The sequence below is a fragment of the Melopsittacus undulatus genome, chromosome 1, assembly GCF_012275295.1.
Source record: "Melopsittacus undulatus isolate bMelUnd1 chromosome 1, bMelUnd1.mat.Z, whole genome shotgun sequence".
Taxonomy (NCBI): domain Eukaryota; kingdom Metazoa; phylum Chordata; class Aves; order Psittaciformes; family Psittaculidae; genus Melopsittacus; species Melopsittacus undulatus.
Genome location: NC_047527.1, coordinates 30577224 through 30649312, shown reverse-complemented (window position 1 = coordinate 30649312; position 72089 = coordinate 30577224).

Here is a 72089-nt window from a genome sequence, read left to right as displayed (position 1 = left end):
TACCAAGCCAAGAACGTATTCATAATTTAAGAAAGAAGCGACACCAGAACAACAGACATTGGATGAGAAATAAGACTGTCAAATCGATGGCCCTGCATTTGGCTTTTGTCCTTGCCAAATTCTTAGTGTTTATGAACATTCCCTCACAAAGTGTTAGCTTTCTTTCACTGGAATATCAGTGCTCATTTCAGACTGCATAACAGGATGTCATAAACTGTGCTATACTGGAGAAGAATTCCTCCTGCTTTCAGTTGTCAGTCCTGGGATCACTCAAAAACAGCTGGAGTGCCTGATTAATCACATTACAGGGCCTTACATGTGGTTCCTTAGAAGCACACTCTAATAATAGCTCTATATTATAAATACAAGAGTGCAGATTTGGCCATTGTCTTAATCACATGGTTTACTCAATAGTGACCATCAAATGTAGATCATGGCATCTGGAGTATCCACTATTAAAACCACTCTAAGCACATGATGAAACCTTGAGAGACTGTAAAATGCGATCTTCCATTTCAGTCTCTCATTCTGGTCAAGCAGACCCAAATGGGATCTGCTTACTTACATAGCTGAAAGTATGCTTTAGAATCAGTCATTCAGCACAGTGGGAGAAAGGAGTATTTAGTAATTTAAAGCTTACACTAATTTAAATTCCAATGAGTTCTTGGACCTGGTTAGTTACATGTCTACAGGGTGAATAATTTTACTTTGCTTTTACTCAGAACTAAAAGAGTTCCTCCTTTTCCCATTAAAATCTAGCGCCAGCTCAGCATATTTCTGCTTCTCTGCCATATCCTTGTTTTCTCTTAGCTTTCAAAAGCACATGTTTGCTCAGCAAAATAAAGGGAGAGTACAAGTGGTTAAAACTGTGGTAAGTTTCAGCCATGTTTTTGGCAGCTAGACAAAATGTGTGTCTTCTAGAAAGACTTTAAAAATTACACAAATGCGACAAATGGAAGCAGACAGCTCTGCTAATGACAGACATTTCATGCAGGATTCATGATTTTTAACTTCCTGTTCTCAGCCCTGAAGTGCAGGAGATCTCTGGCAAAGTCATACTTTAGCTTTCAAATCTGCTTATGTGGTGTGCCTGTGTCAACCAGTCTAGAAGTATATGTCCAAGATGCCTATTCTACAAATAAAAAAAAAAAGCACAGTAAAGAATAAGTGGGGAACAGTGAATTGCAGCATTATCCAGAAAGCTCAGCCCATCTGAAGATGTCTCTATGCACTGTTCTGCCCCAGAATATGCAAGATGTACCTCAAGATATCCACTAGAAATACTGAAATATCAGATACTGTCACGTTGAACCTCAGTACAAATATGTTCATTCTACCTCCCTAACCCAAAAAAAAGGTTTAAAAATGCCTCTCTGCAGAGCCTTTGCTGTCATCCTCCACTTTTCTGTTTCTGTAAAGGAACACTAGATTCTGCCTGCAGATACAGTCCTGTCTGTTAGAAATCACAGAAGCATTGATTGTTAGACCATTCCCATCTCCAGGCAGTCATTCAGGATCCCCACAGAGTTGAGCTGACAAACCAGAAAATACTAACTTGGGTAACAGACACAGAGGTTCATTTCTGGAAAGCTGACTGAGTGCATTCAGTCACCCATGTGTGTTCTGCTGTGGATTAACTCTTTTATATGCTCTTTAGCTGACAGCATAGCAAATAAAGTGCATGCTAAGGCACGTGCCACATTCTGTCTTACAGACATACACCATCATTCAAAGAGCTTCCTGTTTCCTTATTATTTGTCATTAGCAGTGGTCAAAATCCTTCATATATTTCTTTTTTAGCCAAGACATCACATCACAGTGCAACAGACATTGTTCATCATCTTTCCAATGTCAAGTCTACCCAATACCTCTACCATTCAAAAGAAATACAAATGTTAATGAACTGCAGCACACGCAATAACAAACCTCCCAAAGGGAGAATGCTTCTTTCTAAAGCCCTGAAAGATACTTTCTCACCTGAAGTCACAAGGGCTTAAACTCCAATTGTCTTTAACATTGGACAGTAGTGTTGTCTCATGTACCTCACTACTTCTTACTCATGCAATACATCTGAACCTTCTCCATATCATACAATACACTGTGTAATAACCTGTGCCTATTCTGCTGAAAGGTAATAAAATTAAAATTGATTGAATACTTTTACTGATAGAATCATAGAATCATAGAATAGTTAGGGTTGGAAAGGACCTTAAGATCATCTAGTTCAAACCCCCCTGCCTTGGGCAGGGACACCTCACAATAAACCATGTCACCCAAGACTCTGTCCAACCCGGTCTTGAACACCGCCAGGGATGGAGCATTCAGAACTTCCCTGGGAAACCCATTCCAGTGCCTCATCACCCTAACAGTAAAGAATTTCTTCCTTATATCCAATCTAAACTTCCCCTGTTTAAGTTTGAACCCATTGCCCCTTGTCCTATTACTACAGTCCCTAAGGAAGAGTCCCTCCCCAGCATCCCTATAGGCCACCCTCAGATACTGGAAATGAGGTCTCCACACAGCCTTCTCTTCTCCAGCTTGAACAGCCCCAACTTCCTCAGCCTGTCTTCATATGGGAGGTGCTTCAGTCCCCTGATCATCCTCGTGGCCCTCCTCTGGACTTGTTCCACAAGTTCCATGTCCTTTTTATGTTGAGGACACCAGAACTGCACACAATACTCCAGGTAAGGTCTCACAAGAGCAGAGTAGAGGGGCAGGATCACCTCCTTCGACCTGCTGGTCACGTTCTTTTTGATGCAGCCCAGGATACAGTTGGCTTTCTGGGCTCTTAGCCTGCAATGAAGCCAGCTCATGTTAAGCTTCTCATCAACCAACACCCTCAAGTCCTTCTCCGCAGGGGTGCTCTAAGTCTCTTCTCTGCCCAGCCTGTAGCTGTGCCTGGGATTGCTTTTGATTTTTTTTTTTTATTATTAATTTTTTATTTTATTTATGATATTTTTCTTCTTTTTTTTGTTTGTAATAAAAAAGTGAATATGAGAGCCTGATTTAGTTTTTTTTCTGTGCACTACCCATTGTTTGATATGTAACTGTAATTTTTTCTTTCTAGCTAAATCAGTTTGTCACATTCAGACCTTTCCAAGACTCTGATCATATGATCATACCTGCCACTTGGTTTTGAATGGCTTAAATTTCTTCTTCTTTTTTTTTTTTTTTTTAAATAGGGCAGCCAAAACTGAACAAGGCCGTCAAAGGAGAAGAGGCCATCACTTCACATAAACACACAACATCCTGCATGCAGGTGTACATAAAATCAAATTGTCCTTTTTTTATTTGATGAAAATGAAGTAAACCAAGGAAACTTTAAAGGGTTACAGTGTAGAGTGAGAAAACTTTAAAGGGCTTAAAAGGTACTGTGAGGAAATAAATGAGACTTGGAGGTAAAGCAAAGAAATCCTAAAAAATCCAGAGAAACCAACAAAGTCATCTAATCAGGATAAATTTTAACAAAAAAACGTTATTAAAATGAGCTGTCCTATGGATTAGGTGGATCTGTTTCCTGTGGAAGTCAAAAGTAGGATGTCAAAGTCTGTAAGAAGGAAGAATGTTCTCAAGACGCCATTTTCACAGAAATTCAAAAGGACAATAAGCAGTTCATCTGTACAGAAATTTTCTGCACTTTCAGCTATGGATCAATATTGCACCCTGGTATAAACATAGGTATTGTAAGTGAAGGAACAAACACATGATTTCATGATTACTGTTTTCTCTGGATGTTTGTGAAGCAAGATCAGCTTATCACCAGAAAGTTATTTATGAAAAGGATTTAAGAGAAGCACCACCAAAGAAATCACATTTCAGTACATTGGCAAAGGGAGAGAAGGTGCACAGTTAAACTTATTTAGCCATATTACAATATAATGGTCAAACAGTTGAACATCTGCTGTATAAGATTGTTTTATTTTTCCAGTTAAGAATCTGCAAGAAGCTCAGAAAAAAGCAAAGATACATATATAGGTCTAAAACAAAAATGAACAAGTTATTCTGAATTCCACCACAAGAAAAGTTTTCTCAACAACTTCAGAAAGTAAGCCAAGTGCAGACAAAGGGTCAAAATTCCTCATTTTGGGGGGAGAATGCAACTTGCCACTTTATTCTTCCCAGCAGCTTACCTAAGTTAGAGCATCTCTCCCACTTATGCCAACATAGCCAAGAAGTGACCCCTAATCAAAGTAGCTCTGCCAGCACAAACTCCTAGTATGTGTGCACTTACACTAACAAAGTGGTGTTATTACTGTCAGTATTTTCTCTACTGAAAAACAAAGCAGGTTTAAAAAAAAAAAAAACAACAAATGGAAGTACTTTCTATATAATGTATAATTAAATTGTAAAGCTTACTGCCTACAGGATCAGGCAGAGGACAAAACTTTATCTGGATTTTAAAAAGCATTAGGCAAATACATAGAAGAGATGCACATCATTGGTTATTAAACATGAAAGCCCAGATGCAACCCCTGGTTCAGGAAAAAAAAAATCACTAAAATGTGATTGCTGGGAGCTGAGAAATTATACCATGGGAAGGATCACTCTATAGCTGCCCTATTTTTGATGTTCTTTCCCTAAGGGTCAGTGCTAGAGCTCAGAGACTTTGGTCCTTTGATCTAAGCTCCCAAGCAGGTCACAGAAGCAATAACTCCTATAAACCTTCAGTGAAAATAAACATGAATGCTCCAAGTCCAAGAGGAGTCTTACCTTATTCAAACATTATTTGTTCTTTGTGGCCTTTCAAATGTTGCAGCCTGTTGATAGTAATGAAGATTTCCATGTACCTCACATTCTATGCACTTTGCAGGGACCACATGTATTTTCCAGGTCCCCCAGTTCTACCACAGAAAGGAAAGGGAAGAGGAGTTTGGTCAAGTACAAAAATTTTTTGTGGGTTTTCCCATTTCTGTTTTTGTCTCGATAATTTGTGATAGCTATGATATATATATTCTAGGATCTTCTGCTCCATAAGAAGAGAGTATAAGAAAAGCTCTACTGGGTCAGACCAAAGTCTGGGTCTATCTGACTTAAACTGTCAGTCTTCCATAGCTCAGTCTTCTGCCAGCTGGTGGTCATTTAGCCATACTGTCCCCTGACAAATACGTAAGTATTGTCTAAGGAGGAAACCTGAAGAGTTTCTTGCAGCTAGATCCTAGACAGAAGTGGACTATAACAATGGACTCAACTCTTACCATCCCCCACTCCTTCCCTGCTGACCATGATATTTCTTCATTGTTATATAAAACTATCTCAACTGGTTTCTATAACAATAGCATCAGAAACAATAAGTGAAAGAATAAATCAAGAAGCAGCAATCAGTTCATACTCCTGCCTTTTCCAAACTCTGGCATTGCTATGCTGAGGCATATACCTCCTAGAGGAATGCACATACCTCAGCCTTCCCTGAAGCAGTACATTTAGAGCAATGAACAAAGAAAATGGCACCTAAACCTATAACATCACACTGCCCACATGGTTACATTCTGTGTGACATGTTATCGCATCAGAAGAAAGAGGGCACAGGGCTATGATTCCTGACAACCTAAAGACTTTTGGCCCTGATACTATTATTTCATTGTTGAATGTGGTAACTTTTTAATGTTGTTTAAAAGGCACTGTACTAAAATATTTCCCTATAAAACAAAACCAAATAGTAAATGCAATGGACAAATGACAGGACCTGCTCCCAACAGTTTACAAAATATTTATGTAAAATTTTGTAACCTTCCATGGACGTCAAGTTTGTTGTCAGAACCAACAGGATATTATCAGTCTTCTGAAGAAACAGAATGGAAACTTTAAGAATGAGACTGAAAAATGTAGCATGAGACCAGGCAACATACTATAAAGGCCTTCCCATTACATCTCTGCTTCATTTCTTTGCAAGGAATGTGATAGTGCTGACAGCATACCTTGCTTCTCTCAAAAAACATTTGTACTAGAACAGAAATGGTACAAGGGTTTCTTTGCACTAAAACAGGATGTCTGTCCTGGTGATCTGGTATTGCAGATACAATGTAAGTTTCTTCTTTTAAATTTAGCTGATGAATGAATCAGTCTCTTGCCCTTCCAATGCACCTCTAAAATTTGCTCAGTATCTCTGTCTCTGCACTGCCATACTCCCCCTATACTGTTTTATCTAAAAAGTTAATAATAGAATACTTATAATACAGTAAAACACATGTAGATATGCAGATCACACCTGTGTACACAGTGGTATAGCCTTTTTTTTCTTTCTCCAATTAGCCTCTGGTGATGTGAGCAGGCTAACATGATTACAGGTAATGAACGAATTACTACTTTTACGGTCATGCTGAACTGTTTTTCCTTTGACTTAATTATGTTTAAAAATAACAAGCTTTCATAATGCTTTTTATTGATGATCACGTTTACACCCAAGTCAGCTAATCAGCCATGAGCACATACAACACGATGTGAATGCTTATTGCCTATATGGCTACATTTTTAAACTTAGCAAAGCAACAGACAAAAATCTGTCGTTACAATTAATGGACAGAATCCAACCCAGGAAATACATAAATTCCGTGGTACACTTCACAGTAAACACAGATATGCGCTGGTTGTGCCTTTGTGTATCACTAAGCCTTTATCATCAGAGATAGCACAAGGAAGAGAGTCACTGTAGTGACAGGACAAGGGGTAACGGGTTAAAACTTAAACAGCGCAGGTTAGGTTGGATATAAGGAAGAAACTCTTTACCGTTAGGGTGGTGAGGCACTGGAATGGGTTGCCCAGGGAGGCTGTGAATGCTCCATCCCTGGTGGTGTTCAAGGCCAGGCTGGACAAAGTGTTGGGTGATACAGTTTAGTGTGAGGTGTCCCTGCCCATGCCCCTGCCGTGTCCCTGCCCATGGCAGGAACTAGATGATCTTAAGGTCCTTTTCAACCCTAACTATTCTATGATTCTATGATTCTAAATGACAAGGAAGAGAGAGATGACAAAGAAGTCATGGCAAGATGAAGTTTGCTTGGTGTACCTGTTAGAATCCAGAAGTCTACTCCACCCCACAGGGGGGTTTGGTTAGAATTTTCTCCCTTGTGAGATCTTTTGGGAAGGATTCTGAAGCAATTACATGTGTGTATGTATATGTATATTTATCTTCCAGCCTGCCCTAGGGCAAGAAGTGAACACCTCCTGAGCAAAGCCAGAAGCAGTACAGACTCAGTGACACTTGGAGCTACCTGGTTGCGGATGGTCTCAGATAGCTAAAACAGTCCCATGCAGACATATTTTTTCCCAGGACTCACAAGAAGCTGTATCCTTGCACATTTTTGAACAACAGCAAATCACTGTTTTGCTTTAAGCTTGGAAATCATAGCTCCTGCTCCTGCTCATACTCCTCACTTTGCAAAAGCAGCAGCAAATCCCAGGAGCTCTTCTGTTGCTGGAGCTGTGGTGTGAAAGTTGCCTTCCATGGATGGGACTGGCCTAAGTTGCCATGAGCTGGTAGAAATGTTTGCCATTCTTCCCAGAGGGGTTTCACAGACAAGAAAAAAAGCTTAGGCTTGCAGACATGCAGCAGGCTTGAGTTTGGTAGTGACACACAGGGGAAAATACCATCCTAATTTTCACTCTCTGCTCCAAACCCAGTTTCCAATCTCTTTTCCCAATGACTGATAGTTTTAAAAAGAGTAACACTCTACTCAATTATTTTTAAAATATTGAAATGTCTTCAGGAAAGATCTAAAAATTTGTCTAAGGTACTTACTTTTGGCCTAAGAGGACAATGTGGGAGGCCTTAAAACTGTCTTACAGTTGCTTTTTCAGCTTGTTGGATGTTTTGAATCTTATTGTGAGATACTTAAATCTTCCCTTAAGCACAGAAGCTTGCTGTACTTGGTAACTTAAGACTTTGGACTGCATTTGAGGAGCCAGATGCCTCAGAGTTAGGTACTGAAGTACTTTGCTTTTAGGCACTTATGTTCTTAATTAGATCTAGCCCTTTAAACTATGAAAATCACGGAAAAGTCTCTCTGCATGAAGAAGAATTTATATTAAGCCATAGAAAAATGTTAAATTTTAATGTGATAGAGCACTCAAACTTGGTTCTTATTAGTGGGAATCTCATTTACAAAATGGCTGCTAATGAAATATCTGAGAAAATATCTTGGCTTCAAAGCAAAATTAAAATAAAGACAAATGACTGAGGAATTATTGTTTTCAATAAGTTCTGTTTTCATGTGCTAATTATAGGGTAAGAAGATGATTCAGGTATCTTATTGTCTATCTCTCCTTTTTCTTCCAGGAGTCTATAAACGGTGTAAAAATGGAAGAGGATAGTAATAATTTTATTTATGTTTTAAAGAAAATAATCAGGTTAGCCAGCATTTAATACATAGAGCTGGAGGATTCCATTTGCATTACTTTGAAGGACTAATACAATATGATCAGTTATGTCAGTGAAATGAAAGATGAGGCCTTGAGCAGATGTATTTATTTATATATAGACAAAAAATCGTCTCATCAGAGAAAGAACTTGCACAGGAGAGAAGACCATTGGGATACAGACAGAGATATTATTTTTGTTATGACTAGTGTAGTTATTTAGATTTGAGACAAAAAGGAGAGTTTTGGTGCTATGAGCTTGAACATTCTTTTACATAGAATCTTGGGGGTGGGGGAAACCCCTTGAAAATTAATGTTTCTGAAAACATGTCAGTATCCCAGATAAAATCTCCTGAAACAATTTAATTATTACAGCGTTTTGAACATTTGCAAATCACAAACTTCCAGCATACTTTAAAGGAACATAAACATATTTTCTGTGCTCAGGGATTAAAACCAGAGAGGACAAAGATATCCATTGTGGTTAATGCTACTAAAAATAATTCAGCACATTAAAAGCAGGACATAAATTTCTGTTGTTTCAAATGCTAAGACCCCTCTGGACCATCCCTAGGATCCTCAGCTCCTCCCAGAGGGTGCTGCAGCCAGAGCATCAGTGCTGAATTTTCTCAGCGCATCACTCTTGTACTTTGAGCTTTACCACAGATGCCCATTAAATCTTAGTATTACCTATAAAATTGCATTGCTGGTGCTCAAAGTGGTGTACCAATTTAGTCCTGCTTACCTCACAGACCTCCCCATCTAAGTATTTGGTGAGTCGTTACCCAAGTTCCTACCCTGCTGGTCTCCCCTCAAATCCTACATTTAAAGTGAGACCCTTTGGCTCTCATTCTTTCAGTGTCTCTGCTCCTCTGACATGGAAGTTGTTGCTGGTGAAGTTTCATGAATTAGAAGGTTTTTTCCTTCCTGTTTTACAAACATCCGTTAACTCTTATCTGTTCTCCTCAGGTTCTGCTCAGCATGCTCCACCAAAAACTGCTGCAGGCTGTGTCTTTACTTTGAACCGCAATTCTTAGGATTTATTTTTGAATATAAGCAGCCAGGAGGAGTCTGGAAGTGCGAAGCAGATAGAAAGCCTTATGAATAATGTGTGTCAGGCCCAGCTAAACCCAAGAGCAGACACTTCTGTACTACTTGCTAGAGCCACGGGAATGGGCAAGCCAGAAAGTACACACCAAGGCTCCCTGAGACCCAGCAGTTCTCCTGGCCTCCCAGGCAACTGTCCTATATCAGCCAGCACACTCTGCCATCTTTCACCAGCCTCCTGCATGGCAAGATGGGCCTGAACTGTCACTGAGAGCCAGGCAGGACACTGCAGGCATCGTGCCATAGTTCCCATCTCACGGACCCAGTTAGGCAGGCTGGAGAGCACCTTTATGAGGAAGGCATGTGATGTTCTGGGTCAAAAGGAAGGCACATTCAAAATGCTCTTATTTCTCAGTCTGTAATACTTGAAGAAATAATTAAAAATAGCAGATGTCACCTATATCCAGAGTCTTAAGCACATTCTGCTTTCTTTTGAGCAAACCAAGTATCAGTCCTTTGCTACCTGGTTACCTTATTTAAGAGGCAAATAGAAAAAAAAATAACAAACACCTGTGAGGTGGTAATTCCTTAATGTCTTGCAGCCATTTCACAGGCAAATATCCCAGGTCAGAATTTCCTAGAGACCATCTTTTCCTTGTGTGACAGAGATCAGCTTTTAAGCAGTTGAAAAGTTTTCTTTAAAACTGCTCCCATCCTTCTCTAAGCCTCTTTGTCTTCCCTCACTCTGGTTAGGACTAGTTTGCATTTCTCCCCAGGGGTCATTCTCACCCCCAGTGTTTCCTGCCAGACCCATGATTGAAGGACTGACTTCAAAGAATTCCCATATACCTCCTGAATATGGTAAGTGGGTTTATCTGAGATCAGTGTCTGTACCTCCTGCATATGGACAAGCTACAGCTCAGATTTAACACTTTGAGTGCAGAAAGCCAGCACACAGGTAGAGAGAGGTACATGGAGTTCATGCTCATAGAAATAATACCAAAGACTGCCACATTCTCTATGGCAACATTTGTTCAGTCCTCCAGAGCCTGGCCACACACCAGAGGAGCAGGAAATGTTAGTGGGGAAATGTCGATCATGCAAGATATGCATCGTTCCCTCTAAGAAATCTAGCATAAAATGATTTCTGCACGAAAATTTAAATGTTGACAACACAGCCACTTTGGGCCTCACTTGTCCTAGGAGGTAAAAGGAGAGGGAAAGCACATATTCTCCGTGTACTTGGATTTGAGCTGTAACAGAATAATAAGGGATTTGGCCTCAGTATTAATATGAAGTCTGTTCTAATACTCTTGGTTTTATCATATACACCAGCCTTAACTGTGCCAACATACAGAATTTCAGGTGTATTCTGAACCTTTTGTTTGTTTGGTTTTGTCTTTCTAATTTTATTTTTTTTATTTTTTCTCTGGGTCTTTTATTAGCAAGTTGCCAAAAACTTCTGTTTCAGCAGAACAGAGTTGTCATACTGCATACCTGCTCCTGGAAATGCCGGGCAAGAAAGGCAGGGGCTGCTTAGGTCACTCTTGCTGTGATATGCCTCACGTTATGAAGCACTGCCTTCAGACTGATGCTCCTGAATGTTCAAGCTCATAGCACCAAAACTCTCCTTTTTGTCTCAAATCTAAATAACTACACTAGTCATAACAAAATAACCAGATAGACTCATCTGGGGACTGTTCTGGGACCTATCCCACAGGAGATCTACCCCAAAACCACTAGAAAGAGTTTGCACAGTAACAAAAAATATCAGGTTTCTTCCTTCTTTGATTTTCCAGTCCCTCTTCCCACAGACTTTCAAGCAGAAGAGAACAGGAGTATTCCAGCCTTTTAATTTAACCAAATTGGATTCCGTGTCAGTGCTTTCATATTTTTAAGATGCCCACTACATTTTGGGTATTATGCATATTGCATATTTTAATACCATAAGAGTAATAAGAGCTGATCAAAGAATTTGCAGTGAATAACTTGAAAAATTTCACCTCTTCACTCATTCACCATTTTGCTGGAAGCAGCTAACAATGTTCTTGAATTTGCTGACCATTCGGAGTTATTCCATCAGTTATTTTAGTGGCTTAATTTCAAGTCTACAGATAGTGGGTGAATTGTTCGTTAAAATTACAGGGAAAATATTAATTTTGAGCTGCCTTAGATGTTTTCAATTGAATGCAGAGATCACGTGTTCTACATAAATACTTAATATTGAAAGGCATTGATTTCTGTCAACATATAAAGGTGATATGGCATTTTATTTGTCTTCCCCTGCTTCCAGTTCAGCTTCAAAAGTTAAGACACTACCGAAGTTGAAAACAGCTTTACCAGAACATTTGTCTAATGGTGAACAAATGCAGTGTATTTTCTTGCCTTAACTCCAATTAATAGAATATATATATGCTCCAAGTTTCCAATACCAAAGAGGCAATAGCAACTGCCTAGTTACATTGGTGGTGTCTCCCCTTTTTCCATTGTAAATACCAGCTCTTACAAAGTCCTGAATTGTGATTTCTGTTGTGTCAGGATTCACCATCAAATAAACCTCATGTTATTCTGCTATACTGGCATTACCTGAAATAACAGTACAAGCTGTGGGTGTAGCAGAAGCCTTTGTCCAAAACTTTCACATGCATTTTATTTCCATTAGATTCTCATTAACAAAAGATGTTTATGAATAAACAAATACTAGAGTAATAAACAAATACTAGTGTAGATGCGTATTATTCACTAATTTTGTGATTCAAGATGAAAAATGTCCCTGATTTATGCTGATATATATTGGGAAGGATTTTAGAAAAACTCTTCTTATGTGGAGATTAAATGTAGGCACTGGGAACACCCTTTTTGTATACACAAGGCTTGGTCACATGGTTAACATCTGGAATGTATTCATTTTTTCTATAAACTACATATGACTCCCTTTGTACCGCATTCCTCAAGCAGCAAGCTACATAGATGTGTTAATATTAACATGCCTTTGATTCACCTCTCCACATTTTACAGTCTATTGCCATATGCCAACAGCATGTCACTGGGCATGATGTAACCAAGTCTGCCTCAGGAAATTCAGAAAGACTATTTTACTAGAAACTGGGCCTAAAAAGACCACAATTTAATTTTTATGCTATTTGTTAAGCTGAGAAATATGTAAAGAACTTTAGCTCTGTAGTACCTTTATACTCCTGCAGTGACAGAAAGGGCAAAGAGCTTGCTCAAGTCTGCAGATGGGGTTTCATGAAGGAAAAAGAAGCTCCAAGATGCAGCAAACTGGATGCAGATAGCCTTACCCCTAGTAGTTCCTCTTCCTGGGCAGGATAGAATACAGATAGAAGAAGACTTGTACAGGATACTTTGCCCTGTCCACCCTTACCACAATGAGTGAGAACAATACTTAGCCACTGTTTCACAGCCAGCCCTGATATTTAGATGTTGTCAACACCCCTAGCATCTGGTTTTGGAGCTAATGGCTAGTATTTTCCTAGAAAATGTTATTCAAGGAAAAAGCATGGGAAGATCATTGAGGCCACCCTGGTTTGTTCCAAGGGGTGGAGGGGAAGTAGTCACAGATCTTGCCAGAAAGCACTGAGAGGGGCTTCTGCTGCCTGTGTTGGTGTAGTGGTATCCTCAGTAAACTACAGGACTCTACACATGGATATCTTAGGTTTTTTGCTCCAGAAAAGGGAAACACACCTCCACCATCTGCCAAGTATGATATTGTCAAAGCTGTAGCTCTGGCCTCTGATTTCAAATTGGTCTTGTCCACCATGACCTGTCATCCAGTACTTACTACTTGCTCTATATTTTTATCTATACCCAGCAGATGGACTCAGAATTTGAAATTGTGAGTCTGTTATGGAAACCGAAAATCCCAAGATTTTAATGGTGTTAAGTATTGTAGAACAATATAAGCTTTGTAGCCTGTGTAAAATACTGGGTACCTTGAGGTTTCAGTAACAAGGCCAACAGATCTTACAGTCAAGAATGAGCAAAAGCAGGTGTGGCATGATTGCTCTTAATATTCAACAAAGAAACATTTTGTTGTTTTCATTTAGTAAGTTTTTTCCTTCTAAGACACACCATCAAGAGAGATGGCATGAATTGAAACTAATTTTAAGTAGCTCCAACAAAGTAAAATTCTGATAGGACATTGAATCTCACTTGTTTTCTTCTTCTAGAATGGAGTCATCTGGAAGCCTGTGATGACTATTGGATACTGCATTGCTAAGAAGATTAGAATGAATCTTAAAGAAAGGTTGTAAGTTAGGAAACAGGCTGGAAAAGGAATAAATATGTAAGTTGTATTATTTTGCTCAGAAAAGAAGGCAGAGTATGATGTCTCCATCATTAAAGGCTTTTAAGAGCAAGCTGGAAAAAAAAGGTCTGTCAGAAATAACACGGCTGTAGATAATCCTGTCGTGTGTAGGGTAATAGATTGGATGACTTCCCAAGAGTTTTTCAGCTGTAAGGTTCTCTTATAGACAAAATTGACTGTCTGTTGTCAGGTGACACCTTGGGTTTGGGAACAATGTGTCCATATGGAGAAGCTTGCTCAGCCCCAAGTATCTTTACATCACATTGGGCCCTAGAACTATCCTGCTCCACATGAAAACCCCTGATGAGGAAGAAAGGATAGTACAGCTGGGAGGAAGCTTTTCCCACAGATTAATTTATTTCAAAGTGCAAAGAATTATAGGAATGTATAAAAATAAAATTTAGAGATATCTTGATGTCTGGGAAACTCGGTATGAGGATCACTTTATGAGATAGTGGAGGATATTCAGAAGCTTTTTCTTACTTCTCTTCTTTAGAATTATTTCTGTTGATTAAGAGGACAGAATTTTGACCTGACACCTGCAATCTGAGTTGCAATCGAGTATGCAATTATGTGAATGTTTCATGTAGCTTATAGAAGGATATCACACCATTTTTTCCACCATCTTATACACAAGTATATAGCAACACTTTGTAAATAAATAAATAAAAAAATCATTTGCATTACTCCATTTCCATAATAGTACAGTACAACTTTACTGACTCACAACATCTCATATGACAAGCTTTGCTTTTTTAAGCTATGTATTTTGATCATGTAAGTACTTCAGATATTTTATTTTTGAGCAGTAGCCTTGTTTTCCCTCAGTACTTTCAGTAATTACACAGACAAACAAAATAAATCCCTAATTTAGCTGCTAATTTTTGACACTGCATTATTACAAACTGCTGCACAGATTCAGTTTGAATTGCTGAATGGTTTTCATTTAGGACATAGCTATGGATACTGTTATTTTCTCTCTCACAAACATACATATTACCATACTGAGCACATTTTCCATGTGTGTATTCAAAGCCTTCAACCTACATTATAACTCTAGATGTAGCATTGTGTGAGTTCTAGGCACGCCAGAACAACAGCAGTGCCTAGGCAAGAAGAATTAACAGTGCAGGCATCACAGAGTTAAAAATACTCTGGTAGGAGGCAATGGTATTGAAAGTCAGCATGGGCTTCAGGAATGGTGGTTTTTTGTCAGTTTCACATCTCTTATAAACTTTTAACCTGTCATTATATATCACAGCTTTCTGCCTTAATGCAATACCTTTTTTACATGTTATTCCATTTATTATTCTTTAGATTTTTAAGCAAATCTTGATGAAAAAAAGGTGAGATAATGAAATTCTTTCTTATTCTTCACATTTAAATAAGAAGCAGAGGACAAAGAAGAATTTTAGCCATCTTGTCACTCTCCTACTATTGTGCCAACCTTACCCCAGGCAGAGCTCCAGCACTGATGAGTAAGAGAAAGAGACTTTTCTGGTAAGTGTAAATCTTCTGAGCAGAGTCACATTCTGACTGCACTCCCAGTTCCCAGGCACTGGAAAGAGATGGCATACAAGCCAGAACATCTGCCCTTAGTCATCAGAGATTTATCAGATAATCTTCAGGGATCAGAAGTGTTTGTTGTTCAGCTGCTTTTTTTTGCCACCAGAGCTCCTGGAATTGACCCCTGGTCTAATAAAAGCAGGGGGAGGGGATTACTTTAAATTTGAAGTAAACCAAAACCAGGCTTCCTGAGACATGTAATTTGTAAGAATGCAGCAGACTCCAAAAAGCACAAGCTGCATCACTACCCACACCACAAAATTAAAGCATTGTCGTTAACCATGCACAGAACCCACTGAACTCAAACCAGCTTTCCAAAAACAAACCATTCCTTTCTTAAGCAATCACTGCAAATTGCAAAAGCAACAATGTTTTAGCCACAAATGAAGGAGCCACTGCCTGTCCTCAAAGCTTCTTCTGAAATTTCCCACTTACTAAGGAAACATATGAAGACATTTGCTAGTGTTAAATCAGTGAAAGATCTGCGCTTTCTAGGAGGTACTGAAATTCTCTTTTCTGGATGCAGTCATAGGTTGAAGACAATGAAGTAAAACCACACATTCCAGCTGTCAGAAAGCATTTTTTTTCTCCACAACGTAATTGGTGAGCAATAGTGCCCTTGGAGAAGTAGAATCAGAAAGAAAAAAGGAAACAGCAGCATTCATTTTGGTTATCAATGAGGGAAGAAGCACAGAGGACACCATAAGAAAAGTAGTACCACAGAAAGGTGCCTGAAAGGAAATATACCAAATGCAGACAGATTATGATGAAAAATCCTTACAACAACATAGGATTTATTTTCTGAAGCGAGAGATCGCCTGGGACAGACATCATCAGTGTGATGAGAGCCTTTCTCAGCTAGATCGTAAAAAGGGATTTGTTCTTTCTCTAGATCAAAAAGCTACCTTTCTAACTTTTCTGGATTATCCTTCTGGTGTCAGGTTAAAGGAACAAAGACACTGCAAACTCCCTGCTCAGTAAAGTCTCTTTATGTTTAGCTGCATCCTGGTAAAAACCCGCCACATGCCATCTCACGACCATGGTTCGTGCAGACTGCAACCAGCTCACAAGAGCTCTACAAGGCTTGAGAACGTGTGATGTAATTGTACAGAAGTGCATTCTCAATTTCCAGGCTAGTTTAGCATTCAAGATAAGTTAGAAAACACTCAGAACAGGAGGGTCCCAATCACTATAACACAGAGAACTCTATCAGTATCTAACTGTTTTCCTAAGGGAAGTTCATTACCAGTGACTTTCTCCTCTATGACAAGTTTGCAGATCTGAGCACAGAAGAGCATTTGGTCATTTCTTGCACTTAACTCAACAATGAAGTTCAAGCTATTAAAGTTCAGACATGAATACTAAGCAGCTGGACCTGCACACAGCCTGCATATAAATCTCTGAATGGGTACTGGGGAGCAGCATCTCATGGTTATAAAATACCACTAAAGATAAAAGTCCCCACAAAGACATTCACTTGCACACTGTTTTAGTGTAATACTGACAAACAAAAGAAAAATTCAGAAATGAGAAAGCAATGAGAAAACTGAGAAAAATTGAAGTAAAAACAAAGGTGTGAAGAAAAGACATTAGAAGGAGATACAGAAGCACAAAGGTGATAAAATGAAGTGCAAAAATTAACCTGAAAGGCCTTTCGAAGAGAGAAATGAGAACAGAATCTAATGCGGAATGGATCAAAAGGAAAAAGGGCAAAAATATTGGGAAAAAAGAAAAATTACAACAAAAGTGGAATAAAAATAGAAAATTACAATATGGAGATAGAAAGTAAATAAACATGCAAGGAAAGTCAGGAAAATATGAGTGAGGTTTTGTTTCATTGTTTATTCTCCAAAAAAAAGGGTAAAGCTGTATGAATACAGGAATGTATGAATGATACACATTGTATTTAGAGCAACAGTGTTGAAGATTCTGATTCAATACATAGCAGTGCTGTTAAATCATTTGGTTTTAAGGTATCAAACCAAGAAACAATATTTTCTTCAGCATACTGACTGACAGCAGCAACATGACTTTCCTCTCCAAAACTTAGAAGCTGAGGACATAGAGACTCTCACTTCCCTTCAGCTTGGTGTTCTAGAAGGCTAGTTTGGACCTGGGTGGTCTGGGTGTTTGTAAAGTGCCTTGTTAAAAGCGTACTCTGGTCTCTCTAAAGTCCTGCTATGAGTGAGTTGGGTATTTATTCTCGATAGAAGGAGCATCATCCTTCTTTACCTAAAGGTCACATGCTCTGTGGATCTGTCTTTCTACATAATGCTTTTCCTACTCCCATTAGAAAGAGGCAGCCCACTTAAACAGTTGCAAGCAGCACTGTCGGGTTCTGTGAAGCCTGCAAAAGCAAAAAAGTACTGTTCAAGAAGTTTTAGACTCTTTCTGCCTGTGGGATTTTGAATCTGCTCCGGAATAGTCTGGAAGGAATACAGCTCAGAGTCTGGCTATGGATTCAAAGAGATCTGGCAAGTATGCTTTGGGCTCTTTTGCAAACCCTTTTGATTGCCCTGTGGAAGCTCTAATGGATTTTTAATCTTTACCTCTGTCAGCACTAAAGTCACACCCACAGATTAAAAATAAAAATCTCAACCAGCTAAATTATATAGGTCTTTTGTTGAAACATACTTTTAAGATTTGCATAATTTAGTATTGTGGTCAGTAATAAACATGAAGAAACAGGGCTCCATTTCAGGAGCACCTAATCTTAATAAGGTGGTTATTCAAATGTCTACTTTTGTTTATGGAAATATAGTTTTTAAATATAGAAAGTGGTTTGGGGGTTTGATCTTCTGTTTAAAATGAAAAATGTGATTCAATAGAATTAGTAACACTTGCAGCATAGCAACCCACTCTCTCATAGAAATGTAATTTAGCAAAATGAATGTGGCTGAAAGTCAGGCCAGAATAACAGGTAACTACAGATCCACCCAAGGCTTGTATGGGGGCCATACCAATTAGCATAATAGTCGTGTTTGTTGGGAATTGAAGTCTTTGTGCTCAGGATGCTTCCCAATTAAAGAATTGTATTTGAAGTGGGATTTAATTTTAATGTTTTAATGCCAGAACATTTACTTGCTGCGCCTGTTTTCATTTCAAGTGATGTTGAGGTTACATTTTCAACTTGGTATTGCTGTCACCAAGCCTCTCCAATGTTTTTATTTACTGTAAGGGAATGACAGTGGAAAGGAAGTATGCCAAGAATCATGATTACCCTAAGTTTAACTCAAAATGGATGATCTAAATTGTAAAAGGCCCAAGCCATGAAGAATTTAGTGGGTAAAACACCCATTAATGTCAATGAAAGATCTAAGAAGACTGAAGAACTGAGATTTTCTCAACAAACTTTACATTTAAGCTCAGAGAGCTCTCTGTCATTAAATTCTTTCAAAAGAATGCACATCAGATTCAAAACAGTCTCTACTTAATCTGAATGGAAAAACCCATGAATAAAATTTAAGCTTCTTTTCTGTTTGCAGGCTACCAGTGGGGCAGCCATAGTTCATTTGAACTTGTAGATTTACCAAGTGTACTGGTCAAATACACTTCCTAAGAATCTATGTGTTGGTCACAAATATTTAAAATTTGGCTTCCTGTGCTTAGGTATTACTGATTAGCTAAGTCATAAGATGCTTTGTTTCATCTTGCAAGCAGAATGCTTGCTAATTTAAAATGTTATTTCCATGGAAACATTTTTTTGACACAGACAATATTTTCCACTAAGATATTTGTCAGTGAAACACAACTCCTTGAATTTTCAGAAAAAAAAATCAGAATATGGAAGAAGTAGGTTAATTGAAATCCAGATCCACTGAGATATAACATTAATCCTTATAGTACTGCAAAAAGATTATAGGTATACAAACAAATGAAGCAGAACAAAAACTATCAGTAGTTCCCAAAGCCACTTGAGTTCAGAATGTGGACAGCATTGCACAAGTGGTGTTTAAAAATTGATATGACACTTTATGGATAGATAATATGAGTTCAAGGAAATTAACAGATCAAGTTTTGCTATGTCAAGAAGACACATGACATAATTCAGTACATTCTGAAGCTGCTAAAGAATTCATCTTATTAGAAGACAATTAGAAGTAGTCCAGGCGTACATAAACACACACATATGTAGAAACAGCCTCTCTTGCCCTTTTCAGATGCGCACAAATATTTGGCTATCCTAGACAACCACTATTGGTCTAAGGTTTGGTATATCTCTGACTTAAACATGACAGTTTAATATTTATATTTATATGGTTCAGAAGAGACAGAATCAAGACAAACACAAACCCAAGGTTTCCACCCCTGGGACTGACTAGCTGAGTACTGCCAACTTTGAAATTGATGGAAGAGTGTTGACGGAGTGGGGATAAAGTCCAATCAAAGGAATTTTGTTTTATATGGATTCAGTTTCAGAAATTTTCTGGCTTTCCAATATTGCAAATCAGCCAAACAGACACATTGGAAAGATACCATAAAATAGTTTTTTAAGTGCAGAAAAAGTTCTGCATGCCATCTAAATATATACAGTTCGACAGATCATGGACTTGATTCTCCCCTCCCTGCATTTACATCATTGTAACTCTGCTAATCTCACTAGAGTTACTTCAAATTGCATTTGTAATGGAGAGTGTGTGAGCCGCGTGTGATATAATCTTAGTAAAATATATAAATCTAAACAGCTATTGGACTTAACCCTGAGATACCTGATTACACAGCAAGACATAATTGATTTATGAGGGCTGAAATTGAACATGGAATGAAACCAGTCTGAAGTAATATCAGAAAGACCTTTGTTGGAGTATATTTTCATCAAAAGAATTTGGAGACGGAAAGCATCAGCAACAACTGATTAGTTCACAAGTAATATAAAAATAGCTAAGAGTATCACTTGACACACTCAAATCAATTTCTAAATTTCTGGAGAACCATTCAGGCATAGTATTTACTCACTGCTTATTTCCTGAAGTGCCCACAATATAATAGACACTGTCTCAACACTGGGAACACCCGCACATTCACTTAGCGATCTGAAAATCAAAAATTCTTATCTGAAATTAATTCTTAATCTAATTCTACAAATATATTTATGAAGATGAATAATAATTAAAAATAAGATGATAAAAATTAACTGTTTCTTAATTATAGAAAGAGTTGGAATTTCAAGTTTTAATTATTGCAATCTATCACAAATCAAAGAGCTTAATTATGAAGGGTTAAACTGAAAGAACAAATCGATCATAGCCTCTCTCAAGTGGAGAAGTCCAATCATTAGTAAGTAGAAAAACAGATGTTTGAGGCTCTGGGATAAATATAATTTAATTCTTAACAGAAACAGAAAGCAAATGAAAATTAGAAGACTATTAGCTATCAGCTATACAAATGTATATACATCTGTGTATTTAAATGCATATTATGTACATAAGTATATATATGCATACATATATGCAGGTATACATATACATACATGCATTTTTATATATGTATCTGGAATGAAGTATACACAAATAAATTCAAAGCTGCTAGGAATTTCAGACTAAGATAATCTAAAATGTCAATGTGAATAGCGAAATCTCTCAAAATAGCACAGTTTCTAGGCTTTTATAGGGACAGATCCAAAACTAATTGAAGACATTCCATGCACAAGTTCCTGGAACTCCAAAGGATATAAATGAGTAGAGTTGCAAAAGAATTAAATCAGAAAGACACAGCTATATATTTTCCATTGCTCATATCCAGCTCTTCTATCTCAGTGAACAACATATATTTCAAGGAATCTTTTCTTATTTAACAGTACTTTTTCCTCTTCTTCTTCTTCTTACTAAGGAATACAGCTTTGTTTCCTTTTCCCATTGCATATTAACTTCTATTTTCTGAGTACATACATAAGAGTCGCTTGTTTCAACACCCTCCTTCCTGCTGCAGAGTGCCAAAGGTATCGAGTCATAAATCCACCAAGGTTTTTGTGGAATTTGGTTGGATGGTCAGATGGTCTTGGGATTTTTAAATCTTCCCTACAACCAGCAATATTTCTAGAAAAACTGAACATTGTCTGGGATCACATTCACTTTTCATGGATCTTCCAGTGACTGCAGAACCTGCTCTGAAAGAAGTGTTTTAAGGTCGATGACTTTCCTTGCTAGGGAACCAAAAGAGATTAAGTTAAGCCTAAGTTCAAATAAACATAAAAATTAAAATTGAATAAATAAATAAAAAAACAAAACAAACCTCATCCCATAGATAGCTTTGAGCTTTCAGTTGCTGTTTTGAGACCCCTGTTGTTACAGGTTCTGGAAAAGTGGAGCAAAAAAAAAAAAAAAAAGAGGGGCTTTCCAAAATACTGCATTTCAATTTTTTTTCATTTTCTGCACATTACTTTTGTAATGCTATAGTTATTTATGGTGTAACGATCAAGGAATTGTGCTATTTTATGATAGGTAAAACACAGCAAGTAGCAAAATCTCCCTGCCCCTGAGGATTTACAGCCTATCTGTCAAATAGGATGTTGCAGGTGCACAAGGCAGACAATGAAGTTGATGTTGCCTGGAAAAAAGGAAAGAAGCAAAAATAAAGTGGGTTGAGCAGAAAAGATGACTCTCTTCTAAGCCTGCCATTGCCAAGCAGCTGTGATTTGTAGGCACAGCAGTTGAAACAGGAGATTTAAGAAAGGATTAAACAGTACAGAAGATATTCCCATCAAACCATATGATTTTTTTTAGTTTGGTTTTCGGACTAAACTCTTTGACAGTTTTTTGTGAGTGAGAAATGAGTCAGTTTCTCAGAAAAGAACAATAAGACCTAATGGAAATGACCGACTTCTAGACTGGAACAAAGGGGAGCTGTCATCTTGTCACCTTTGCCAGCATTTCAAGGGATAATGAAAAAATGGTACATTCTTAGGACAAGTTTTAGCTAAGCTAAATATATCATCTTCCTGACTCACAAGCATCCCTGTAAGTTAGGAGTTCATGTACACGAACACAGCAATGTTAGAAACCTGGAACTAACACAACATAGAAATTCTACAGAGTATTTCTAGATGGTAATTAACAGCCAAAAACACTCAGATATCAGAGCAGGTTTATGAAAATTAGGGGAGAATGCATGTTGTTTGACCATAGCTTGTCTCCGATAAGGCTTACATTAAGCAGTATTTCAGATAAAGACTTAGGGAGGGATAGCCTTCATTAGCTCTTGCATATGGGGGCAGAAAGAATTCACGTTAGAGGCTATACATCAGGAGTATTTTTTCATATTATTCACAAGGAGCAATAAGGCCATTAAAAGTTAATGCAATGGGAAATTGGAAATTGTACAGCAACTTCTGTGTAGTGAAACTCATCTTTTTAAAATAAGTTCTGAAGGCAAAGAGGAATAAATCAGACTTATCATGCCAGAAAACCAAGATGATCTGTGATCTGTATAGCAGTCTGCAATTGTTACACACATGGGTTTTTGTTTGCAAAAGTGACATGAATGTCAGGAACAAATGAATGTTGGTAGTTGCATTTAGTTTGTTCAGAGGAATGTAGCACGGGAGTGATCCTTTCTGCTCACAGCGTCCATCACTATACAATTTCTTGCAAAAACTGATGTGGCACTATCTCAAAGCCTGTGAAGTTTTCACTCCCCTGCTATTCTCATAGCTGCAGGAGTGTAGAAGAGAATGTAAACATGGAGCTTTTCTCTCCTCAAACTCTACTACAGAAAGGAAGATTTCATTTTGAAATCTATAAAAAATGGCACTCTGGGGCCCTGAGACCGGAGGTGGGCGTACAGTCATACCAGTAAACCTGTTTGAGGTTGTCAGCCTACTAAAGCCTTACATTTTTGTGGTGAAGCATTTTCAGATAGAGTCAGGATGAAATAGTCTCATGAGACAGGATTTAATATCGATGGTTCACAGAAAATAACTAAATGAAGCCAAACTCCTGTACAGAAAAGGCCCCAACTGATGTTTCGCCAAACCAGGAAATGCCTGTAAAGAAACACATGCACTAAAACCAGCCATCCCCAGGGGCCTCTGAAAGAGCAGTGGTAGAAACAGGATAGCACAGCCCTTTCCAAGCACACCCCAGAGCTGAACCACACCTACAATACCACTGAAGAATAGAAGCTAGCAAGGCAAGGGTTAAGCACTCTCTGAACTGCTAGAACACAACCGAGCCAAAAGAGAAGCAATACTCATTTTGTGACCCTGCTACTCCCTGGTCAAATATACAGAACTGGATGTATTTTGAAAGAAAATCCACAGCTGGTAGTTCGGGATACCGCTGCCATGACCTAATGAACTGAAAGTCTGAACCTCATATGCAGCTGAATATCTCAGCTTGTGCTGAAGAAATTACAAAATCTCATAGGATAGTTTAGGGGAACGTTTTATTGCCCATGAGACCCACTCAAAAATGCATCTGCTAACACCCTGCAAATGCCAGCCCCATGCCATCACCCCACACACTGGGACATGGGGCCAAGGTGACCTCCCCATGGCTGTTCAGCAGTCTTGCACTAGTGGTTCTGCTAGCCCTCCCTAGGACCGTTTGTGCTTTTTTATCTTACAACCCCAGCAACATCCTAATTCTGCCAAAATCTTCATCATACTTTCGTATTTGTTATAGTGTCACCTGCTGGCAAAGGCACAGGCAAAAGTACATTTCTTACTGTTTGGTTAAGCAGATAAGTTTAATTATGACCCAAGGTGTGCAATATTTCATTTCTCTCTCTCTCACCCTCTCACCCCCTCTTTGGGTTTAATATAACACATTATACCGAGCACAAGGAGGCTTGTTAGATTACTGTTGGAAGATGCAAGAATTGGTTAATTTTGCACCGTTTCTCCCTGTCATTATAATCTTTGCCACAAGAATGGCTACATTCTGTGAAATGTTCTGTTCTCAGTGCAGTCATTGTCATGTGAATGAGCTATCACAGAATCCTAATGCCTGAGATGTTTTATTCTTACATTCGTGACATTTGTATTTCAGTGACAAAAGCTTCAGCAAGAAAAGGGAATGGAAGAAATTTAATCCAGTCTCTTGATCATTTTTAAATTCTAATTTCATGGTCTTTTCTTTCCTAGATGCTACAGCACAGTTTCCTTCATATGTAAGAAGTCTGTATTTAGACTAAGAATGAACTGATGAAATCAAACGTCTGGGATGTTTGTATTTTAATGGTTTCTGCATTAAAGACACCGTATCAGTGCAAATTGCTGATAGTTAGGAAAGGCGAAAACCAAAGAATATTTCCTAGTCATTTTTTTGCCACTTAGAGTATATGTGTTCTGTTAAAACTCTGATGAGCTGAAGCTTGTATTACACCAGTATATAATAAAAGATCAATTATTTTCTGACATTGGTATCAGCTAATGGGATAGTAGAAACTAATATCAGAGGTAATCAGGACAAGGAAGAGCACCACAAATCATTCTAAATGTGCAGCAATGCAACATTTAGGAAGCATTTCTTCTTTGCTGATTTCAGTGGCAAAAATTACCATTGATTTTAATGGGACCAGGATCAAGACCTCTGCCCAACTTCTTCTATCCAGTTTAAGCTTTTTTGTCAAGCCGTTCTGCAGTGCATTGCATGAGTAACAGTTTTGACAATCCAGCTCTTGTTTTCTTTCTTCATTTCAAATATTTTTTAAGCTTACCTTGCTGTTTCTGCTGATTCTGGATAATATATTTAGCACACAATTTTGTAGGGGTTTCCTAGTACCCCTCATCAAGGGGTAAATTATTATGACAGAGCAAACAAACATTCAGAACAGCAGAAGGAGGAAAGGATTGTGATTTTTTTCCTTTTTTTTTCCAACCATAGGTACAAAATAATTGTTCTTCAATAATCTTTTCTATGGTGTGACCATAAAAAGGTGTCTGAGCTGTCAAAATGGTATTCAGATGGCTGACTGTCAACAATATGCTACAGCATCACAACTGGAGATTTTAATTGCATTCAGACATCACACTGGAAAGTCAGGAGTGTATTTTCTCCTTTCTTTTCCTGCTTGCATACACATATTCTTTCGGAATATAATCTTATATATTTATCTATTTTTTCACAGCTTAAAATTGCATAATATTTTAATCTGTCTGCATGTCATGTAATAATATCCTCCTCACTCACTCTCTTTCTAAATAAATTTTTGCAGATTCCACTTTTGATACCAGAACTGCAAGGCCTCATTATTTCTTATTTCCAGAGGTTACAGAGTTTTAATGTTAAAATGTAATCTTTGAGATAGTTTCATTTGCCTAGCCTAACCTCTATGATCAAATGAGTACCTTTTTTACTTTTCAAAATACTAGGATCTCAGGACCCACACATTCTCTTAATCATTGCTCAATTTCTTTTATCCATGTTCCTTTTTTTTCCTACACTCATAACAAGACTGCAGCTCAGACCTGCAAGATCTGAACTCTAGTCCCTGTTTTCAAAGCCATGGTTCTAGAGATATTATTTTTTTTATTTTAGTTCACAAGTAACCTACTTAAAGATATCTAGATATGTATTTTAAATTCTTAAATAAAATGTTCAAATAGTTGATTTTAACTTACAATAACAAAGAATTCAGAAAAGAAAATCCATAGGAAACAACCTAAAAAGGGTATGGTTATACTTTTCTACCTATTTTAGAGGGATTTTACTGGGAATCTCCCTGTTTTCATGCACTGCTTTTTGGCTTCAGTGTTCCTTTTATATTTGTCTTTATAATAAAAAAATAATAAAATGGAAACTTGTGTTAACTAGAGAAAAGCTATTGGGTTTATTACTCTGAACATTAAAACTTTCCATCTAAAATTAATGCATATCAAGGAGAAAAGCTCAGTATTCTTCCCACCATGAATTCAACCAGTTTGTGGTGGCAACCTTCAGATTCCTCATTACTAAAATCAAGTTTGCAAGGGAAAAAAAATAACAAGGTATGATGTTTCTTTAATGACCTTACACACATACAGCTTTCAAAACAGTGATAAGATTTGATCATGCAGACTTTCTCTATTTAAATGCTTTGCTACAGGATTGCTAGCTTTAACATCTGTGATGAAGTAGAATGCTGCGGAGGTCCACAGATCCCAAATCTACTTTAATATGCTACTGTGATAAGAAGTAACAGATGAAATGTATTTTGCTTTCTTTATATGGCACCTTGTAAAGCAATAAAAATGTTCTCATTTTGAATGGAACACTTTCTGTACGAGGTTTGGGAAGAACAGTATGATGTTCTTCCCTGTTGCCTCCTGTCTCCACCTTCCCCTGTTCAGCAAAACTCCTGTAAGAAATTTATTACAAAACCTGAACACCATGCAAATTTACTTCCAGTTACAGGTTATTTTGATATGCGGAGGAGAAATGAGCTGGTAAACTGACTCCTCAAAGAGAAGTCTGAAATCATGCACAAGTCTCTGCCTTTTATTCTCTTTCACTTGGTGGTAATCACTGAATGCTACTCCAGATAGATAGCTTCCACAGACAATATGGGAGTACAGGTCAGATGAAGATCATATTCTTGGGATGGTGCAATGTTTCTTGTGCTATGCTTCTTAAAAATCAATAATTTTTAAATTCAGTATTATTATTAGCTTAGTCTTACTCACCTTGGAAAGAACTTTAGAATTGCACAGTACCTCCCATCAGAGTACATTGTAATTTGCTAAGTGTACTGGTATTTTTTTCCTAATCAAACATGAATATTCCACATAACCTACTTGGGATAAGAAAATAGCCTGTTAAAAACCAATGTAGAAGATAGAGAAACTTGAACATCTCTTTCCTTACGTGAATACCTATCTTGATTCCTTTCACAGATCTCTTTTCTCTGTATTGTCAAATAATGTTCTTTGTTACCTATATGGGTGCCTACCTTTTCTAAACTTAAGTCAGTACTGTACCACAAGGTAAACAAAATTGCAAGTCAACCTCCTTCAAATGATACAGTATTGTAAATAATAATAAAAAAATGCTTGGATTATTTTACTTAGTGTCTCTGAGCCTTTTGTGTGCACCCAATCCATGTTTTCAAGTTTTCGTCTATATTCATGAAGACCAGAAACTCAATTTCATTTTTAAATGAAAGCTAAGATTATCAGATGATAATTGATTCCATGGACTAGGATTCAAATAAAATACCAGTATCATAAGACTTCAGATAAAATCACTGAAGATGGGGACAACTGAGGAGTCAGGCAGAGCATCACTTTTTTAATCTTCTTCTTCTATATATAGAAAAAAAAAATCAGCACTACAAGTAATAACAAATATTTCTCCATGATCTTCCTATGTATTCAGTTAAGCTAACAACAATACCTCCATCTGTTGACCACCTCCATCTGTGCCTCCCAACCTATTAACACCTCAACAATATGCAGGAAGGCAGATGTCCTTGATTTATAGGCATAGTACAGAGAATACAGGCTCCAGCTATGTACACATCAGTGAAAAAGGGATGGTAATAATGCTTCTACCAAAAGACTGAGAAGCTAAATTAATTCTTTTTTCTTTTTTTTTTCAAAACACTTAGACATCTTTGCATAAAAGCTAGTAAGATTAGAATTTTATGGAGTATCCACGTATATTAAAATAATGTAATAATGTGAATAGAAAAGTTATCTTTGCATTCTTTTCAGTTAAATGCCAGTGCAAAGATGTTGTGATATGATTCAGATTTTTGGTCCAACTACTCCCAGATATTCATTCCTCTGTTGTTTTCAAAAGAACCTTAAAATATCCAAAATAATAACTTCATACATCATCTTGCTAAGGTTTAGAAAGCATACTTTCTTCAAGGCTATAAGCAAGTAGGTGGTATGCTTTGCTTCCTCAAATTATATTGATCTTAACTGGGAACTGAGAGTACTTCTCAGTTTATTATACCTGAGGAAAAGGAGACCAAAAGAAAAGAGAAAAAAATAAGTTAGCCAAAAAGTAATTAGAGAGATAAAGTGATGATTTAACAAATAAAATAAACATAAAACAGGAAAGCTGAAGTAAATATGAATTAAATTTAAAAAAAAAAAAAAGAGTTAAAAAATACTGGTAAGGAAGAGGCCTGGGAATTGTCTGGAGATAAAAAAAACCAGCAGAATGGTCTGCAAACAACTGGAACTAGAGCACCCCTCCTTTGGGGAAAGGCTGAGAGAGCTGGGACTGTTCAGCCTGGAGAAGAGAAGGCTCAAGGGCAATCTCATCAATGTATATACATATCTGAAAGGAGAATGCAAAGAGGACAGAGCTGGGCTCTTCTTAGTGGTACCCAGTGACAGGACCAGAGGCATTTGACACACACTGAAACACAGGAGGTTCCCTCTGAATATCAGGAAACACTTTTTCATTGTGAGAGTGTCCAAACACTGGCATAGGTTGCCCAGGGTGGTTGTGAAGTCTCCGTCTGTGGAAATACTCCAAAACCATCTGGACATTTTCCTAGGAAACCAGCTCTAGATGACGTTATTTGAGCAGGGGAGTTGGACCAGATGATCTCCAGAGGCACCTTCCTACTTTGTCCATTTTGTGATTGTGTGATTCTGTTGGTTTTGGTTTGTTTGCTGGGTTTTTTTTTTCTATTTTTTCCTTTTCCCTCCAAACTTCCTTCCTTAGTAGTGAGAAACACCCTTTTTACCATACCTGTAAAGACCTTTGCTGCAGCCTCAAATTTACTATGCAAGTTTACACTTCCAGGTAAAAAGCACACCCAAGAAAACAACTATTCACAAAATTTATCTGTCAGAGACAAGTGATTTAATTCTGTGTCACAATTATTATCTTATTTAAGTTGCAAAATATTTGGAACCTCCAAGATGTGCAGAAAGTTTTTTTCAGAAGTCAATGATCCGGTCATTTTATGATCACTTTTCACTTCTTCCTTCTCTTTGGCTATCTGGTGCCTCAGGTTAGGTCTCCATCTAGGTTGGTGCAATCCCCAGTGGGTTCTTTGATGCTCTGCACTGTTTTGTCCATGTGAATAGGATTGCAGGACTGTAAATATTCCACATGTGGGCCCTGTGTTTTACAGTACTTAGGAAAATGGGTCCTTAATCCAGATTAATTGAAATAATAGGCATCATTATAGATATTAATATTTGAGTGAGTTTTTCTAAATTAATACTATTAAAACAGCATTAATACTATAAAATTATTATTTTCTGAAGAAGGCATTAAGCTAGTGATCTTGTACGTTAATAGCATATAGATTTTATGGGACCCTTGGGCCCTCTGTTTCATGATGCTAAAACTATATTTTAAACACAAGTTCCCTCTCTTACATATGTTTTAATTTAATCATGAAAGGTATGGGATATGACCTTGTATTTGTTCTTACAGTTGGATGTTCCTAAACCAAAAGGCTAGTCTATTAACAAATTGCCTAATAAAAATATTTTTAGGGAAACTAGGTCAACCATGAAGATTAGATGCCTGTTAGACTATAAGGACTGAAAGCAATACTTGAAAAACCATAACAATTTTTTTTTAAGTGATTAAAGTGGTAAATTGTGCAGCTTCAGTTCCTTTTGTCACAAAACACAGAACCTTCTTTATACCAATTGCTGCTGGCTTCTGTCTTAATTGGACAATTGCCATTGTGCTCATACTCAGGATTCCGTATTTCAATGTTTCAAAGATTGACTGCTGCTGGCTTGCACCCTCCCCCATTCATTCATAGGGAGCTTTGAAAGGTGGTCTGCTTTGACATGTACATCATTAGGCAGAAGAGGGGAAGCAAGGTATCAATATCAGAAATGAGCAATGGCAGGAAAGAGTGTGACAGGAAAAGAAAACAGTTTGGTGTCCTGAAGTAAAAAAAAATACTACTACTAATAATAATAATGGCCAAATTGGGCTGACAGTATCCATTTAGAGAAACAAAGAGGCAAAACATGATACATTCACTCACTGGCCAGTTTTATCAAAGAAATAACACAGGGAAGCATGCTTATACAGACTTTGATGAGAGTGCCTAAGGTAGGGATTCTGGGTCTGAGACTTAATGAACTTGCCTACCATTTGGCTAATACTTTAGAAATAAAGTACAGTTCAATGATGGATAACAATATTTTCAAAAAAGCATATCTCCAGTTTTATCAAGCTTCTCACAAAAGTCTTCATCAGAACAAAACATAGCATTTCTAGTTTAAAAAGAATAAATGGTGACTTCTGGAGAGTAAATAAAAACTTATCATCGCAGTCAGGGCAGACGTGATAAAATAAAAACTTATCATCAGGGTAGACACCTGAGGTCCATCCTGAGCTACAAAGGAACTGTAGCTGCTTTAGGTAGAAGTTATATACTGACTGCTTTATTTAGGACCCTTCTACCTTTGTATATTAGTCATGAAATTTCCACAGATGTCCAGGACTGGGCTCATACTGCTTCTAGAGACATCAATAATACAACTCCCATTGATTTTAGCGACAGACAAGCTAAATCAGTGCTAAGAGCTTTTGAAAATCTTCTCCTAAAGGTTTTATATGACATTCTCCCACCACTTAAATTATACCAGACATCACTAGAATCTCAGGTTGCATTCAATAATTTGTTTGATGTAGTGGTTACTCTGTTTACTTAAAAATAAAAGCTAAATTCCCAAATGAAATAAAAAGTCAAACTGTTTTTTAAGCTTTTATTGAATTCTTCTTAGGATGTCAAATCCTGTTGTTTGAAGTTTTGCAGGATCAATGCACAGTATTTTGCTAACCTTTTTTTTTTTTTTTTTTTGTTCCAGTTTGCTTGGGTTCTCACTCACAAAATTTCACTTCTAGGTTCAACCTCACTTAAAAGTTCAGAGTGAATTTCAGCCAAGTCCAGTAACTGTGATCTGGTTTATGTTAAAGTCAGCCCATAAACTGCTCAAAACTGGGCCCGGATTCTTTTGAAACCAGGCCTATAGTCTGTGTAAAAGCAAACTCAAGAAAATGTTTTGATGAACTTAGGTTCAATATTTCAAAGTCTATAATGAAACCTGAAACAAACCAAATTCCAATTTGTTTGGGGCTTCATACTGAAAGCGTTGTACTGCTCTGTCAAACTGATGACATTTTACCACAACTTTAACAGTGAAAGATTTTTCTTCTCATAATTTCCCCCAAACCCCTTGGCTGCTGGAAACAGTAATGTATTACCATGGATACAGATTACAGAGTGGGATGTAGGGAAGAGAGTGGAGGTTACGGTGTATAGAGATTTCTTTGGAGCTGGTATTTGGAGCAGGAATCAGACATCATAGAAGCTTTTCTTATTTTTTTTTAATTCAAATCTGTCCAGATCATAAAAAGGGTAACTTCAAGATGATGAGCTAAAATTGATTGCATTTGGGATTTTATGTCTTTGGTAGAGCCATCTTTTTTCTGGAAAGCAAAGTGAAAGCCTTCACGTATTTGCTTGATTAATTTAGAGAAAGAGCAATTTAAAAATTAGTAAACTGATTGTCAATGCTTTCTCCTTTCAGCTGGACAGAGAGGAAATTCGAGTCTATCTTGTCAACTACAGAAATAGTCAGGCTTGCATGCCTCTACTTCTGACATGGTTAAGTGCAAACATGCTTACATGCTTTGCTGTTTTGAAAACAAAGGCAACCACAGCTTCACCATCACCATATGCAACAGTGAAAAAGAAGCCAAGACATGCAATCTGGAGAGTACAAAGATGAGAAATGACAAGCTTTCCCTGGAAGGCCATCTTCGAAAAGACCTGGCTCTTCTAAAGATAGGAACAAGTAAAAGGAGACCAAGAAGGGGATGTGGGGTTTCCAGTAATATCCTCTGAACTATTCTACAAGATAGCTTTGTGGAATAATCCTGAGTAAAATCTGCAGGAGTGAAAATGATAAAATTCCATAGAAATTATCCAGAAAGACTTTACTACTTGCCAAGGCAACCCATTGTAAAGGCAAAAGACATTATTTTCATACATTTAAATCCATTTCATTTGATTGTATTGGAGTCATACAGATATTCTACTATACTGCCTGTTAGATCAAAACCTGCTGAAATATTGTTTTCTACTTCTTCTATAGAAAGTGATCTCAAAAAAGTGATGTCCAGTCTGAAGAAATAATAAGGCTCATGCTACTCATTCTGCCACTAAAAATATTTGTGTGAAAAATATTTGCATACCTGCAGATATTTTATCTTTATACTCGTGATACAGCTGGGTTTGTTAGGGATGCTGAAATCATAGAATCATAGAATCATAGAATAGTTAGGGTTGGAAAGGACCTTAAGGTCATCTAGTTCCATCCCCCCTACCATGGCCAGGGACACCTCACACTAAACCATGTCACACAAGGCTCTGTCCAGCCTGGCCTTGAGCACTGTCAGGGATGGAGCATTCACAACTACCTTGGGCAACCCATTCTAGTGCCTCACCACCCTTACAGTAAAGAGCTTCCTTAGATCCAATCTAAACTTCCCGTTTAAGTTTTAGCCCATTATCCCTTGTCTTGTCACTACAGTCCCTAATGAACAGTCCCTCACCAGCATCCCTATAGGCTCCTTTCAGATATTGGAAGGCTGATATGAGGTCTCCACACAGCCTTCTCTTCCCCAGGCTGAACAACCCCAACTTTCTCAGACTGTCTTCGTATGAGAGGTGCTCCATCCTCGAGGAGGCTGATCATCCTCGTGCCCCTCCTCTGGACTTGTTCCAACAGTTCCATGTCCTTCTTATGTTGAGTACACCAGAACTGCACACAATACTCCAAGTGAGGTCTCACGAGAGCAGAGTAGAGGAGCAGGATCACCTCCTTCAACCTGCTGGTCACATTCCTTTTGATGCAGCCCAGGATACGGTTGGCTTTCTGGGCTGCAAGCACACACTGACGCCAGCTCATGTTCATTTTCTCATTGACTAACACCCCCAAGTGCTTCTCTGCAGGGCTGCTCTGAATCTCTTCTCTGCCCAACCTGTAGCTGTGCCTGGGATTGCTCCCACCCAGGTGTAGGACCTTGCATTTGGCATGGTTCAACTTCATGAGGTTGGCATCAGCCCACCTCACAAGTGTGTCAAGATTCCTCTGGTTGGCATTCCTTCCCTCCAGAGTATCAACCAAACCACACAGCTTGGTGTCATCAGCAAACTTGCTTTCCCAAAGAAATAAGACAATTAATATTCAGATTAAAACTACTTGTATTCCCACTCTAGCCCATGACAATGCTTGCACTCAGCTTCACAACAGCAGAATTTGTCCTAGAATAATTTGCAGTGAATGTAACGGTCAAAAACAGAAGGGTTAACAAGTTTATTTTAGAATTAACTTTTACATCAGTGAAGATTAATGTCAAGCTGAACACTAAGTAGAGGTCAGTGCTGAAAGACCACCACACTAATCACAGGAATGTGTTGGTGCAGACATTGATGTGTTGCAGCAAATGTTTCTGGAGGAAAGCAGAAAGCAGTTTCTCCCCAGCTGTTGGCCCAGGGCAACTCCCAAGCCCTGCAGCTGTACCGCTGGTGCTTCTCCTCCCAGGCTTTCCCTCCCCACAGCAGCCTCCTCACCGGCTGCCTTCCCTCCTGCAAAGGCATCCCGGATTTCACCAGCACCAAAGTTCTGCCGCTATTATGAGAGGTGAGGTTCCTCCTCTTCATTAAAAAAAACCAAAATGCAGTTTCCATGCATCTTTAGGGACAGAGGACAACAGTGTCAAAAAAATTGGAGACAGTGTCTTTTCTGGACTTCTAATCTTAGGATTTTATTTAGTCAAGAAAAATCATATAATTTTTTCACACCATTAAATTCTTGGCATGATCGCTTTTAAAGAGCACTTACTGAGTGCAGGACACGAGACAGCAGGGCCCAAATGAATAACACCCTGAAAATGAAGAAGAGGAGGATTCCCTAGCCCTGAAAACAGACAGCTCTATTGCAAAGCAAAACACATGTATTTTTGCTTTAAAGAGACACTGCTGTTTCACAGCCCTTAGAGCTGCATTTGTAAGGAGCACGATATACTTTTGTTATGGGAATTCTTAATTTCCTGTTACTTATGTAAGACAGCAATTCTTATGTAAGTGACAGTACATGGGCATACTGCTGTTTCTGAAGTATTTAGCCAGCTGTAATACACAGTCCATGTGCTGGTCAGTGGTTCCCCAACTAAAGCTGTGTGTAAGGGGAAAAGGTTGCATGGGTGATGTTCCTGAGTCCAAATCATTATTCATGGCAAAATCAGACTCCTGTGCTTCAGCACTCATCAGCTCACAGGATAAAAATTTATTCTACAATTTTCTGGAATGCTTTTCAATTTTGAGAATTCCTCACATTTCACTGCATCTCCTGAAGAGGCCCTTGGTCATACCCCTTTAGCATTCGAAACTTTCACACAAGGAGAAAGAAAGAGGTGAGGGGAGAAATATTTAAGTCAAGAAGGACCAGAAGAAGGATCTGGGGAACTAGAGGGCTGTCAGTCTGACCTCTGTCCTGGGGCAGTTTATCAACCATATCATCCTGAGTGCCAACACACATCACATGCAGGACAACCAGGTGATCACGCCAAGTCAACATGGATTTATGAAAGGCAAGTCTTGTTTAACCAACCTGGATTCCTCCTAAGACAATCTGACCTGTTCAGTGGATGACAGAAAGGCTGTGAATGTTGTCTACCTAGACTTTAGTAAAGGCTTGACACTGTTTCCCACATTATTCTCCCAGAGAAACTGGCTGCTCATGGTTTGCACAGGCATAGCTTTTGCTAGGTAAAAAAGCTGGCTGCATGGCCTGGCCCAAAGAGTGGTGGTGAATAGAGAGGAATCCAGTTGGTGGATTCACAGGTGGTGTTCTCCAGGACTCAGTTAGGTTTAATACCTTTACCAACATCTGGATGAGGATATCAAGGGCACCCTCAGTAAACTTTCAGACAACACTAAGTTAGGCAGGAGTGTTGATCTGTTTGAGGGTAGGAAGGCTCTGCAGAGGAATCTGTACAGGCTGAAAGATGGGCCAAGGCCAGATGTATGAGATTCAAAGAGGCAAAGTGCCAGGTCCTGCACTTGGGCCACAACAACCCCATGCAATGCTACAGGCTTGGGGAAGAGTGACTGGAAAGCTACCCGTGGAAAAGGACCTGAGAGGGTTGATTGATGGCTGCTGAACAGGAGTCAGCTTGTGCTCAAAGGGCCAAGAAGGTCAACAGCATCCTGGTTTGTATCGCAAATAGCATAACCAGCAGGGCCAGGACAGTGAACATCCCCCTGTACTCAGCACTAGTGTGGCCGCACCTTGAATGCTGTGTTCAGTTCTGAGCCCCTCACTACAAAGAGAGATATTGAGGTGCTGGAGCACATTCAAAGAAGAACAACAAAGCTGGTGAAGGGTCTAAAGCACAAGTCTTATGAGGAGTGAGTGTGAGATTGTTTAGCCTGGAGAAAAGGAGGCTCAGGAGAGACCTTATCACTCTCTACAACTATCTGAAAGGAGGTTGTAGTGAGGTGGGGGTTGGCCTCTCCTCCTGAGTAAGTAGTGATAGGACAAGAGGAAACAGCCTCAGGATGCACCACAGGGGATTAGACTGCATATTAGAAAAGAATTCTTTACCAAAAGGGTTGTCAAGCATTGGAACAGGCTGCCTGGGAAGTAGCTGAGTCCCATACCTGGAGGTTTTTAAAATGCGTAGATGTGACACTTAGGGACATGGTTTAGCTATGGACGTGGCAGTGTGTCATGGTTTGAGCATGTTTTGAGGGTGTTTTTGTTCAAGGTTTTTTCTAGCCAGGTGGAGGAGGGGAGGCCGGGAGGAAGTAGAGACAGGGCACCTGACCCAGGCTGGGCAATGAGGTATTCCATACCATAGCACATGATGCCCAGGATGCATACTGGGAAAGAGAGGGCTGGAGGGGTGGAGCTCTAGAGGAAAATGGAGGAGGGAGCATGCGGTGCTCGGCCGGGCAGGGTGGAGTGAGTTATGGATCCGTGGCTGGTGGGGTGTTGTATTCTCTTCACTTGTTGTTTGCTGTATCATTATTATTTGTAGTGGTAATGGCAGTAGGGGTTTTGTGTTATGCCTTAGCAATTAAACCGTTCTTATCTCAATCCGCGGGGGCTACATTCTTTGGATTTTCCTTCCTAACTCTCCGGGAGTTGGGGGACTTGGTTTAAACCACAACACAGTGTTAGGTTAACAGCTGGACTAAATGATCGTAAAGGTCCTTTCCAGCCTAAACAATTCTATGATTCTAAGTGGAGCAATGAAACCTGGAACATATACAAACCTGCAAATTACCCACACAGAGGTGAGATATCAGAAATACCCAGTGTTTCCTCTGACACACAAACTGCCTGCTCTATGTTGGCTGTGTCATTGTAAGGTATTTATTCCTGAAAAACCCTATAGAAAATTTTCACCTTCATAAATATATGCATTTATTCTGATATGCCTTAAAACTGCAAAATGGAAAAAGAGAAATGCTTTTACTATCACACCAGTTCATTTTCACCTTAAAAAAAAAAACATAGAATCATAGAATAGTTAGGATTGGAAAGAACCTCAAGATCATCTAGTCCCAACCCCCCTGCCATGGGCAGGGACACCTCACACTAAACCATATCACCCAAGGCTTCATCCAACCTGGTCTTGAACACCGCCAGGGATGGAGCAAGATTACGTCTCATCCCTTTATCCTAGGATAACTTATTGGTGTTATTTCCATCTCTGGAGTACAAAGGACTACTAGTCTTCACGCTGCAAATCAGAGATGTGTGATAAGGATAAAAAGCAGGACCATTACAGGTAAGGTAGTTATTAGATTTGAGAACAGCAGCACACTCATTTAAAGAAATCTCTTCCCCACAGTTCCCTAGTATTAGGAGCAGAAGTTTGGAGGCTTTTTCATGGGACCCTTAGTTTTAAATAGATTTACCCAGTTTATAGAGCTTGCTAAAGCTTGAGGATACTCCAAAGCTGCAGGTTTCTTCTGACTGCTATAGAGAGGTTTTAATGAAACCTGCTGAAAGACACAGATGTGGAGGCTGACAACCACCAAGAGGCAAAAGAATAGAAAGCAGACCGTGTGTCTGCAAACAAACAGTCACGCCTCCAGAAACACAGGCACATAACACAAGAGCTACTATATTGATTATCAGATAGCATTTGACACCGTTAACAGATAAGCTCTTAGGCCAAAGCTGTTGGTTATCACGTATGTATCACACTACACACTACTTTAGCTTTAATAGTCACTCTGACAGAGAGAGGGAATGAGACAGAAAGGCAGATGATTTTTGAAGAGGGAGGGAAAGATTTTAACCTATAACACAATCTCAAAATTTGTTCAAATCTTTCTTGAAAAAAAAAAAAAACCGCAACTATGAAACCTAACAAAACATCCTTCATAGAAAATTACTGAGCTCAAAAATAATATTCTTCTAAATGAGCAAGTGGAGGTTACCACAGTATATATTAAGGGAAATAAGAAAGCAATTAAGATACCTTTGTTAAAGGAATTTTTAACCTGTCAGCAATATATGCCTTTTGTTCTTCAATCTTTTAGGTTATTAAAATCAAGGCCAGCTCCCTTAGAGATGCTGAAGCTATTAGATATCAGTAAAACTTAATGTACCACAGGGACCATGTAAGAAAAAAATGCACTTAATTGAGTGTTCAGAGCCAGAGCCACCCATTGTAAGTATATTCTGGCAATTGAGATGTTATTGCCAAGGCTCTGCCATATGATTATAAAAATGCATCTTTTCTGAATGAGAGCCCTGAATACGTGGATGAAAATATGGCTGCATTCCTTAAAAAGAAGGGCTAGAGCTCTTTTGCATTTTGTCATTGTCATTGATAAAAGCATTTATGTCGTTAATGGGATTATATTTCTAACAAATTTGTGAGTAAACCTGGTAAAAAATTACTTTCCAAAATGAGTGATATTCAGTATTTTCTAGTCTGATTTTGCATTTTTAATAATGCCTCTGTCTAAATGGTAACCTTATTATCAGTCTCTCAGTACTGTGTTCAGTCCTTGTGAAGAAACAGACACTCCTTCTTACTTCATTTCTCCTCTCTGGATGAATGATGTTTGAGCTTTTCCAATGCTTTCAGCATATAAGGGTTCTATTTAGCTACACACTAGAACTGTTAGGAGTGAATGAAGACAAAGAAACCCAAACAGCAGTACTAACAGTAATTCAGACTCTGATTACTCATCCAAATTAGACTGGACAAACTGAGAAAGGCAGGGGTTTGATACAGGTTTTCCAAACAGTGAGATACGACAAAATCCATATTTATCTGATGTATCCAGCACTGTACAGACAGATTCTTGAGTTCCAGTAGAGAGAACAAAACCTGATACAAAGGTAAACTCCTCAGCTTTAGTTCCAGGTTATTGATCTTCACTCGAAAACTTCTAACACTAAGTAGAGGTACGTGAACTGGAGGAAACATTTCCCTCAGGGGACATTTGTCCAAGGCTGCAGTTCTCACACAGGGTTTTTTTATCAAGCACATACACCTATTCCTTTAGGGACTGAAAATACAGTCTCAGATCTTTTCAGGCTGCAAGTCTCACCTTCCTAGAGCACAGGTTTTGTGCTGCAAGCCTGCCTCTGCAAGCTGAATATAGACAAGAGAATACTTCCAGGTTTCCCAATATTTTTTTTTACTTGGGGAAAGAAGAAAGAAAAAAATTAAAAAACCCAAACAAACAAAAAACAACAACAACAAAAGAAAAACACACACACAACTTTTTTAGAGCTTAGAGGCATTTTCAAATAAAAGGAAAGGTTTTTGGCAGCAGACATGAACAGGTTACCGTACTACTAGTGTTTTTCAAGGTAATGGGAACACTAATAGAAAATGAAATGTTAAAGAATTGAAGGACGGTAGCACAAACTCAGCACGGTTTCATGAAAAACAGATCTTGTAAAAAAAATAAATCTTGTTTCCTTTCTTTTTACATAATTTCCAGTGTGCTTCTTTTTTCTAAGGAAAAAACTACCTTTCGCCTCCCCACACTACTGTAGCATTGCTCACACCTTCATTAATATCACACACTCCAAAAACAGTATTTATGATTCTGCACGGCATTTCCATCTTCTCCAGGCATACTATCCCTTGTAGCTGCATTTACATTTCTACAAAGTCCTTTCATCCAAAGTCCTCATCAGCTCTTTCCCATACTACTCCTTCTGGAAAGGTGGTTGTTCCAGCTGGAAGACTTTATTATGCCACCTTGACTAACTAATAATTTCCCCACCATTCCCTGAGGGTAGGCACACACACACATACTATAGCCCAGCACTGTACATAGGAACATAGAATTCAGGGGCTTTTGAGCTTCCCTCTGAACAGCAAATATTATAACTTTTTACAGAAAATGTTACTCTAGGCCAGCTTCTGAACATCAGATTGTCAGAGACTAGTTTTGTACGTCTGAAAGCCTGAATTTTGTTTTTTATTTTTGTTCTTAATATCCTGTGGAAGCTTGGTCAAATCCTATACCTTTGGCATGTCTCAAGGTTCACCTGTGAAGTGAGGAGAATTACAGATACAAAAGGGCATCCAGTATTTTTTTCAGCTACAGAAAAGCATACAATAGAAAATAAAGCCTATAAATAAAAGCTATGGGGAAGAGGCATATTGCACTTCAAAATAAGGTATGTTGGAAGGGGTAAGGGTCAGCATTGAAATAAATTTGGCTGTAGGCATTTCAATTTCAAGATAAGATATGTTGAGGTGGTTAAGGGAAGCTGATTAGATTAGTCATTTATATTCATTGGTAGAGAACGTTAGCATGAAGTAGGCACATCTAGAAAAGCGGATGCAGTTAGTTTACATGTAACTATTAATGAAAATGGTGTCTGTCACTGGGAAATCAAATTGGAGTCTATACCAAGCTTCTCTCCTCCCTACCCACTCTTTCACAGAGTTCCCACCTCTTCGCATCTATCACCTCTCCAACCTGACTCCCACTAGCCGTGCACCTTAATTCCTACAGGAGAGAAAGCATCTTCAGATGTTGGGGAGCTGTCTATAAAAAATAGAAGTGAATAGGAACACCCATATTCTTTGGCCTGGTAAGATTTTGCTAATTGAAATAAGATGCCTTCCAAAGCAGAGCTGGACTCCTGTTTGTGTAAAGTTTTTCTCAATGGTTCCACAAAATGCCCAAATGGACTTAAAAATCCCTGTTTCAGGACATAACCAGCTTCTCAGCCTCGACACCCTACAAATTCTTTTAGCCACTGCAATGGCAGAAAGAATCTGCCACTCCAGACATAGCATTATTATCCTCATGTGAGTTGGAAGTATCTGTGGTTTGCTGCAATAGTAACCCAAGATTTCTGCTTACATATGCTCAGAGCCCAACGAGCAAGCTGCAGGCTCAGGCACATGGGGCTCCCCCCTCCCAGCCTGCAGGCAGCAGCACAAGTGACTCGGCAGCTGCTTTCCTGGCAGACCCCAGAGAGTGAAATTAAAGACATTCTTTAAAGTTTCACTTTTTTTAAGTGCAGGACTTACAGTCTTGAACTTTTGCAGAACATCTGCCATCTGTGCTATGGCACAGAGTGAGCTCAAGTCAGGCATCCCTATGACTTAAGCCAGGCTTTTCAGATCAGAAGAGACTCTGATGTCTATTGCTTCTATGGATCAAGCATAGATAATGACATATGAACCAAAAGCATTCATAGACAGTAGCAAAACAGAGAAGTCATATAATAGCAGTGCACTGCTGCTTGGTAAACTGTGTACAGAGACTCACATTATATGTAAAAGGTCCAAAAGCAGAGTTTAGAAGAAAGGAAGGAATATATATGGCTTTCACTCCTCTGGCCAAATGCAAGTAACCAAGGTATTGGGCTTGCTTATTTAGCCTAATCTTACAAGGCCAGAAAGCAAAGGGATTTTCTACCCCGCCTATTTTAATATCTAGCTCTCAAATTCTGTCATTAATGTGACACTGTTTTCTGAAACAGCTTTGCAGTCAGAAGAGGACAATGACAGAAGGATCCTTCTGTTTTCTAGCAAGTAATTACTGAAACACAAAGATCTGCATTATTAAATTTCCACAGAGTGAGCCTGTGGGTAATACAAAACTAAGGGAAGCTTAACAGGATCTATGGACAGCATCCAAGGTTCCCTCCTGTGAGGCAGGCACATTTCTTAATGTTTTTCCCCAACTTTCATCAAATGTACTTTTTGTTAATAACTATTACCTGGTGTCTAGGGGTTTTCTAAGCCTAGGATCTAGATAGTTTCTCTGCTTTGCTGATAGTCACAGGCAGAACAAGCTAATGCCATGACAGATAAGTAGAAAAAGGGTGAAAAGTCCTCCGTATTCCTACCTACATCTGAAGGCCTTGGTGTCTGTCTGTTTTATAACAAAGAGGGATAACTGGTCATAGGTATGTAGCTTGCATGAGGAATGCCTTCATCAGGTGAAGTTGTGTGTCAAGCCTTTTTAGACCTGGAAATACAGTTTTGTGTTTTAGAGGAATATACACTTCTCGGGCACAATATTTGCCTGCTGTTGTATTGCCACAATCTTGAAAAAAAAAAAAAAACTGCATATAGAATTTCTGAGACAACAATGCTTTTCTAGATCCTTATTATGTGGAGAGAGAATAAATATTTAAGTGAGTCAGACCTACCAGTTATTAATGAGAAATCCAGCAAGCATTCATTCTGTTGGCCATGCTGACAGGGGTTAATCTCACATTTCCATAACCTGCTTACATAGCTCTTCTCTGTATACCATGGATGGCTCTAGAAGGTCAGGCTTAGAGAATCCTGTATGCTCAGTCTCTAAAGCCCTGCAAAACACACATGACTCACATCTAATTGTTAGCATTTATCATTTTTATATTCCGAGTATACTCAATAAAATGGGATTTACTCTGTTGATGCGACAGTTGAAATATTTTTTGCTTAGATGTAAGCAAGAGGTTATGATCGCTCAGTTTTCTGATTGGTACAGGCACATTACAGCACCGTGTTTCAAGTATAGAGGTGTTACAAGGGAATAGATGATAGAAATCTTTTGAACAGTAACTTTGTATGCGTAATATACACAGTACTGTATACACACACATGTGCCCTCTTGAATTCTAATATAAAAGTGCAGTCACATCCTACACCAGCTTGCTCTAAAAATGAGATGAAAACACACTCATATAATGACAACTCTGTGAGAGAGTCACAGGTTAAATTTGCTCACCAGGTTAGGAAGACAAGAGAAAGAAAGAGAGTGCAAACTAAAGAGAGTTCCCTGAGCTAATTTTCTAACAATCAATCAGCTGATAATTTCTACTGAAAGAGAATGAAAGCATAAAAGAAAGAGAATTAGTATAAAACATAAACTACCTTCTGTCAGGAGAAACTATATCAAAATGACTGGGAAAGCGTGAAAAAAGGGATATGATCTGTTGCACTAATTGCACTATAGTTATATATATCCTGCATCCACTTCTCATACATGTATTCTACCTTATATATAAAAAATTTTCAGCATTAAATGCAGGAGCTGTTGTCCAAACTTGTATCCATTATATCCTGAGATGTTTTTCCCATACATTGCTGGTATCCATTAGCTTTTAAAGACTAACTATTGCGAATTCTAGATGGAGGTGACGGGTGGAGGGATGACACTGAACTAGTTCACTTTGCATTTTTTTAAAAAACAGAAAATGAACCGTGTGTCCGTCTGTGTGTGTCTTTACCTTGTCTTCTTCAGGTTGTTTACACAGAGAAGCTTACATTCATTTGAAAGCTGTATGTGCTCTCAGAGCCTAGGGCCTTGAACTAGTTGCATTCATACTGCCTTTTGGCCAGAGCTCAAATCTCAGGCATTCCCACCAGGTATATGCAGTTTTTAGCTCACAACAACAGTTGGACCCAATCCAAATAGCACAAGCTGTAATGTGCAGAGACTGCAGCTTATCTAGTGTTCACAGTCAGGATCCAAACTAGCAAGACAGCACAGACATACATGCTACGAATACAATCTTTCATTATATGCATATATGTACTCACTAAGCAAACAAACTTCTGTATTACAGAAGTTTCATTTCAGTAAAGCAAGGAATATTCCTCACCTCAGATTTGTCCTTCACAGCTGGCTCGTGCAGTACAGTCTGTACAGACAAAGACTTTGCCATGGCATCTGCCTGATCCCTGAATAAACATGGCTGTGAACACGTGCTATTTCTGCTTCTGTATTTGTTATAGGGCAATGTATACAACTATGAAAGTCGTGTGACCATTAAAATACTGTCTGCTTTCAAATGTCCCTTTCTGTTTAAGACAGAAATATAGTATGAGGAAGAAAAAGAATAAAGTATTTATTGTACATCCAGAAAGCAGAAAACAGTGAGTAGTGCTTTCCCAAGTAAAGAAAGGAAAATGTTTTTGTTTATTTTGCGGGCAATGATTTCTCAAAGTATAAAATCCCTGGATCTACAAAGAGCAATGTGGACGTGGCAGTAAAAGTTGTGTATTCCTTTAACTATTTCTAACAAAGGTCTTTATACTAAGAAAGAAAACTGTAAAGACAGGTACTTGCAATCACACGCAGCTCTTACTGAAATAAACACGACTCGAAGATTGCTTTTATCCCGCAAACTAAGCACTCCCTCAATTTGGAAACTGCACAGCCACAATTCTGCTATCTCCTCTTATTTTGCACATGCCATGCAAATAGAGGAAAAGTTCTGAGTGCACAAATACCCTCCCTTATATGTAGTTTTATTACAACACATCCCATGATTCACTGGACATATTAGACTATGTGCTATGCCAAATCAAGCACTTTTTTCAGGGAAATGTGCAAGTTCCAGGGCTAAGCACAAATCACTTTCTGCAAGTACTCACCAGTCTGTCCCCAGTGCTCAGTTACCTATGGTCAGAGAGATTATAGGAGTCTTTTGGTTCCCTGGTTGGATGAACAGACAGTTTAAAGATAAACATTCGCACATTTGAATTTTCATGTGAGAATACTTGCCAATATAACTGCAGATTCACTTTCCACAAATATGTAGGCAAACCAGCTTGACTGTAAAATGTTCATGAAATTGTGCATCTGAAAACAAGTGCAATTAAATATGAAGGAAAACCAAATGCAAAATATTCACAATGTCTGTTTACGTCTAATATTTCTGGCAGTAAAGATCTGTGTGTGCCTGTGATCCTATGAAAAATATATATATATAAATTAATTCTAAATTAAGTAGAATCATCAGCTTCATTTGAGTAAAAGTGGAAGAGGCAACTGTATCTGATCAGTAGCAAAAAGTCTCTCAGCCCCAAATTACAAAGGCCAGTAGATAAAATTCTGTTACAGCCTATTAGGTATCTCTTCTTCTTTTTGGTCCTTTTTCCCTCAGATCAGCTTTCTCCTTTCCAGGGCCCAGTAATGGGTTAATTGCATGCAACATATGTTCTCTTAATCAGTGAAGTTTGTTTTCATCTAAGTGCCCTTTTAAGGGGAACCTGCTTGTCTTTTCTAGTATTGGAGCAGTAAGAAATTTAATTAGTAACCAGAAATGTTGTTACTGAAAGAGTCAAAACCTGAAGCAGATAGCTTCCAAATGTAAGACTTGTAGCAGGCCAACTAAACTAACCCAGTCTCAAATCCTTTGGGATGACCTATTCCCTCCCAGAGCTTCAGGATGGAGAGTCACCAGCTCTGCTTCTCGTTATTACTGTCTCAGCTTACTGCCCTAAAGAGAGGAGTAGTGAGAGGATGAGAGAGGTGCTAATCCACGGAGAAAAATACAAAAAGATTTACACCAGAGCCAAGTGAATATGGGTAAAGGAATAAACCAAATGTCTTTTTGAACAAAATTCTCTGCAAGTAATTTGCTTGATAAAACACAGTTCACATTTGGGCGGGGAGCTGCGTTAGCAGACAAAGTGGAAATAGCATGAAACCTCCTTTAAGATGGCTTGCATAATGTCAAATAGGTTAAAGAAACCCTGCTTCCTAAATTAAAAACATATTACATTTAAAGGAAAAATTTACTTTGGACAGTGGTAGTGGAAAGAATGACCAAATAGTATGACTGTAATTAATTGTTCACACGTGAACAGTATATAGCATTTGTGATGCCCAGAATGTGCAATGTACATACAGAAGTAATTGATGTGTGCTTTTGTATTGTCTGGGCCATTGAACAGTGCCAAATCAGGGAGGAAAGGGGTAGCACGTGTCCAGAGTTTATGTATATAAGAAGGAGCATGGCAGCTTTAAGACAGGTCTGCAGGAACATGTGTGTCAAGTCAGGAACTCTTCAGGAATAACAGCTTGGATCCCCCTTTCCAAACCTGTCCCCAGCAGCTTCTCCTCCCCTCAGGAAAAAAAAAAAAAAAAAAAAAAAAAAATCCAGTTCCAAAAAGTGGTTATCTTCAGGGCACGTTACACAGAACAAAAACACCTAACTGAAACCAGGACCTGGACCTGCCTTTGAGGAGAAAGCAAAGATTTCCAAATGCCAGTCTCCCTCTCTTGATCTCATATACTTCTGTTGTTAGTGAAAACTGTAAAACAGTATTTACAAGGCTCTGCACAGCATGAGACTGTTTGTATGCTGCGTGGCAGAGGAAATTTTTGTTCTCTATACAACAGTGCAACCTAGTGGCTCAGAATAAAAGCTTTACCATTCATCCGCAAAGCTCTGACATTTTTTGCAGTATTTTAGTGTTTGAAAAACAGTACTTAGATCAACCAGCCTTGGTTTACAAGTCTTTCAGTTACCTTGTTAGGACGGGGATAGGAGAGTGGTCTCTTCATCAGCATCACAGAATTTCTAAAAAGCAATAAGCAATGAACTTCGGGAGGTTAAATGGTAGTTTGGCTTTGGGTTGTGCCTTGCGGGCTATTATTCGGGTTGTGTAATTTATGCAACTGGTTTTGATGAAGCTAGTGAGATTATTCATGAGTGTAAGGATTTCCCTCTTGCTTAAGGGTTACTGGACTAGTCCCCAAGTCAGAAATTTTTCAGCAAGCTGTCATCAGTACCAAAGCAGGGCTGCTGACAGGCTTGAAGTCATCTGCTCTAAGATGGCTGGGTATTTATTGCAAACCAGTGTTAACTTTGCCCACATGGTTTGGAGGATTTCAGATTGGAAGGATAGGGAATACTGCAGAGTGCAATAATGGCAAATATCACAGTGTGGTAAAGTCCATTAAAAAGAAAACATTGTCTAAATAAAGGCTTGATCCAAAGCCCATTTAAAAGTCATTGCACGGGGGATGCTTTACACGTCCTGATCTGCCCATTAGAGAAAAGCAGGGGGGGGGAAAGCCTCATTTAGTGCTGACACTATGTTTTCAACTCGGCTCATTTGTAATAAGATGCTCTTTAGCCAAATCATTTAAGTCATTTTGAAATCATTTAGAATTCTCTTTCAGAGCAATTAGTAAAAAGCTAAAAGCCTCAAATGGTTTTCTGTGGTGGTTTCATAATTATTATTTTAAATCAGAAAATATCACCTTAAAGCAGAAAAACAAAACCATCCATTGCAACTGAAAGTATCTGTGCGCATTCTGGAAATCTGAGGGACAGAGAAAATGTGACCTTTACCAGATCTATGCATTCCATATAACAATCTTTTCCTGCCTTCTGAAGAACACACTGGGGAGGAAATAATTCACTATTCTTGTTTATATGAGATGTTATAGTAAGAATTAAATGTAATTTAGTGGGACAATAAAATCTTCTCAAGTACTGATATTCGACATAGTATTGTTGCGTTTGGGGTGGATTTGGGGATGATTAAATGAGTAAATCACACAGATCTGAAACATTTTTTTCACCTCCTTAGATGGCATCTTGATCGTGCATGCACTGTGAACACCAAAAGCCTATAGGTCAGACCTGAAATTATAGCTAAAACTCAGCTCCTGAGGTACATGAACTGTTTATATCGATGAAAATTTATGATCTCTATACCTTAAATCCCTGGCCTCTCTTTTACATTGACTTCTTTACTATTTGCTGCTTTATTTTATGGTGATCCCTTGCCCTCTATAAATATATCACGGTTATTTAACCCTAGATCCCAACCATAGTTTTCAGTATTTCAGGAGGGATCTATTTGTTACATAGTCTGCTACTAGGGGTTTTATATTCCTATATATTAGTAGCTATTATTTCATTGAAGTTATTTTTAACTATTTTCATCTTGTCATTTAACTTGATGCTGTTTGGTATTACAGCCAAGAACAGAAAACTGTCTGCTGTTTTTCTAAGATTATATTGAGGTAAAAATCTTCTTTAATCTCCTGCAGTGACTGAGTTATTGTCTATTAAATATTTATCCATGGAAAAATGAATAAATTTAACTGTAATAAATTATAGTTTGGCAGACTTAATTGCCTATTGTTATTTAAAAAAAAATAAAAATCAACCTTATAAAAATCTGACCTAATCCTAGAAACATGCCATGGAGTAATTAAAGTTTTCTGTGGGGATAGACTGCAATAATTATCTTGTTTTGACTGAGCTTCTTATTATTTTAGCCTGAAAAATAAAACTGAAAAACAGGAAAGGAATATAGATTTGCAAAACCTATTGTCTGATGTTAAAATTGTTAAGAAAATATGAGTCAGTATTATGCAAATTCTGACCTAATCCCAGCAACATATTGGTAGGTAATCGTATTTTTCTTTAAAAGGGGACAGACCCTACAATAATTATGCCTTGTTAGTGTCCACATTGCTATATTTTTGATTTATGTATTTTTGTGGGAGCTGACAGATAAGCAAGAAAAATTGACATATTATAAACTAATAAAAATAAATAATATCTGAATCTGCCTAGCAGCAGTGCACATTGGGAAGCTAAATCAATGCATTAATCACACAAAATTTGAGTAAAGTATAGCTTGTGCTAAATGAAAAAGTGACCTATACCAAACAGAGCTAAATATTGAAATCCTAGCACCACTTCTAGTAGGACCTGCCTTAATTCCTGAGGTCAAACAATGTAAGAATTTAACCTGTACTATTTTTCTCATTATCCTATGCAATATTCCAGGACAAATTTGTGCCTTGCTCATCTTTCTTATGATTTTAATCACCTTTCACCTGTTACAGCTGTCTTCTTCCCCAAGGAAAGAATTGCCTTTGAAATAAAAATTTGGGTTGTATCTCTCTTTTTCTCTGTGTTTTAGCACAACATTTATTTTGGGACACTTGTTTACTAAAATGCCTTTGTTTTTTTGTGTGAAAACATTGTGTGTTAAGTGCCAGAATGAAAAAAAAAAAAAAAAAAGCGATTTTGGTATCCAGTAACTTAGTTCTGGGAGTTCTGCTCTAGTGCATCAGTGTTGTGGACAAATTGACAATCTAAATATTACAGAAATGAGCTTAGGGTTAGGCAGAATCTAGCAAATGATATTGTCTATCACAACTGGAAGAAAACTGATGAACTATGAATACTGTACCTTGCTTCAGGTTTCTGCCCATACAATCTCATCATATTGACATGCATGTGGACTGGCTGGGCCAAATCCAGATGGGACATAATTAGCACTGAATTAGAAACTTGGATCTGATTTTTATTCAGTGGTTGTAGTTCAAATATAAAGAAAGTATCAAACTATCAGGAAAAAAGGATATACAGCTTTTATTGTCTTCTCTCACGTTGTCTGCAAATGACACTATATGTCATCCTGTTCTGGCATTTCCAAAGTAATCCCTTGCTTTAAGGCTTTAAAGCAAAGATTGCCCAAACTTTTTAGTGAAAAAGGAAACAAAATCTGAAAAACTGCTCAGCTGTAAAACAATCCCCTACGCGTCTTCCCAACCCCTGGGTAAAATCCCATTCTTCATATGCTCATAGGCTGCATCTCTGCTCCACTTTCAAGGACTAGGAGTTCTCTGTTGCACAGGGTGCCTGGCAGTGTGATACCTGTATTGTTCTTCATAGCCGGCTGAGCTTGAGCTAGGCTACCCACAATTTCTCAGCAGGTGACACCCTCCAAGAACACCAACCCTAGCTTCAACTAGCATGTAATATATATGCTCATGGTATATACTTGTCTTACTAGACTTTTCAGAGCTGCTTTGGGCCTGCTGTTACTGTGCAAATGCATTTTATTTAATGTGTCGTTTCAATGAAAGAACTAAGAAAGATCAAAAGACAGTGCCAAGTTGTGGGTTCAAAATAAAATATTAAAAAAATACAAAATGTAAAAATAGAAAAATAAACCCAAAATCAGTAATTTTTCACACAGAAGCACTTGGTACCATCCATGAATCAGTTTACAGAACTGAAAGCTATTCAGCTGGCCCTAGATATTGATGTCAATCATAGAGGGTTTAAAATTTACATTAATTCAAAAGGTGACTGAACAAATTCTTGCAGAAAAAGCTATCAAATGCTGTTAAAAAAAAACTGCAAATGCAGACATAAGCTGTATGAACATACAATTATTTACACTCAGATGTAGTATACGTACCTGAATGCACATTTGCCAAAAGCAAATAACAACAATTTGGCATGGAGTTAGAGGCACAAGATGGCATTTCAAATCCTTCCTTGACTTTGGTATTTCCCACTGGCTGATTTAGACACCCTGTCTCATCAATTATTTGGTAGGTGAATCCCAGACCTAAGTACTTAGCTCTCACAGCAACCATGCAGGCATGAAGATCAGCATTAAGGACTACTAAAATAGGGCTGTCCTTGAGATCATGAGACAAACATTTCCACCATGTTGCTAAATGGACAATTTGCTTCAGGGTCTTTCATCACTCGCATTGCAATGTAAACCAGGGTTTTGTTAAGTCATGTAAGACATCTTGTCTATTCCTAAAATGTCAATACAAAAATGCTTTAATTTCTACAAAGAACAGCTAAAATAATATAATCTTTCTCATTAATTTGATCTACTTAATAATCTCATAAAAATATACTAACAAAAATTACTTCGTAGTTCCATCCAAATCATACAACCTGTACCTATAGAAACACAATTATCTGACATTTTTCTGGCATTTCAACACATGACACTATGAGTGCCAAGATCAATTTCTTCCAAGACAAGGAAGCAAATGATCTCCATGTCAGATAATTGTGAGTCTCAGTCAGGCATCCTAGAAGAGGCACCTACAAGGGACCCCAATTTGGGAGCCAGCTGGCTTTCCCACTGTTGAGCTGGGAACTTGCGGATCTGGTAGAAAGGATGTGGGGAAGAAGAACAGCCTCTTCACTCAGTTTGGTACTATGATAGGGGAGCAGTAGGATCTGTGCTCTCCTAAATATACATTGGACTTGAAGACTGAAACCAATGGGAAAGGGGAGGAAGAACAGGAACTGCTGATGGAGAAAAGAGTGAGTTCTGGTAGAGGACTCAGCATCTGTGAGAAAGGGTGCTGCAGAAATAAATATCAACCAACTGTATCAGTTTTAACAACTGGTTTTATCAAGTAGAATGAAACACCTCCCACATAGCCCTCAGAGTGAAACACAGCACAGATATGTACAATAAATTCTAATATAAAGGTTATATCATTTTGAGACTAGTAAACCTACACTAAATGCATTATGCAATTAATTGCTAACCAGTTAACTCCGGCACATCTCAATAGCAGTCTGTCCCAAATACATACAGGATAGCTGCCTGGGTGATGGGACTGTCTTACCACTGTTTAGGAGTACATGGTGAGGAAAAATGTGTAGAGTGTGGCAGGCCATAGAACGGATCCAGAACAATCTGACCAACATATTTGACTCAAGATACATGGAAACTCCATGTTGCTTATCTAAATGCATAAACATATCTCCAACAAGCCATGAACCATCATGTCCCAGTGCTTCTGGAGGGCAAAGACAGCTATAATAAATATCTGCATTAACAAATGAAAAAGCATCATTTTAGCACAAAAATATCCTATATAATCTGAGGCAATTTCGGCATAGAGCTGTTTATAGCAAAGCATTAAGTTTAACCGCAGCTGACTTGTTCTCTGGAAACTATTCCCTCAAAGGTAGCATTACAATTAAAGAGTGAAGAGTACTTCAGCTGACATAGCATTCTTGCTATAGGCACAGTCAATCAAGGGAAACACCAAAGCAATAGTCAGATAAAAGACTAATAAAGTTACGAATTACAATAAAAGTCCACTGAAAGCTTTACTAGACTGATGAAAACCTAGCATAAAAGAGTCTTTACGCACAGTAACCCCCAAAATCTTACCACCGATTGCAGTAGATGTCACACTAAGCTAGTGAGGGCCCTGAAAAGCATAATGGACACCAAAAAATCAAGGACCAATCAGAACTGCAAATAGATTGGTATTCTGAGTAAGTTGCTTTACTGTAATATTCTGTGGTAGAGGTTAGACCCCCTCCCTGAACTCACCAGGAACAGCAATTCCTTAGCTACCATTTCTAATCTCTAGATCTCAAATTACTTTTAAAGAAATTAAATGCCACATTTTTAATTTTCCAGGAAAGGAAGCTGAGGCATAGAGGGAGCTTGTAACACCTATTTCCAAATTTTTCTTTATAACTTAACAGTCAGATCATTGGTTGATGTTATGTGGCCTAATCAAATTCATATACATTTACCTTTTTCATGTGTTTCTTGATAACCAACAAGTTTAAGCTTCAAATTCATAAGGTCAGTACACTCATATGCTGGTAGCTTTGTGTCAGCAAAACAGGTATCCTTTTTTGTTAATCATAGGTGTATTTTTTAAAAGAACAGCATGATATGACACACTAAATTTCATATATTTCCTTAAAGTAATAATGTGTCCATGTGTCAAAAACATCTTCTGAGCAACAGGCACACAGAATGTCATTCTATCACTTACATATGGAGTTTTAGTAATTATTAAAAATTTCTGCAAGATTAATACTGTACCATGTGGAATTTGTTCTGTGTTATGAGAATGGGCACTGCCATGATGAGCAGTATTTGGACACAAGAGGACAATTGAATATGAGCTGAATGAAAGCTGAACCACAACACAGCAGAGTACAACCTTCCTGCACCAAAAGTGAATGGCAAGAATGTAATGTAATCACATAGTTCAGGGACTGTAGCAAAAGGGTAAAGGACTGAGAGACAGGCATCCGTGCTAACAGGTCAAAGTAACTGGGGCTACTGTCTGTTCCACTGTACATATGTTTATTGTATATGTGCTTAGTGCAATGAGGCATTTAAACATTCTTTGAGCATATATACCTAAACAGAACTGGTGAAAGCTTGCCTTCTTTACAAGGATAATTCACACTGAGAATTGCTCTGGGAAGCCATACTATGTGAGATTTCACAGGATTTCTTTCCCACCCCACAATACCTTCTCCAGCAATATCCTAACAGGTTTTGTACCCTGACACAACCCTACTTTCCGTGATGTGCAGTATGTACCCTTAGTTTCATGACCTTGGTCTTGTCTACTGATACAACCTCACATTATTTCAGATATTCTGAACTAAAATAACCACCCCACAGAAAAAGTCTTAATTATTTCTTAGGGTGAGGGAAAGATCATAATAGACCCAGGCAAAACATAAGCCTAAGTAGGAGTACAAATGTGGTCAATTTACTCTAGCAGGAGCTAATTCTGAGAAGTATAGCCACAGTCCAGTCTACACCACCGAAGTTTGCTCCCTGATGCAACATCTGGCCTTCCTTACTTAGCAGTACGTAAGCACACAGTGAACTCAGGGAATAAAATGTGTATTAGGCAGTCTTTGGATCCATGCACTACAAGGAAAATTGGCAATAGCATAGATCGTTGGACCACTTTGGGGTTTTTTTTAGTCTTATTAGTCTTGTACAACAGATTCAGTGGACACAAGGAAGGTCTTAAGAAGGAGATTACATGCTCTCAGGCAAATTCTGTAGCTCTCAGACAAATTCTGTATCTCAGATCTCAGCCCTTTATTTTAATACTCACATTAAGGTGTCACTTACAGTGGAGGATCTGGCCACTAGTACTGCATTATTATGTTAAAGAATGAGATCATATGGCCTACTGTGCTGAGGACTATGCAAATACATGGAAGGGAGAGTCCTTTCACAAAGAGTTTGCAATCTAAATAAACAGCCCTCAGAAAATATCAGGAGCACAGAAAAATGTATGTGTTTGCAGAGGGTACACAGCAAAAAGGAGGTTGAGCTAAGGTAAACACCAGGTCTCTTGGCTCTCATCTTTTCTTAAATTCAGTAACTTATATTTTACTAATTCTATATATGTGTGAAGAAAAAAAATAAAATGTCTAATATTGTTTGAAGTGGTGGAGTTACCATCCTCAGACATTCAAAAGCCGTTTGGACACAGTTTTGGGCAACCAGCTGTAGGTGGACCTGTCTAAGCAGGGAGGTTGGGCCAAATGACCTACAGAGGTCCCTTCCTACCTCAACCATGCTCTGCTTCCGTGAATGTTAATAACCCACTTTATCTTTGAAAATCAGTGAGTTTGTACAGATTTAAGCTAGTAAACTTGTGTACAAATCTCCGTATTTCTACTCTCTAACTTAAATATGTATACATGCATACATAGATAGTGATTTTTTTTATGTATTTAGTATAAATAATAACTTTTAGCAATTCTCTTAACATGTTTTCCCTTTTTAGATTTAATAATATTTCAAGCAAAGGAAACATCTGACTTTGGAATTATATCAACACAGAGCAGTTGCTTTTGGCTTCCAAATATGATAGGATCATATAAAACATCTGCAAGTCATTGGTTGGAGCTCAGATTAGAAGGAAAAAATTCTAGGATATTATGCATATGTACAATTCATTAAGCCTTGACTCCAATTTAAGCAGCATGCAGTCCATGTACCTCGGCTTATAATGGGTTCCTTTAATGCACAAACAAGGTGAACACTGTTCACACTAATACCTGCAGAACTTGACTCAGCTGGCACCCACTAAGCACTACACATTCTGAAAACATTATTCCAAATTCTTTCAAAAACTTCTGAACAACTTTTAAGATGCAGGTGTTTTCAAATTATGTATAAATTCCTCAAAAGATCAATTAAATTCCCCAAAGATTTTATGGGTTGGAGGGGTGTTTAATAACAAGAATCTGGAGATACTCTATTAATTTATGACACAATCAGTTAGTGTTTGTTCTCTTTGTTCAAGGAAAATTTGTTTCCAGTTATCCTTTAAAAAAAAAAAGAAAAGCAATAGCTGTAACTATTTCTAACACATTAAAACATGAAACAGGGGCAGCTAAGGGGAGATTACCATTACCTTCTCTTTTTCTTCTTTCTTTTGATTGTCACTGCTAAAGAAAACCCAAGTCAAGAAACAAACCAACACAAATCTTTCCACAGGGAAGAGGAGACATAAAGTCTTTAAAAAAATGTAAAACTAAAAAAAAAAAGAAAGGAGATAAAGAGACCCATATCAAACTCCTTTAGAAAACCAGACAGTTTACAGTCACATTTCTCAAAGCTCAGCTCAGTTATGAATAACCCCTACCCAGTATGAGAATTCCTACTATGAGAATAGTATGGGATGGGATGGGATGGAATAGAATATACGCACATATTAGGTATCGTATATATACATATCAGTATACGTATATATCTCTCCTGATGCCTGGTGACATCTGATTCTTCTGTGTGAGCTCCAGACATGTATGGCAGGTACAGCTCTTTCAACAGCAAGGAAAGCTCTTGATGACTCCCTGCTTAACAACTACATCTTCTACCCTGACTCTCTGAGAAACACATGTGATTTCATGTATAAGTCCAAGAAACTAGATCACAAGTGTATTAATCATTTTCTTTTTTCTTTTTTCCCTACTCCCGGAGAGTTAGGAAGGAGAATCCAAAGAATGTAGCCCCCACGGATTGAGATAAGAACGGTTTAATAGCTAAGGCATAACACAAAACCCCTACTGCCATTTACTACTACAAATACTAATGATACAGCAAACAGCAAGTGAAAAGAATACAACACCCCACCAGCCACCGACCCATAACTCACTCCACCCTGCCTGGCCGAGCACCATGTGCTCCCTCCTCCATTTTTCTCCAGAGCTCTCCCCTCCAGCCTTCTCTTTCCCAGTATGCATCCTGGGCATCACGTGCTATGGTATGGAATACCTCATTGACTAGCCTGGGTCAGGTGTCCTGTCTCTCCTTCCTCCCGGCCTCCCCTCCTCCACCTGGCTGGAAAAAACCTTGAACAAAAAACACCCTCAAAACATGCTCAAACCATGACAGTACTAAAGATTACATTTCAGGTAGATTACATCTTTTCTTCCACCAGATCATACGTTCTGGCACAAGGCTGGATCAGCTTTTTTCTCATAACAAGAACATATGGCTAGCAAAGGGATCAACCTGTCTGGTGTCACCTTCATTTAAACCGGTGTAGAATTCTCTCTGAATTCTCCCATCTCAGACACAAAGTGAAGCTGTGCTCAAAAGTAAGTAAGGAGAAACATCTTACATTCCCAGGATTCTGGCCATTCAGGTGTTTGTCTCTCAATTACCTCACTATTTTTGTACTTTTTCAAATCATTGGCTTATTTAAATTGGCTGGGTTTAACAGAGGGTTAGAAATTTCCAGGTTGTGAAGCTTATGCAAGATTTGTGAAAAATTGTATCTATGCTGGGGCAGACTTAATAGAGCTCAGCATTCTTAAGATGCAGCATGAACTCAAGGGCTATCTATCATCTTTGACCAATCAGCACAACTGGGCAATCAACATTAGATATTCAAAAACATGGCAAACATGCCAGGGTGATGAGGATGATGTGGCCGACTATTTGGACATGGAGAAAAACTGTAAGTTGGTGTTAGGAAAGAGAACTGAGGTCATATGAGACATGAGGTAGAACTGAGATGGGTATAGTCAACGTAAGTGTACGTGGAATACAAATCCACTTAATTACATCTATTATTCAAGGAAAATTTTGTTAAATTATACTCATTAATTCTAGACACTAGGAACAAATATATTCAATCTTTAGGTTTTGCTTAGGAAAGTGAAATTTAAAACAGTTGAAATAATTTTTGTAGTTAGGTTTATTAAGACATATCTATTTACATCATTCCATGTGCAGACAAATTGAAGTCTGTAAGAGACAAACTGTGGAACTACAGGTTTCTTGATATACTTAATGATGTCAGAACCTGATCTACACCATAAAGCACAATAATTAGGAAATCTCAAACAACAATAAAGCTTGGATAAGCAGTGGAAATAGCAGAATGTAAAATTTCCTGTGACTCCTTCCAGTTCTGAAATCCAGCTGACAGCTATGAAAGATGCTCCCATGCCACGCTAACTCTGGGAGCAAAGATGCGCCAGTGGAAGTACAGAAAGAAATACACAGGTACATTTTTAATTGTTTCCTAAAAATGTCAGCAAAGCTTTGGATCACCTGTTTTCTTTTTTCACAGATTCATTCATAGTGCATTTTGGAAAGGTTGGCACACACACGCTGTCCTTTCCATATCATCTGTTTGGCAGCAGAATGAAGGATGAGTAGCAAGTACAGGTTGAGGTTTTTTGCCGGGGCAGAGCAACTTCTGGTGTGAACTTGAGTGAATGGAGGAATTAAGAAGAATAAGGAGTAAGGAGCCCATCCCAAACCAAGGTTAAGAGACTCCACTCCTCAGTGGAGGAGCTGAGGGTAGCAGTATAGGTAGGAAACAGGTTATAACAGGAAGATCAGGGAACAGTTTAGCCAAACTCCTTCCAGGAGATAATGTAGTTATATCTAAGGCAGTTGCTACTAAATATCAAAAATATTTAGCATTCTGATTAAATATATGCCTAATACCTTGCATTATTGATGTACATAATAATCTGAAATGGGAAACATACCATCGCCTTTAACATAAAAACTTAATGGACTCCTTAAAAATTCATGTAACATCAGGAGAAAAAGGACAGAAAATGGTCATGTTCCTTTCCAGAGTGTATAGCTAACCCTGAAACTGTCAAAGACTCAGATATGCTAAGGTTTTTCTTTCTTATGTTGCCCAAACTATTCAAATTGTCTCAGACCCATCATCGTCTATTAGTAGTCTGATAGCAATTTGGAAGATACCTATCTAAAAAGAACATCTTGCTGTAATTAAATGTAGCTGAGTAGAGAGCTCTGATCTAGACAATAAACACCCTTTTCAACACCATGTCAGCTCTTCCAGGTGGTAGCAAGCCTAACTAAAGCGGTACTGAAATGAGGCTGGCAGTCAGCAAGCTGTCTAAGACATTTGTCAGTGCTGCCAGCATTTGTTCAGTCGAATTGGTGACATCAGTAGAGATGGGGAGGTTGGTTGTTTTTTTTTCCAAAACTTTCCCATGTGTAAACAAGGATCAAGATGCAGAGTGATCCGAGAAGCATTAATTTCACACTGTAGTGGCACTATAAGAGAAAATAAAAATGAAAACAATCTAATAGGAATGGTTTCATCTAATTGGACTGTGCAAAAACAATTACAGGAAAATAATTGCCTGATTGTTTAAAAGGATTGCTAATGGGCAGAGTTAAGGTTATCTGAGTGCATTGGCTGTGTCTTTCTGAGGCTTAGATTTCTATTAAGATTGGCCTTGAATATAAATTTCCAGAATTTATCCTTTCTTTTTCTGGAGAAATTGTAGCATTCCTGTGATGCATTTCACTTTAGCTTTAGCTTACTGATACATCCTGTCAACTCTGATTCCATTTTAATGTAAATTTAATCTAGGAATATAAACAAGATTTTTTTTTTTTTTTTGCTATTTATATTTGAAAGATTTATACATGTGGATTCCATTAAATACACATTCTGTTTTTCACATATATCCTGCTGTGGACCAATGGATAAGTGCAACTATGTTTTACAGTTCAGAGATACCTTAACACCTCTTTATTTTAACAGTCTGAAATTCAAGTCTGGATCTGGATCTCATGTACAATCCTGGAAATCTGGAACAATGATTCATCGGGATTTCTTACTATAAGTAAGATCAGATCATGGCACACATAGTGTATTTTAGATTACTTGTGTAATTGTAGCTTCTAGAACTTCTGTTTCATGGCATGTTTAAATCTGATTTTATTTTAATCTCTGTACTACATACCTATTTCTCAGATTATTCTGGAAAATTTTGATAGAGAACTGCATTAAATAAAAACATTTGCAATAATAAACGACATGCAAAGTTTTTTAAATAAAAGTTACTTTTTTTCTCATAAATATCTGCCCCTTCAGACATCCTTGCCTTATAGGGCAGGTGATAAAAAAAAAGTTTCTGCTTAAAATTTGTGATTGGCTAGTTGTATTAGGTTACATCACATGTGGGAAAAACTTGAACCTTTGGAGGCATGGTAAGAGAAGAATGCCCTCTTAGAGGAAAACATATCTTAACAGATCAGATGACAGGTATCAGTTGGTTTATGTTTCATCATTTAACTTTTCACAACAGACCTGAGAGGAGTTATCCAATAAAATAATAATATAAAATTATCCTTGACCAGAGTAATTTTCTCTGCTTGTGTGACTAGCGTTGCCTTTCTAAGAAGAGATTTTAGTTCCAAAACATAATGCATTTCCATGGTTCCAGGATTTTATTTTCTAGACAGGAAAGAGGATAATTATTCTGTATTCAGCTAATTGATTTTAAATTACCCTTGACTGGTTTTCAAACATTTCTAAGAGATGCTACATAACAAGCTATAGAGTAACAGCAACAAATTAAGCAGTAAATAAAAATCTTTGGTATTCAATTAACATACACAAGACACCTAAATGACATAATAACGTAAAAACATTAAATCTGTTTATCTCTTTTCAAACACTAATTTGCTTTCAATTTCATAATTATTTATTTAGATCTGTAATTTACAGATCAAAATTGTACTGACTACTATGAATGCATATAGGTTATAGATATGTAACACATATACAGTAAGTAGGCACAATAACAAGTATTTATTAGTAGCACATTGCTTCAAATTGATATATGAATGAATGTATGTGTCTATATCTATATTGTGGCAGACTTAGTCATGAGTTTGATGGCTAATTTTAAGGATTTTCTGAAACTGTAGTAGCAATTTTGATTGATTGATTTAGATTCACAGAAAGTGTGTGTGATTCAACAGGTGTTCAGACTGTTTTTAAGAAGCAGTCACATCAACATAATAGCAATGCATTTTTCATACTTTCAATGAAATTTCATTCCTCCAAAGTTCCAGGGACCATATAAAATCCAAAAATGCGATAGAACTCACCATGCACTAGCAACGCATTTTCTCATGTATCTGGGGGAAGGGACAAAACAGGCTTTGCAGTATGTTCAGAAAATCAGTACATTAGGTAATGGTTTATCAAGAAAGGAGAGGTAAATTGGTAAGGTTGGAAGCCTTCCAGAGATCTCCTTTTGTAACACTTCTTTGCCTACCCTTTCCAAAGAAAAGGACCTCAATTTAATTGATATTCCAAATACATCAATATACAAACAGAAGTTGCCAGCCATGCTTTCTACCTTTTTAACTTAAAAAAACAAACAAACAAAAAACAAACAAAAAAAAGCAAGGAAAAGCACACACACACAAAAACCAAACAAACAATAGCTACAAGTCTCAAACATGGTTTACGTCCTAGGAACACAATGTCACCTTTTGGTACAGGATTGTACAATCTGAGAAATTACTGTGATTTTTGGCTTTGGTAAAGAATGTAAAGACGGATGGAAGATTCTTTAAAGTCTTAGTATTTTCCCTTTTCATCTGCTTCCTACACATTATGTTATGACAGGCTAGCATGGACATGAACTAAGTATGGGACTTGTTCTGAAGACTTTCTTGAATAGCAATAAATTTCATTTCTCATGTAGAAATAGATTTCATTTCTCAAAGTCTTCTTTACAGAACACTGGTTGTGCTATAAATTAAAGACCCAGTACAGAAACAGACCAAAACACCAAAAAATACACAAGAAGGGATTGTTCTGTCAAGTATACATATTAAAAAATTTCCTGACAAAATATCCAGTTTCTTCTTTGTACGAAATTAACCTTGTCTCCCTGGATAGAGTTATGTTTTGTAGAACAGCTTCACTGCAGTTTGTGGGCTTGCACTTTCTTATTCATATAACCTAAAATGTTAGCCACTGAGCAAGAAAAGTTCACTAAATTATTACATTTAGATTCTAAATATGGAAGTAGCAAGAACCAAAAAAAAGGGCTAAAAGTAATTAAATTACAATTTAAGTTACATGAACTTCAATTTGTGGAGTTCAGACATCAGAAAGAAAATACATAGTTAATGTGGTGGTGTTACAGTTTAATTATGTGGAGAATTATAATAGTGTTTTAAAATTAGTATGAATGGACAACAACTGAGAAAACACAGCTGTGGAAACAGCAGAAAGATAAAGACAGAAAAGGGTATATGATGGGCACACACAGATGCATTAACATTAGCAGGTCATTAAGAGCCTAAGGCCCATATAGGTTGGGCTTCACAGGACACCCAGGTGGGGACAGCAATGACAGTGAGTAAATCCTAATTCTCACAGAGGTGAGACAGGGTGGGGTGAGTTGTCATGATCAATTCCTAAAGACACAAAAAGCCCCATCCAAAAGAAGCATATGGTTATCAACCTAAGTATCCAAGCTCACCAAGAAGAGAACCCCAAAAATGGTGTCTTGTCTCCCATGTTCTCCCTAGACAGATGACCCAGATACCAACATTTTAGTATTTGGGAACATGTGAATGTGAGAGCAGGAGCTGGGATGAGTACAAACATTTTTATTTCTGTTTCATTTTAAAACAAAATCATCTGTTTCTTCTGTATGGTTTTGCATTGAGATTTTCTGCATTGTTATTACAATGTTGCAACATTACCTCTTCCGATTGCTTTTCCTTGGTTTACTTGCAGTTTTTATTTCGGTCTTTTTAAACTTTATTTACATCCCAGAAAACTACAGCAGAATATATTCCTGTATAACAGATCACAGTCAGCTTAATAGGCACAAATAAAACGATTTAGTGTATTTTTTCTAGGAAGAGGCAGTTAAAATGTGAATAGACCTGGAGATTACTGTAAATAGTTAAAAATAAACCTTTTGTTAATTATCACTGATAGAATACAGTGTCTTTTGTTTGCTCTAATGAAAACATGCTTACTTTGGCACAGAATTTTTTCCTCTGGTAAGAATAGGAAACTCTTTTCGACACCAGTAGATATACCTGGATGTAAATTAGAGCTTGAATCAATGGTGTGTTTATTTTCAAAGTGCAGGTTATTTTAGTGTGGAAATGTCTGAGTAAGTAAAATGAAAACACTCGTTTGGGTTGGTTTCTTTTTTTGTCATTGGTTTTAGTTTTTGTTTTTTTCTAGTATTTCTCAGCTGTATATTTACACATTGTACAGTGAAAGTCTGGAAGGTATGTTTTTCACTCCTCCAGAGTGTAACCCTGCCAGTAAATGCTATTAACCAATACACATATTGCTTATTACTCTCATCCTGCAAATCATGTCTGGGAAGATTTCAAGAGATCATATGAAAACCTTGAGATTTGTCTCAATCAGAATATTTGCAACCTAGGTGCATTTTTATCTGATAAAACTTACTCCATACATACCTCTGCCATCATATAAGAGAAAGAAATCACAAGTTGGACCCTGTTTTCTCAGCTTCTTGACACCAGTGTTGCCAGCTGGATCATTTCTTCCAGATCACCTCTGATGGCTAAGATTTATCAGTTGTCACATCATATTTGCTGAAATATCCAGTTTCATACAAAAACTCTGCATTTGCTATCTCTTTTCATATGAAATGTACTGAAATCTGAAAATATACACATTGTTTTGGCCCTGCTATCATCAGTTTCCTTGATGAGTTATATTTGTTTTGAAGAAAATCACACCATTACCAGGTGATCTTAATTTTCAGTCTCTCCTGATTTAATTCTGAAATTCTGAAAATTAGAGGAGGTACATACTGTGAGTAGGAGTGCAGAGTTGAAAAGATGCTGTATCTGTAAACAATTCTTTCTCATGCTTGTAATCTGTTCTTCTCTCTTGTGCTTATTTTAGTTGAAACTGAAATAAGTATTTACTTTCAAAGCAAAGGAAAAATGTTTTGTTATGGTCATCATTTTTCTCCCAGTAAACCACTTGAATAATGAATTATTCACTACTAATATCTAAATAATCATTTTTTATATATTGTGAATAACTTTTGCTGAATATCCAGGCATAGGCACTGCAGAAAAATGGCAAATATGAATAAAGAAAGGTCATGCAAGAGATAGAAAGTATTTTTTCTCTTTCTGTGATGAAAGGACGAGCTAAAAGAAAAATTAGAAGAATTATCCTGGGATCATGGGCTGCCTTCCCAGATCAGACAAGAAAATTAAAAAAAAAAAAAAAAAAGGAAACCCACAACCAGAAATTCACTAAGATGCTATTAAAACATTAGGAAGGAGTTCTATAAAAAGAAATACTTATTAAAAAATATGAGGAGGTGCCAGGCAGGACCATTAAAATTGTTCATAAGCAATTCACTGCTTCAGAAAAATTCAAGAGGTTTTGAATAGTCCCTTTTAATTCTCCCTCAAAGTTATTCTCAAACTTTTTGTTTTCAAAGGCAGAAAGTTCAGTACGTAAATAACACAAAAATAAACTGCATCAGCCTGTAATCATGTACTGTATTATTTCAACCTTTCAACAAACAAATAGCTAAATTGCCTCAGGAATAGCTTAGTTTGATGTTTTTTCTGCACTTACTTCTCCACAGGTAGTCAAAAGACTTCAGGATCTGACACTATTGCTCCTTCCAGCACAGCCCATAGGACAAAATGAAAAACTGTGCCCTCTCCATTGCTTCTCAGATGCTTCAGTAACAATTTTTAATCTGAAAGCCAGAAAAGCTGAAATTCTTTTGGACTGAAACAAAAGTGAAAACAGAGGATTTTTTTTGTTATGAATTGGATTCAATTAACAGTTTAATGAGCTTTTAGAGGGTGACTAAAGTACATGCAAAAAGCCTTCCTCAGTGTCAGACAGGAGATCTATCTTGCAAATGTGTAGAATTAAAGTTCTGTCCAGAGAAGACAATCATAAAATCCTAATAAAGATATGGGTATTTGAACCATTTTAGTTAACAAAATTCCAAAGATGAGACAGTCAGCTCCCCATCTTAAGTTTTGTATTTCTCATTGCATAGTTTCTTTTTCAAACTCATTACAACCAGAAACCTGTTTACCATCTGGGACATTGATGTCCTAAAAGGTTATTTACAACTGAAAAAGGAACATTGAAAATGCATTAAAATGATCAGTACAACTGTGTCTTACACAGGAATAATTAAAGAAACTTGACTAGTTTGGCCCCCTATAATCAGGAGTGAGGGGCAGTGTGGTTTCTGTCTATGAATATGAAATGGCAGTAAACATCAAATAAAGCTGAAGGCTGCCATTTTCAGGAAAACAGATGAACACAAACTGATCATTAATAAATTTAAGTTAGAAAGGTGAAGCTTCTAAAACACTAGAGCAATCCACCTTCTCATTGGAATAGTGGTATTATATATATATAGATATATATATCTGAAAATAAAATTATTTACATTTCTGAAGGATGATGACACCTGCTGCCTGTAATAACAGGTGACCATGCTAAAGAGGCTTTTCTTGGTCATTCATCTCTCAGACTGAGGTTCACAGGAACACATGCACCAAATAGAGAGATGCATAAATTAGTATTTTTGAAATGCTGAGGAAGGATGAGCACTTCCCATCTGAGCTGTGATGAGAACGCTGAGGAATGATGAAAGCACTGGATTCCAGTCCTTCCTGGAAGTACTGGAAGCCAGTGCTTGAGAATAAAGGAAGATATACAGAAAAAAAAAGTCCTCAACATTATACACAGAGTTGTTGTAATTCTTTATGCTGTAGCATCTGCATTCTTTTGGAATGTAAACATTAATTTTACAAATCAAGTCCTAGCAATGAACTCCTCTTCTAGCGTATGGTAGTGACAATAAGACAGTATTGCATTTGCTTCATACAAAGGCAAATTCACATGTGTTTCAGTACAGACAGGAGTTCACATTTGTCTTTATAAAATAAAAGTCCTGAAAACAGGAGCTTACATAAAAATGCTCTCTTTTAGAAAGGGTTTAACCTTTTCTGTCATTTGAAAAAGTTCTTTAGTCTACCTTAACTCTTTATTAACTCTTTCTGTATTTAAAGTGTCATATAAAGTGTCATCTTTCACCCAAAACCTGAATTCATCTTCCTTTCCTATACCTGTTGGTGAAGCAAGAGTTCACTAACATCATACCTATTCTCCATGGTAGTATAGAGTCAGCATGAAAATACTGTGAACTTTTTTTCCCACAGATCACAGATGCGGTCAGGGGTGCAGCTGTTCCATGCAATTTCTTTGCTATAAGCAATACCATTTTTTTCTTGTTAAGTATGGAAAAGGATGGCTTCTGCTATGGCTGTCTCTTCATCCTTATTCTGATCAACATAATCTCTTTCCTATCAGAAAATGCAAAATGTTTACACTCTGACAGGAGAAAATCATGGAGCAATAGGTTACTTCAAACAGGTTAGTACAAAAGGAAGAGTGTTTTTTTCTTAAAGACAGATTAAAAAAATACATTAGGTATTATAAACAGATTAAAATGTATCAGTGCCATAATAATATGTTATTTAAAACACCATTTAAAATACCTTATCTTTTTCTTAATCGACATTTTGGAAAAGGATCTAATAAACATATTGACTGCAACAGGATTTTTCTGTACCTTGGAGTCCCCTAAAATGAGGCACATGACTTTTTATTTACTTTCAGCTCAAAGCTAAATCAGAAAGTTCATTTTGACAGAGAAAGCAAGTAGGTTGTGTTCTGATGTTTTCAAAATGAATCATTTAATCTTCGCCTGTTTCAAAGCATTAAAGTAAAAATAAAACATATTCTGTTTCTGGCACAAACTGTTCTCCAGTCTGAGTTCCTAAACACTTGGCCTTCTGAAATTCATTTGATTTAATATTCTGGAAATAATTCACTTAGCTCTAAATTTACAAGTAACAGAGAAAACTCTCCATCAAATGTATCATATTTTCTTACTGCCCCAAAACCAGTTGTAATCTCCTTGAAAGCCATTGGTATTCAGATTTATTTGATGAACAGGTCTTGTTCAGGAATTCAATTTGCTAACTTATAACCTTACTCCTGATGGGGACTACATAATCAAAGTTGCTCATTTTGCAGCCACTACAGCATGAGCTTTTTCACAGCTTGGCTACAGTAGAAAGCTTTTTATAATAAGGATCTGGTAGACAGCAGTGTACCGGATATTAGACTTGTCCCAGAGGGTCTATTCTCCTATAGCTCTGCATGCATAATGGAGGAAGAAGGATATAGCCCCTTGATCTTTAGCACAGAAAAAATAAGAAATCAATTATGTCTGACTTTCTAGCAGTGTTCTGCAATTAATTACAGGTAATGGTTACAAAAATCACATGTAGGAAACCTTATGAAGAAACAAAGAAGCAAAGGGCCAAAGAAACAACACATGACTAAACAGGGCACCAGAATATGTGTAAAGCTGACAGAGCTGCCATGCATATACAAAAAGCTCAGTTCAGCCCCACCCAAAATCTGAAGAAAATTCCTGTTCTGAATTTTCTTTTCTTATTGAGGCTGAACACAACTAGTGAAGAATCTGAGAAGAGCCTTAGAAAGTGGAATTGATTACTCCACTTCCTATTTACAGTATATACTTTTTAAAGAACTAAATACCAGCTTAAGCAAAAAAAAAAAAAAAAAAAAAAGCACTATTTAATCTCTAGAAATACTGATGGTTTTAATGCCACATTTTAGTCTAGATTGGCAAGTAGTATACCCATTTGTTCATTTTCCGGTAAGTTGCTAAATAAGTGTTTAAAAATGGAGGTCTCAAAATGTTTGGTTTCAGCACAAAGTGTTTTCCCATTTGAGCTTCCAAATAACTGTGGTCCTTCTGAAAAGCATTTATTTTAGTACTCATGGAAAAAAGTGTATTCACATAATAGCATTCAAATTATTTATTCCATTTTTTTAGTGACTGCAATTGTTACTCTGTATTGTGATTGTTAGCAGTATCAGTGAGTAGGACTAAACTAACAATATTCAGGTAATTCTTTACTTGCTGAAATATACGGTTGGTCAAACACTATCTGTGAAGTAAAGTCAAATATGTTTGAAAAGGGGGGGAAACTGGAAACATCAGCAATTTATTTTCCCATTTATAAACATTTTGATTTTTTAGGACAGTTTCACAAGGGGACAGGACATTCTCAACTGAAGGTGGAGGCTGATTGTGAATGTTATTTTAATTTCTTTTGCTTTGATTATAAATCTAATTAAACAAAATATTTCTTGCTGAAGTGCTCTTTTTAACAGGCAAAAATCCTCAAAATATTTAGGATTGTTAGGAAATCATAAAAAACAACCTACAGTAACTGTGATCAGTACTTCCTTTTATTAATTTCTTTAAGCGAACAGCAACAGGACACAGCAGACTGCTCTTTGCTCACTTAATGCCATTTACTTTTATGATTGAAGTGCTCATGGATCATATGGGGATATTGATATAGGAACTGCTCCTTTTAATACAAAACCTCTACTAAAGTTCTGTTCTCAACAGCGACTGTGACTGAACTTGTGAAGAACATTTCTTGTGTAGGCAGTGAGCAGTGCCTAACGAGGTACAGCAGCTGTGCTAATCCCCTCCTTAAATTTCCCTGATTTAAAGTTGCTTTAATTATGGGGACTCAAAACCAGGAAAGACCTCCTGGGTCATTGGGAATAGTCTCCTGGCATTGCAAGCAGCCACTTTGTATAATATCCTTCATAAACTGATTGTATTCTTCATCTGTTTCACACACAACAGCAATGGATTACAAAGGGACTTAAAACAGAAGTATCTGTTGAGCCAGGCTTCTATCATATATCTCTGAATAATGTCTTATGGCTTTTAGTAGTTTAAAGAATAGGATTTCCTTCTAGTGAAGCATTGCTGATACTGATTCCCCACAAACCAGAATATATCTAACCACCATATATCAAATAAGCAATGTATTTTGAATAAAATAAAAAAGGTGCGCTTCTCATAAAACCAAAGAAAAACAAAATCATCCCCATTTTCAGCTTCCCTTTCTTGGAATTTTGGACTATTGCCTCTTAATTACTATAGGATCTCTCAAACTGAGTGTTTGGTTTTTCTCTTCCATGACCAGTCAGTGTTGCTCACATCTTCTTCAGGTGCTGCTTGTGCACCAGAAGAGCATGACATTGAGCAGTCTGCACACTGCTGGGAAGTAACATAGGCCATTCTTCATTTAAGCCTTCAGTTACCACACATAGTCCAGTCCAACTATAGTCGGACTGTAAAATCCACTGTTGCAACTATAATGTAAACGTGGCAGAAAGACACTGTCTTTTGGTTTGGAGAGGTAGTCAGGGGAACCACAGCATTTGTATCTATTTGCATGGACACATTCTCTTCGCACCTAGAAAGCTACAAATCTACAAATTCAGCTGGGCACCCCTGTTTCCGCCTGGACAAAATATTCTTTAGGCACAGGCACAAAGCACAAGTACTAGATCTTTAACAGAAGCAGGAATCCAGAGGCGTTTTTGTTGACACATATTAGTGCCATCCAAAATAACAGGCATTTACTTGCCCCACCTTTAGAATAAAATTAAATGCTGCTAACAATAAAATGATCATACTTTCATTCCCAAATAAGATGGTTTATATATATATATATATTAAAAAATTACTCCTGATGCCCTGCTGAGATGTTTGATGTTTTTGAAAACAAAAAGGAACAACAACTGCATTTGGACCTCATCCCACAGGTTCTTGAGTGAGAACAAAACACTGACTTTGTCTTAGACATTACTTCTGAACTCAGTGCATGAAGGCAGTTTGGCAGGAAGCTTCTTACTTTGGATGGCATATAAAAAAACCCTCCCTCTTGTTTTTCACAACTGTGCAATCCACACCTTCAGGAAGCACCATTTCTGGAAAACCTTCAGGAAATCTATACCCTTTGAGAAACCACAAAACCAGTGTGATTAAGGAAATAAGGGTATCATGAGACGGGGGTATATACTTCAGGATAAAGCAAATTCTGAAATGAGAAAGAGACTTAAGGGCAGCAAAGGGTGGGGAATTATTGGGAATGAGAGGGGCTCTGGGTTGTATTTACTTCAGGACATATATAACCTGTACTGATCCTGAACATTTATTTTTTTTTATAACTAAGCTCTGGTTATACACAGAAAAATATGGTAAATTTTTTATTTTTATTATTATTTTTATTTTTAATTTGGACATTCATTCTGACAATCCCAAGAAACAGCTAAAATTCTGAATTCTCTGCATGTAAATTTCTACCCTCAGCTAAATACCTAGGGATGTTCAGGGAAGAATTAATTGGGAGGAAAGATTTTCAGTGCCCCAGTGAATAATTTATAGCTGTTTCCTTTTCAACAAATGGAGTGTTGAATGTTTTTGACAACAGCAGGTACATAATTGTTTTATGCTGGGGGCATTTATTGTAACTCATTCATTATATCATCTTGCTAGTTTTCATGGCATGCATTTATTTGTTCTCTTAGTGGAACAATTTGAATGACAACTAGGAGAAATAGTGGGGACAGAGAGTGAGAAATGGCGTGTTAAAAGACTTACACCAGTTTGACAGCTTGAACACACTGTCAATGCCATCAACACCATCAGAACTGGAAGAGCGAAAGGCCTAGATACAGTGACCACCTTTTTTGATAAATGTCCTTTTTTATTTTTTTTTTCTACAGAGCTGTATTCATTTATTTCAGTTGATTTGGGTCAGAAAAGGGACTATTATACAATCGAAAGTTTTAAATTGCGAAAGGGGAAAAAAGACAACATAGAACCACATGTGAGAAAATCTTGAGGGAAAGTCAAATGAATGAGCTTCCTCCAAAGAAATAACTAATCCTAGAAGTTTGACCCAGATAGGGAGACCACATATCAGACAGAATTCTGAGGATTTTGTGACCCTTGTCATTGGGAAAACATTTTATTTACATTGAGTCATTTTCCCTCTATTTTTTCAAATTGTAAAAACTCAGAGTTCTCTGTATTCCACCAGATCTTTCCATCAGAGAAAGTATTAATTATAAAGGATGGAAGGAGAAAGAGAATGAATATGCATTAAAACACATCAGCTTCTTCTAATGGTCAAGTTTTGCCAACAGGTCAATTTCTGTAGTTAGAAGTGTTGTTTCTGTGGTCTTAATGATGCTACCATGATTTGTAGTATCTGATCCAGAAATCTGACTGAAGTCTTTGCATTATTATTTAATATTACTACTACTATTACTATTAATATGTAAATTGTACATCTAATTTTGTTCTCATTTGTATAGACGGAGATATAGCTATAAGTATACAGATATTTATGCGTTACCAACTTGCTACTGTCAAATAGTCTTTCTGTGTTTTAATTTCTACATGGGCCTTTTAAAATTTGACCATTGCAAAACAGTAATTTGAGTTCCTAATAAACAAATATTAACACAGGTAACTGTTTAGCATGGCAGGCACACTGGTCTACCTGTGTTTCTGTAATCTCCTACTTCCACATCCTTCTCCAGTCCTTTTGTAAAAAGGGACTTTCATGTCTTATATTGCTTAATTCATTAGTTCTGTAGGGTTTTTGAATTATTGTATTTGACATCATACTTCCAGGAAAGTGTATTGCATGTGAATATACATAGTGTACAAACTCACTCCTTGTACAGCCGTTTCCTCAGTTGAAGGACAAAGGATGTCTCTGAAATACTTCAAAATCAGTGGAGATTTTTGACCCCATCAGGGCCTAAGTGAGTAAAGGATTGTTTCTTATGGCCCTGTATGTGTGACCATATGCATTTACAGGCACTCCAAAATATTTCTATGTGGCATCCTCCAAAGGAAAAAGAAAAAGAAATTAGTACAGCTCTTTGTGGCTTACCCATTTTACTGAGCACGACTGCAGTACTAAAATGCAAAAGGACCCTGGATGTATCCGATGCTATGAATCACAACCAACTGTGTTGTAGGAGAGTTTCATAAATTATTGTTCTTGTCCTCTCATATTCTCTCTTCCTGTTCACTGATGAGTTATTTCTGCTAATCCAAGATCCCCTTAAGTCAAAGTCATACAGTGACTTCAACGGGGTTTGTAAACTTGAGGCAAAATCACAGTAATTTTGTTGAGTTAAAGGACCCAATTTGCCTTTTTTTATTCACTCAAGGCACTTACTGAATCAAACAGTGTAGTTATGTGAGGAAAAGCAGAAGAAAAATAATAATAGAGAGACAAAAAAAAAAAGTTAAGCATCTCAAAAAAGTGATGAATTAATTAAAGAGGTAAAAATCCCGCATTACTGTAGAAGATCTAAAATCCGGGTACCAGGTATCTGTGGATGCCTGTATAGGAGGAGGTTTGCACCTTCTCAGAAGTGCCTGAATCATCAAGACCACATGACTGAGAGCCTGGGACATGCCAAGATGCTAAAAAGGGTCGAGCTCTTCCCCTCCTTGAAATTTGTAGACTGTGATGAAGTTGTCACATTTCTTGTGTCTGCATACTGGTAATGTGAATGGTAAACCTCATGTTGAGGAGCAAGATGGAACTGTGCTTACCTGCTTATTTAGATATATATATATATATATAAAAGACCAGAATCTTAACAGAAAAATCCTCATTCCCTTAAAGTTAATTGGAGTCTTGCCACTGACTTCATTGTGGACAGAATTTCATCAACACGCTTTAATAGGACTGACTATCCAAATAAATAAAGCAAGGGAATTTGGCTGTCAATGACCTATGCAAGATATCACAGTCAGCAATAAAATCCAAATCAACTAACTCAGAACACCATTCTGAAACCACAAATTTCCTTCCCCAAACCCCAAAATACAGGATGTTTGGTAATAGAGAAGCAGTAAATAGAGGGGCAGCAAAGGAAATGGTGAGAAACCAGATATACTTAGTTATTATCAGAGACATAATATTAACAATTTCAATATCTGTCATCTTTTAATCTCTCACACATATTACTTTGATTGCATTTAATTTTCTTGGAGTAGGGTTTCTATTTTGGGGATTCATTTTCTTTTAAAGAAAACAGCTGGAAAAGGAGAAAAAAGGTTTTGAAGTTCAACCCAGTTTTAAAATGGCTAGACCTCTGTTTAATATTGAAAACAATTTTATCAAATCAACTAAAGACATTTATTGCTGTTTCAGATGCTAATTCTCTTTTCTGAAACCAAATTTTCTGCTTTTATTGTGATTTTCTTTCTGCTTTGTTGAATTGTAGGACAGCTGAGTAGTTTGTTAGAGTACCTGAAGGAAAAAAATCACCTTGGGTCTAGGATTTTTAGCTCACAAGGAAATATTTGGATGATCATGAGTGAAGACAGAGAATAAAAATGAACATGTTTTCACAAACTAAATTATACAGAATGCTACCAACTTCCTGTAATAAATGCATACACATGAACATGTATAGATGTGTGCATATATGTATGTAGATTTTTAAAAATAGGACACATTTTTGGAAAAGGAAATCAAAGCATTGTTTTGTGTAAAGACTATATTATTTTCTTATCTTATAGGCTACAGTTAGTACATTGAAATTTAGTTAGATGCCTAACGTTCCTGCCTATGTATCTAATGCAGTACTTTTTTGATTCCCATTCAAATCGTCTGTTTATTTTATTCCAATGTATCATGCCATAATTCCATGTAATTATGGGCACCCGATCTTCCAAGACAAACAGCTGACACCTGGACACATGTAAGGAATAACTCATAAGTCAAGGTTAGATGCCCAA